This window comes from Crassostrea angulata, chromosome 1 (assembly GCF_025612915.1).
Source record: "Crassostrea angulata isolate pt1a10 chromosome 1, ASM2561291v2, whole genome shotgun sequence".
Lineage (NCBI taxonomy): Eukaryota > Metazoa > Mollusca > Bivalvia > Ostreida > Ostreidae > Magallana > Magallana angulata.
In genome coordinates, this window is record NC_069111.1 from 43,473,948 (window position 1) to 43,544,544 (window position 70,597).

At 34.3% G+C, this 70,597-nt stretch overlaps 5 protein-coding genes across 6 annotated transcripts; 3 read left to right on the forward strand and 2 right to left on the reverse strand.

Annotated features, from left to right (window-relative positions):
* The first annotated feature begins 2,063 nt into the window (after nt 1–2,063).
* Nucleotides 2,064–6,717, forward strand: LOC128161496 (perlucin-like). The gene is made up of 5 exons (XM_052824786.1): nt 2,064–2,154; nt 2,808–2,911; nt 3,321–3,417; nt 5,583–5,790; nt 6,550–6,717. The coding sequence occupies exons 1-5, from the start codon at nt 2,124–2,126 to the stop codon at nt 6,581–6,583; spliced, it is 474 nt and encodes a 157-aa protein (XP_052680746.1). The 5' UTR covers nt 2,064–2,123; the 3' UTR covers nt 6,584–6,717.
* Nucleotides 6,718–9,682: 2,965 nt separating this feature from the next.
* LOC128159574 (fatty acyl-CoA reductase 1-like) lies at nt 9,683–19,678 on the forward strand. Its single transcript, XM_052822705.1, has 13 exons — nt 9,683–9,842; nt 11,143–11,392; nt 13,334–13,509; nt 13,983–14,055; nt 14,312–14,418; nt 14,793–14,970; nt 15,127–15,171; nt 15,270–15,456; nt 17,085–17,166; nt 17,267–17,356; nt 17,542–17,671; nt 18,011–18,138; nt 18,272–19,678. Exons 2-13 carry the CDS (start codon nt 11,177–11,179, stop codon nt 18,435–18,437), a joined length of 1,578 nt encoding a protein of 525 aa, XP_052678665.1. The 5' UTR covers nt 9,683–9,842; nt 11,143–11,176; the 3' UTR covers nt 18,438–19,678.
* Nucleotides 19,679–24,106: 4,428 nt separating this feature from the next.
* Nucleotides 24,107–35,885, reverse strand: LOC128165929 (uncharacterized). Its single transcript, XM_052830868.1, has 10 exons — nt 35,773–35,885; nt 33,408–33,608; nt 32,985–33,112; nt 31,760–31,931; nt 28,461–28,565; nt 28,158–28,340; nt 27,931–28,040; nt 27,107–27,173; nt 26,580–26,670; nt 24,107–25,969 (listed from the first exon to the last, which is right to left on the reverse strand). Exons 1-10 carry the CDS (start codon nt 35,825–35,827, stop codon nt 25,585–25,587), a joined length of 1,497 nt encoding a protein of 498 aa, XP_052686828.1. The 5' UTR covers nt 35,828–35,885; the 3' UTR covers nt 24,107–25,584.
* A 101-nt stretch (nt 35,886–35,986) lies between these two features.
* On the reverse strand, nt 35,987–45,261 carry LOC128171021 (dehydrogenase/reductase SDR family member on chromosome X-like). 2 transcript variants are annotated; one of them, XM_052836814.1, is made up of 8 exons: nt 45,133–45,261; nt 44,642–44,749; nt 42,699–42,767; nt 42,331–42,432; nt 41,212–41,419; nt 40,534–40,753; nt 39,021–39,199; nt 35,987–36,103 (listed from the first exon to the last, which is right to left on the reverse strand). In XM_052836814.1, the coding sequence occupies exons 1-8, from the start codon at nt 45,242–45,244 to the stop codon at nt 36,010–36,012; spliced, it is 1,092 nt and encodes a 363-aa protein (XP_052692774.1). In that variant the 5' UTR covers nt 45,245–45,261; the 3' UTR covers nt 35,987–36,009. The 2 variants fall into 2 exon arrangements, with proteins under 2 accessions (XP_052692774.1, XP_052692828.1); XM_052836868.1 differs by lacking the exon at nt 35,987–36,103 and having other exon boundaries at nt 38,678–39,199; nt 45,133–45,248.
* A 2,624-nt stretch (nt 45,262–47,885) lies between these two features.
* On the forward strand, nt 47,886–53,584 carry LOC128185061 (heat shock 70 kDa protein 12A-like). Its single transcript, XM_052854734.1, has 5 exons — nt 47,886–48,023; nt 48,717–49,051; nt 49,349–49,567; nt 49,663–49,813; nt 51,522–53,584. The coding sequence occupies exons 2-5, from the start codon at nt 48,731–48,733 to the stop codon at nt 52,592–52,594; spliced, it is 1,764 nt and encodes a 587-aa protein (XP_052710694.1). The 5' UTR covers nt 47,886–48,023; nt 48,717–48,730; the 3' UTR covers nt 52,595–53,584.
* Nucleotides 53,585–70,597: the final 17,013 nt, after the last annotated feature.

Below are 70,597 nucleotides of genomic sequence, written 5' to 3' on the forward strand. Positions count from 1 at the left end.
ATGAATTTAATCCAAAGAATGATTATATGTACATGTAGCACGATATATGTAAAAATGTAATCAAGCCACTCAAAGGCATGGATATTATAACTCGCAACATTTATACTTTTCCCAGATCATAGTAGAAAAGAGATACAAAGATATACATGCACTATCTATGCTTTTTTATTTTAGAAAATTAATTAAATACTGTAAATTCTTAATTAAACGCGAGGAATTAATATCCGCGTAAAATTGCGAGAAGCACATCTCACGGATTTTAAAATCTCGCTTTAATTTTTTAGACAGATTTAAACTATTTGAAATTATGATGAAAAATTTGGCGTGTGTGATTTTATATTCTTGTGATTTGATGCAAAACCGTTAAATCGCGGAATTAAGTACTCGCATAAAATTAGGAATATGCAGTATCCTGAGATTTAATTGAAATACATGTGTAAAACCCCTGGTAATACCATGCATATATTTGTTTTCTATTATTATAGATGGAGTCGGAGATATCGAACCGCTACAAGGATAGAGTGGTCAATATAATGGGAGAAATCAACACAATGTGATTATACTGGGAATTTACAGAAACAAAATATTGTGATAGACATTAATACATTATCATTTCCTTCGAAATTAGATCCTGCGAAATTGGAAACATTCTATAACTTCTTTGGACTATGGATATTTAAAATGTTTGACTCTTGAAAATGTTTGTAACAGTTCAAATATGTACGTGTCACAGAATACAGGATCTGTACAGCTATTATTGATATACAATAAGTGATCGTACCATATTTCATTATATTGTTATGTTACTGTGATTTACAAGTGCATGAATTTATACAGTGTTGCAATAAACAAAGGCCTAATCGAGGCTTCTGGGGTTTTTTTTCTTCAAACAGTTTTCGCAGGTGAGTGATGTGGCCCATGGGCCCCTTGTTTCTGATAATTAACAACCTGTAGAGACCACTAAGCTACTGTGTATAGTATTAATCTGGATAAATTGTTTCAGTTTCTGAGAGGAAGAAAAGTTTGCTTTTTTCAAATGTCTAATGTCTTTTCTCTTCTGCCACACATGGGGGAAAAAAAACTAAACGCATGGTTATGATGTCCATGAAGCCACTCTACCAAAATTGTGAAATTTTTGACCCAGGGATTTCAGGCCCTATAGCGGGGCCAATATGACCACAGTGAAAATGTATTAAATCTTCGAAAATCTTTTTTTCTATTCCCGTATATATTTGAGGAAAACTAAATGCATGGTTATGGTGTCCATGTAGCTCTCTACATTTGCTATAAAATTCAAGGCTTCTGGGTCAGGGGTTCAGGCCCAAGGGTCAGCATAATAAAAATGCAATAAATCTTAGAAAATCGTCTTCACTACTCCCATATATATTTTAGAACTAAATTCATGGTTATGAAGTTTATACACCCCTCTAACTAAATTGTAAAATTCATGGCCTCTGGGTCAGGGGTTAAGGCCCTAGGGAGGGACTAATATGGTCACATAGTAAAAATGTCTCTTAGAAAATATTCTCTATTCCCATGCATATTCGAGGAAAATTAAATGATGAATATGTTGTCCATGTATCTCTTTATCTAAGTTGTGAAATCACGATTCCTGGCCCAGGGGTTCAGACCTTAAGTTACAGCGATTATGGCCACATAGAAAAATGTATTAAATCTTAGAAACCGTCTTTTCTACTCCAATATATATTTGAGAAAAACCAAATGTATGGTTATGATGTCCATGTACCTCTCTAACTAAATTATTATATTTATGCCCCCCCCCCCCCTGGACCAGGGGTTCAGGTCCAAGGGCGGGGCCAATATGGCCATATTGTGAAAATGTATTAAATATTAGAAAATCTTTTCCGTTAACAGTTTTACATTTTTAACCATCTTAAAAACTACAAGGTAAATTGTCACTTGGTTATATTAAATATGTGTTCTATTTTAGGAAATCTGCATTTAGTTATCTGAGCATTGTATGCTTGTAGCAATTAACTGTATGCAATCTGAAATCAGAAGTGTGTTGTTTGGATTAAGTATATCAATGTATGTCAGACGACCCATAACAAAGTCAGGGAAGACCTCGCGGGCCGTTATCTCTGTGAACCATACGGTCCAGTATGAAACTCCTGTTTGTCCTCTTTCTGAAAGGTAATAAAAGATTATCACTCATTATATACCATATTTCTAATACAATGTCTATATCTATTACAATTATTCATCATCGACATAAAAAGAATGAAATTATTGTTTTGTGTCATTTTATTCAACTTCAAACATTGCGCAGCCTCAGCCAAAACCTGGTTCATAAACCACAAGTTATAGACCACCACGAAGTCTAATTATATGCATTGTTTTAATATCACTCACAATGACTTGAGGCATCGAGAGAAATAATACTGTGGAATCATAATTGTTCGTGGGGGATCAGTGCTCGTGGGTAACCTTGCCTACGAATTTACATCTACACAAACTTAAACACAATCATTTGTTTGATAGTTATGAAAATTACCCGATTACACTACCAAGGAAATTACGTCCAATATGTGACAAGCTTACTGTAGGCATGTTACATAACCAGGTTTGAAATGAAATATAGCCTCAGCTTTTTAGCTTTTTATATTTGAAAACAAAATTTCTGGACCTCGGAGGTTTTTCTGCAATATTTACTTTTTTCGATGTCTTTGTGATAACATAATGAATCGATTTTGTAATATACAATAAATTTGAATGCAACATTTACAAAGAACTCGTTCTGTATTTCTTGGCTATCAAAGCATAACTCGTGTGCTCTTTTATTAAAGCTTTTGTTGCTAGCGCAATACAGTGCCCGGGGGGCTGGGCACCTCACGCCTCGTCGTGTTATGCGTTTGAGACGTCAGCACGTGAACACTGGGCGATGGCTTCGGTAAGATCTTCAGGGTGTTCTACCGAAATGTAACATCATTCTACTCAATAAATCTTGCGTAATTTATCTATATATTAATCCGAGGTAAAATTCATTTCTATTATAGAATATATGCATATTCTATATAAGAATTTAGTCATATTTTCTAACCAATTTAGCATAATGAAGACTTATGATAAGTCTTCGTTACGCTCAATTGGTTAGAAAATATGACTAAATTCTGGAAAGTTTATTAATGAGTTTTTTGATAACCAGTTAGTAAACAGAGAACATTTTATTTTCATATTTATGATAATTACGCCCCATCGAACGTTCGTTAGATTAATATAGGTAAAATTTATCAACATAATTATATACATTGTACACACACGAGAAACTGTTCAAACTAAAGATTTCAATTTCTTCACAGTATTTTTGTAGCCTTCACGAGGCTTATTTGGTGGAAATAAACTCAGCAACAGAAAATGATTTTCTTATCAAGCACTTGACTGCCATGGGAGTTAATGGTAAGCATGAGCAGTATAAAAATGCATTAAGAGAGTATAATGGCCATTTTTTAGTGTGTGTATCTCTCCTTTTCAAGATGAATTGCCTTGTATGAATACTTGTATATAGAAAAATGTTCCATATTGAAAAGTGGACATTTCAAATTTTTCATTCAAAATTTTTCTTTACTAAATTAAATTAAAAAGTTGATACTTATGGTACATATGTAGATCTGATGGGCAACGTGTTGACCACTCTTGCCTCCTTAAATACAGCTGCAGTTGGCCGTAATACTTAGAAGTTTGGATACCATTGAGAATTTGTTTTCATGGTACCGTTGACATTATATTGGGCATTCAGGTTTCTTTGATTATGCAAAGACAAGGAACGCTCTATTCTAATTTGCCAATGTCTGATAAAGGATTGAAATGACAAATTTTTTTTATATGACTACTATTATTTGACTACAAAGAGAGCTTGCCCAATCATTGTTTGGTGATTTTGTTATACACTGGGTTTTTTTTTTATCACTATTCATTTTTTGCCTAAACTTGTCAATTTACACTGCATAACTTGTAATTTCTTGTCTAGATGAACCATGAATGGAAGATTAATCAACACTCAATATTTCATACATTATCCACTTAATTAAAGCTATAAGCGCTTTAATTTGCGTTAATTTTGAATGACAGTGAAAACGTATGTGTTTGTTTACCTATAAAAGTTATTTATAATCTGTAAATTACAGTGGTTAACTCCATCTAGTTACAAAGATATAGAATTTCAATTGTTTTTTTTCCCGAGATAAAAGTAATGCCTTTTCATGAATTTTGATGAAGAAAGAGCGAAACGACCTCATTGCGCATGTCCGCGAGAAATCAGGTCGCCGTTATTGTTTGCCTAATTACATATCTGTCTTGATTTTGTACTAGTATATGCTTAGTTAACAGTTGTTACTTTGAAATATATACATATATTATGAGTGCAATACGTTTGTCATTCATGGTACAATTATTTTTGAATGTTTATAAGGATAACACTCACACGAACTAAAAATAGCCATTAGGAGAAAAACACATAAGCTTTGGTCATTGGTCAACGGAAATACATGTATATACATATACATGCTCACACGCTTGTTCTTTTGCTTTCTTTTGTTCGTTCTTGTATATAGGACAAATCCTAAAGCATAGATTTGTCCTGTGTGAAAAAAAATTATACCCATTTTCTTCGTGAAACTACAACAATTATAAGGGTGATAACCCCGCAACAAGTTTTGTATGATAATCTATAATTAGCTGTCAATATCACGTTTTAGATTGATGTTCATAAGGAGGCATTACTTTCCTGGCAGGAAAATAAATACTTTTAAATTACTGTTTAAAATTTGATATCTTCACTACGTGATCGAATTGGGCATTATAATTTACAGCATAAATTAACTTTTTTAAGTAAGCAAACACATTCATTTTCCCCGTCATTCTAAATTGACGCAAATTATAGTGTGTATAGCGTTAAATAAATTTTTGATCTTGAATACAATAACATGTAACTTGAAAACTATTCAAACTAATTAACAATAATTTAACTGTATTTAAACATTCAGTTTTCCTTCATATACACAATATGGCACCTCTTTTTGGCAGCCCCAAACACAGTGCATTGATATTGGGCGGGCTTATTAAGCGCTGATATACTCAAAGTCCTTTGTTTGTTCGTATATGAAATTTTGTATTTACTTATACATTTGAACATCAGAGAATCATTTGTTTGTATGATACAATTTGTAGAGGAAATGTTTTTTTTTTTAAATTGACATAAAGTATGATAAAGCGTTCTTTTTTTTAAACATGGAGACAAATACCAAGCCCAGATCCAGAATTTTCCCGGGGTGGAGGGTCCGAGGGTAAGGTGTTGTAATGTGGATTCAGGGTCTATTTTCAGTGACTTTACAATGCTTTTTATAGTAAGGAGTGATTTTTCTAGGGTGAGAAAGGCATATGGTATATACATTTAGTATAGTGTTACTTGAAAAAGTATAAACTATTTTATGTAGTAATCACAAAATTATAGCGACTGAATCCATTCAATAATCGAATTAATTTTCCTTAAGTTGATTTAAAAGTCCAGCACCCAGAAGTACTTTCAGTTCTTTGATTCTGGTATGTCATAACTTTTTTTGCAGCCGATTTCTGGATTGGTCTAACGGACGATTCTATGGAGGGTACATGGGAATGGCTTCCAGCAGGGGCCAACCCCGGATACACTGCCTGGGCCCCTGGGCAGCCAGATAATGGTCATAACGAGGACTGTGCCCTGCTGTCTCACTCTAGGAACTATCTGTGGAACGACGACCAGTGCGACAATTCTCACTACTTCATTTGTGAGAAAGAGTGAGGACTAAAATTTCTCCAAACTGTTATATTTTTCCTTGGTTATAAAAGTGAAGCGTTACATTATTACTTATTATACTCATAGATGGCGAGGCGAAGCGTCTATGAGATTGATCAACCCAATATATTTCCGTAGTGAGTCAGTAACTAACCTAATAAGTGTTTTGTTTTTCCCAAACTATCAAGCGAAATGGGATGATCTACACAAAGCCATGTACAATATGCCTAACATCTCGTCAAATTTAACTCATTTAAACTCTTCAAAATTTTCAATCTCACCTTTCAAATACTCTTTTAAACTCTTTGCTTCGCCCATGTTTACTTACAATGTTTTGTTGCTATTCAATTATTTTTCATCAGATTTTCTCATCCGATTCGCTTTCGACTAAAATCGTGCCGTGTGACCACCTAAGTCGAAAGCAAATTCTAACTTTACGGTGCGGTCAGACGATACGATTTTCGATCAGATTTCCCATAAGAGTTTCTTATCCGATTTGCTTTCGACTAATCGTACCGTGTGACCACCCAAGTCGAAAGCAAAGTCGATTGAAAATCTGAATGCGTCCGATTTTTAGTCGACTCTCTGGTGAGAATCGTGACGTCACAATGTTCTTTTCAACAATCGACTCCAATCGACTCACCTGAGCAAGTCGATTAAAAATCAGATGGAAAATCGCATCGTGTGACCGCACCTTTACCCCACAGTGTTGATCATGGCCTTAAAAAATGTTGAATTTTTTTTTAAATTTTTTTTTACAGAGCGAATAATGGAAATTCGATAATTATTGGATAACTGGGATTGTGGATAATGAGGCAAGACCCATATGGCCGAAAACGAAATGTTATAAATTAAATTTATTTAAAACTGATGTCATTTTCGCAAAGCCAATAAATATGAAGCATACTTGAATAGAACTTTTGCATGATGTATGTGACGTGTGAAACACATACTAGGCCTACATGTATATCTGACAAAAACAAGGATATTTAATTAGTTCTTTGCAATCGGTTAAATTTTTATTAAAAACTTATTTTCAAAAATTCAGTAACAGTTTTCAGAGAACGTTTTGCGTTTGTTTGGATTAATTACGATTTAAAAATATTTGACAGAGCCCGGGTTAAAAATTGATAAAAAAAAAAAAAATACAAGATGACATCATCATATGTTTCATTTGACATTTTGATGTGACCAACTAAATTGTGCATTGTGATGATTGTGGCCGGATTTCAAGGTCTTTATTACAAAGAAAACAAAAGTAACTCATTATCAAATGATATGAGGATAAAATGCACATTGACAAAGATCAAATGAATGCCATTCAAATTTAGTTTTCGAAATTATCAAAATGGAGGCCGACTTTATATAGAGTTATCGCTCGTTGCACATCAAGTCGCCTTTATATAAGTTGTGCACAATGGACTCAGTGGCGGATTCAATGGGGTCGCACCCGCGGCGCGCGCCGCCCTAAAATTGTCAAAATAAAGTTAAATCATTATTACTCCTTCTGGCAAAAAATGAACAACTTGTGAGTCTTAATTATCAACTTTTTGGAAACTCACAGGATTGAAGAAAACCCGGGGGTTCAGTGGTGTAAAGTACGCAAAACCCATTCAGTTAGTCACGCTCCCCGTGGATTTTTACCAATCAACCACATTTGAGTAATTGTTTATAATAACTAGTGTTTTTAAAGACTCACGTGACCCCGTCTATTGGTTTACTGTCAGCTGAAGTCTCAAACCGGAAGGCACGCGTAGAACACATGAATTGAGTCTACGCGTAAGAAAATAGTGCAGAATGTTTTCATGCATTTCAGTAAATATGTATTATAAAAACACGCATTAAATTTTTTAAGTCCTCTGTGTATAAACAAAATTCTATTTAGAAAATAAACAAATAGTTTTATTGATCAAAAATATTCTTGCTCGGGTTCAAATGTGGAATGAGTTACGTTACTTAATGCACAGCGCCGTTGACGATTCAGTTTGTGTACGAGCTCATTAATCAATAGAAGAGGTTGATGGTGGAATCGAAATTAAAGTTCCCAAACGCAAAGTGCCATTTTTGAAAAGTTGTGAATTTTATTTTGACAACCTTTCGCCTTAATACTACCAAACTTTATGCGCAAGCCGAAGTTAAAATTTGGACGGGTTATACACAGATGTTTTACAAATTAAATAGGTGTTTCATTGGCTTCCAGTCTACTTGTGGTATGAATGCTAAGTGCTTTTCGTCTCTAAAGGAATTTTGTACAAAGAAAATAAAAACAAGTCTGAATTTGCCTTCTCGTTCGTTGGCTCTTTAGATGATTAAACTGAATTTAAATTTTAAACAATGCATTGTAAGCAAAATCTATAATAGATTATACATTTTGGAAGACTTATACATCATATAATTATATATACAATCTTATCGATTGAAGAACCAAGTTAAATGTTAATGTTCATGTTTTCCGGCTTAGTTGGAATCAGGCTTCGGGTGAATTACATTGTAAAATAATGCATTGCATTACCATTACTTTATGAATTAGGGCATTAAATTACCATTACCATTACTTAATTTTCTTGAAGTAATGCATTACATTACCATTACATGAGTAAAGTAATGCATTACCATTACTTTGTGAAAAGTCAAAAAGTTTTTAAAAAATGATTTAAAAACTAAATAAAGAGTTTTTGTAAATATTGCATAAATAAAACATGCTAAAAATATTTACAGGTTCATGTTCATGTTCACTATCAGGTTCAAATTTAATGACTTATACATGTACAAGATTGCTGTTGCACTTGTAGTTCTCAAAGTAAGGTTGGTCCCGTAACATTTACACGCTAATGGCGGAGTTGACAATCTCTGTTATTTATATCTCTGATTTTCGGAGTATGATTTTTAATGAAAGGAACGGTTGTATCGTAATTCGTGTAGGTGATGCACGAGTTTACACTAAAAAGTAGTAAGTGGCGAACGGATTTATTTTTACCTATTAATTTTGCATGAATCGCAAATGAAAAATATCGTGTCAAATAAGTCGGTCTTAAAAATCAAAATGGCAACCGTGACAAATCTTTTTATTGTCAAAGTTCTTGGAATCTTATTGTAATAAAAATATTTCTAACGTCAGGTGCCTGTGTTAGTTATCGGTATAAAATGTTCACTTTGTTTGTTAATTCAGCAGTTTCAGAGTTTTCGGGGTTTTCATAAACCTTGTATAACGGATACCGTCCGACTTGTGGGTTTTCTCTTGGATCACAAAATTGAATAACTCTAATGATTAAAATCATCTACTTTAATATAGTTGTTTGATTTTCCCGGTTAGTAGTAATTTTTAAAATTATTCCTTGGGGTCTTATTTTACATAATAAACCGTTGTGTCAATTTTCTACAATTATGAAGGCCGGGATTGAGTAAAATTTAGACAGAGTATCAGACAATTGCAAAAAAGCCGAATTAACATAGATTGTAACAACTAATTCAAACTCATAAATTTTGGAAGCATTTTCGAGGAAATCTAGGACAATTACAAATTCAAACTTTCAAGACTCCGTCTTTCAGTACTCTCAGTACTTTGATTTTAAACTGGTTGAAGCATCCTAAGAGAAATGTTTTTTATATCCTAAGAAAAATGTTTTTTATATTAAATCTACAAACCTTTAAAACTTTGTAATTTTATTATATTTTTAAGTATAATACGAGAATAAAAAACACAAAAGGCAGTCTAACTTTGAACATATAAGTATGCATCTGATACATTTTTAAGAAAAAAAACCCGCATATATTGTTAATGCTATGATCACTAAAAAGCTGCTTCTTACATCTGACATTCATTATATTTTCATTATCGTTTGACTAGAGGTGTTCATCATCCGGAAATAAATATCCGTATCATACAATTTTTGATAACTACAAATGGGGGAAACTTCCGCCAAATATAAGGCAAAAGAAATTGTCCAATCGGAAGAATAAACCAAGGGTCAAAGTGGATCAATCGACGAGGACGTGATACCGATTCTAGAACGAGTGAAACGCTTTGAACCGGTGATGGGAGTTTTATTTTAAGGTATAGTTAGACATGCTGTTGATATAATTTAGATCATAAACCAAATGACATGGTTGACGCGCCAATGATCGTACATTAAGATATAGGCGTGTGCAAAGTGGGCTGGGCAGCCGGTGTCTCCCGACCAAATTTGATCCTCTATCTTATCAACTAGCCACACCCGCTGGGTTTTTTTTTTTACTCATTCCAATACAATTTTTCTTACAGAATATGTTAACATTTTCTTGATAGGGCCTTATTTGCAGGATAAAAGGTAAATCGATGTTGACCAGAGTTATGCCCCTTCTGTTTGTAGTTGCTATAGTCAATCTCAAAAACGTGACATTTTCACCAGTGTTTATCAACAATAAAATTAAATCATAGGCTATTGTGACCAAAAAAATAACATACTACGACATGATATCTGACGTAATAGAAATTTGTAAGACTACAGGCCTAATAATTTTTATGATTATAAATTTTAAGGGGGGGGGGGGGGTGTGGAGTTCGACGTAAACAGTGTGATTCAAATTGCACAATATACTACTCTCTTTTGAGAAGAATAGACAGAATTGACAGCGGGTAAGTGTTGATTTTTTTTATGATATACGTGTGCATTAATGTTTAAAAGTAGAAATAATAGGTCTGTTACAAAAATTCAGGGAAACTAGAGTCAAACCATGGGTCAAAGCATAGACCATCTTCGGTTCCGACATTTACCGGTACACGTTTTTCAGAATCTAAACACGAGGGCTTGCAAAGAGAAGTGGATGAAGGCTATGCCTGTCCACTTCTCAAAAGAGAATACACAATATACATGGATGCATATACAAATGTAATAAAATGTTTATGTCTGTCACGTCTCAACCGCACAACTCTATGTGTTTATTATGCATGAAATTATTGTTTATTTACACCCATCTCTTTCTGGTAAGCTTGCCCCTTGTGTATTCCAATTACACATTTACATGTAGATACATTAATTTTGGTAATTTTCAGAAGTTATTTAAGAGTCTGCTTCTGAAATTGGGGTCTGCTTTCCATGTCCGCTCTGGCTCAGCTCTGGGTCTGTCATAGCAGACCCCGAGTGGACAAGTGGACACAGACAGCAGATTCGGAGATTGGTTGGTGTCTGCTTTCTGTTAGGTTGGGTCTGGTTGGTACTATAATTTTGTTTAACACTACTTTGTTGTCCTACCGATTCTATAAATACCCATGAAAATTGTTTACAGGATATGATAAAAATTATGTGCAGGAAGTCAGCATTTAACGGCTTGTTTAAGATCCAATGTTATTTCCCTTTCCTCTTTTTTTTTAACAGATAGGTGTCAGTACAGAAGAAGAAACTGATAATTATGTCAACCATGGATTCCTCGTCCAGACTTCCATCAATAGGGGAATATTATGCAGGAAAAAATATATTCTTAACAGGAGCTTCGGGATTCATTGGAAAAGTGCTGATAGAAAAACTTCTAAGAAGTTGTCCTAATGTGAACAAAATATTTATGTTAATGAGACCAAAGAAATCACAAGACATTGACCAAAGAGTTGAGGAGATATGTAAATGTCCAGTAAGTCATCATCTAAATAAGTAAATCCCAAAATATTTCATGGAAACACTTTGTGAAAAATACGAAAAAAGTACAAAGTACATAGACAAACTATGCCATAAATATTTTGATATAAGATCAAATTCTATTTAAATTGCCAATACATGTATAAGGCATAGAATAAGTCGAGCAAAAATGTTTACAAGGAATTGAAATCTTTGAATTGATTTTGAGTGGATTATCCAAATATTACAAGAGAACATGCAATGTACATGAGTGGATCCCAAAACAAATAGGTATAGCGCTTTTCCCCCTGATTTCGCCTACACCCGTGTTTGAACGGAAACTACCTGTTAATAAAAATAAATACAGGTAGCTGTCGCAATATGATTTTCAAAACCTAGGTACTGATTTTATAATCGTGTCAGTAACCACTTATTTGTCTTAAATTCAGGAACTCTGTGTATTTCAATTTAGTTGAAATTATGAACTGTGATAACTTTCAGCAAAATGCAATAAATGTAAGTGTATATAGAGAATAGTGTTACTGAAGAGATCAGGGCTGGATTTTACAAAAGAACTTACGACAAAGTCGTAAATATTTACAACCTCGTAAAATGATCTTTAATAAACAAAATGGACATAAAACCATTTGTTTACAAATATTTAAATTCCAATTATTATAATTTTTAGCCATAAGAATAAATCATTGATTAGTTGGTGATTAATAAACATTCATTAATTTGGTCCTTAGTCGTAAGTTTTTTTGTAAAACGCAGCCCTGGTGTGCAGTCAAGCTAATTAAAATTAGATCTTAGATCCGCTCACTACGATCGTTACACTTAGTGTAGCGATCGTAGTGAGCGGATCTAAGATCTGATTTTATAGTTAGATTGGGTGTGCAGTCACTGTGCTCATATTCAGAACTATAAACAAGAGAATTTGAAAAAAAAGTTCCTCTCTATTCTTATTATGCTTTTAGTGAAAAAAAAAAATCATTACTTGTTGGAATCGATCCAGCGACGGCATGACCAAAAAGACCTCAGTGTTACCACTAGGCCACACATACAACACAAATATGGAATGTCCTTTCAATATATGTGCCATTGTGGCTATATACATGAACTTATTAGAAAGGTCACTAAGTGAAATATTTGTTTAATTTTCAGTAAGAAGACCACGTTTAACCAAAATTAATCCAATGATTACATATTGTATTAGAATAACTGTAGAACATAATTTTAATTGACTTTCTTGGGATTAGGCCTAAAAAAAAAATAGTGTGTTTAGGGTAACACTGATGAAAAAATTAGGTTAGGTAGGTGGAGATTTTTTTTTATTTTATCTATTTTTTTTGCCTGAATCCTAAGAATGTTTGTTTGTTTCATATTTAAAAACGTATTTTTTATTGGAAATAAGATAAAATTCACAGTCGGATAAAATCAGGCATCTAAAAATGGTAGGATCGGGCCATTTTTGTAGGTTAGGTCGGGTTACCCGAAACACACAACTTTTTTTTTTTTTGGCCTTAAAGTGGTTAAAGTATAGTCAAATGCCTAACTGTTTTATTGCATACTTACTATTTTTCAATATAAACCTAGCAAAATCTAAAGATTTAAATGATGTCGTGTGTAAGATAATTAAGACTCTTTTAACATGGTTACTGTGTAATTAGTGTTACTCTGAATATATTTTAACTAAATATTGTATAAAATTGAAAGTCTGTTGTTTGCAACAGCGCTATATTGTGTAGGCGAAATCGTATATTTAGTGCGCTATTCCTCTTTGCACGGTTCATTAAAAAATATAATTCAGTGAAATTGATATAAATTTTTTGATTACACCTGATGATTCTTGTTCATATTACTTGTATTGTTTACAAAAAAATATATTTAAAAATTTAACTTTTATATTTTAGATGATTATTTTGATTTTTTTTAATATTCAATCTTGATTTTGTAGGTCTATGACAAACTGCGCAAGGAACAACCAAACTTTCATGAAAAATTAGTCCCAATCTTTGGAGATATAACATTACCAGAACTTGGAATAAAGCCTGAAGATCTGAAGTTACTTTGTGACAATGTGAATGTTGTGTTCCACAGTGCTGCTACAATTAGATTTGATGAACATTTAAGGTATATGATATATATAATATATACCTCTTTACTGGCTATGAGAACAATAGCAAGTTTATTGTCTCCCGAGACAGCAACCACTTCACGAGGCAAAGATAAATGTTTAAATAAATTGTGTTATTAATTAAATTTGAGATGAACTCCAGTTTTAAACCTTGTATTATTGGTTTGTGTAGGATTGTATCCAATTTGTCTACCAACCAAACTTTTTCTGGAAAGATACAGTACATGTACTACCACTACAGTGCAACAATCTTGGATATAACTACTGTACCAACACATATATTTTCGGCAAGAAAATATGTGTGGTGTAGATTCAAATTGGTTTTAAATGCTCATATCTATCTCCACTTCACCACCCCTGAGTTCGACATATCTTTACTAGAAAATTGTGAAAAATTGGTAATTCACTTGTGAACATGCATTTTTTAATGAGAGCAATATGACAAACTGGGTTTTTGTCTATCTTATAGGGTGGCAGTAGATATGAATGTCATTGCAGTAAGGAAGATGACTGTTTTGTGCAAACAGTTCAAACACCTTGAGGTAATTGTGATACCATTTTTCATTTATCATTCTAAGTGCTGTATTTTCCTAGACCTTCATATTGAAACAATAGAGTTGTTAATTCTTTTGTTGGAACTTGTCAAAGTAACATGTAGATACACTAAACTATTTCTCTCTCTCTCTCTCATTTAAATAACAAAAATTGCTCTATTGTGTTAAATACAACTGCTTATTTTAACAATGTTAACAATATTAGTTGAGTTCTTGTATCAGTTTTTCTAATTTGTGTTTGCAGGTATTTATACACATATCTACAGCTTATGCCAACTGTGATCGTCCATTTATTGAGGAAATGGTATATAATCCACCTGTGGATCCCCAGAAATTAATAGATGTATTAGAGTAAGTATTCTTTTAAAAGATATCCATTTGTATCATTGATATTTTAGGGCAATTAGGCTGTGTAGGAAAAAACTGAAAAAGAAATAAAAGAACAATTTTATCGGTATTAAAAGGAAAAACCATCAATATTTTTTTCTTTTTACACTTTAAACTTCTTGATAAAATTCCAGATATAAATTATAACTGAAAAATTTCTGTGCAAAATATTACATATTTTACAATTGCAAATAGATTGGTTTACATTTCAAATTAAAAAGAATGTCTCTATTCATTCCAAGTTTTTTTTTTTTTTATATATGACTACAAGCCTTGTTAACAATATTGAAAGAAAACTTAAAGATGCTATTCTAAATTGCCACTCGATCAATTTTCAGATGGATGGATGATGACATGATCACCTCAATCACACCCAAGCTGATAGGTAACAAACCAAACACATACACCTATACCAAGCACCTGGCAGAACACCTGCTGGTCAAGGAGGGCTCGGACCTCCCCCTGGCCATCGTCCGACCCTCCATCGTAGGGGCTGCCTGGAAAGAACCTGTGCCTGTATGTACACCAGTTTCTTGACTTCATTCCGAGTTATAGATCAATGAGGTCATTTTAAAAAAAAATGTATGAGCCATGTAAGGAATACAATAAGATAGCAGTCATTAAAAACAATGTACGGTATTGAATAAAACTGATTTTTTTTTATATTTTTAGGGCTGGATAGACAACTACAATGGGCCCAGTGGGTTATATGTAGCAGTAAGTATGAATTGTAACAATTGAATAAAATGTTTATGTTTTCTAACAAAATTATAAAAAGTGTAAGGTATTGTACTGTTTTTATTTTTTAATTCAAGGCTGGGAAAGGGATCCTGAGGTCCATGAAGGGAGACTACCGCGGCGTGGCAGACATAATCCCGGTGGACATTCCAGTTAATATGATCATTGCTGCCGCGTGGTACACTGCGGTCACCAAACCAAGCTCCTGTCTTATCTACCACAGCACCACTGGCTCCGTCAATCCATTCACCTGGGGAGAATTAGGTCAGTTACTTTTACCATTCAACCTGAAGCCAAACACTCTTACCTTTCTATTGTTTACATATATATATTGAATTTATCATCTGAAGATTTTCATTGAAATAAATGCAAAGCTAAAAATATTTGTGTATTATTTTTCATTCTTGCACACACCCTCTGATACCGTATTTTTCGGGGCATATGCCGATGTGGGGCATAGGCCGAATTGCTCATTTTCAGACAAAATTCAGGAAAAATCCATAGACTAGCCGAATTGGGGGAGAGGCCGATTTTCAATCAATGATTACTGTGGTGAAAGTATGACCGCTGCATGATGAAGGAATTTAAGTTGTCGTATTAAGTATATACTTTCAGAATATCGATGTAGAAAGTCAAAAGAGTAATGAAAGTTATTAAATTTGCTTAACATATATATTTTAAACATTTAAAAAAAATATAATTGTGTTTTGTGGTTGTTTGGTCTCTTCCGTATTCGTCGGTATATATCGTTAGGTATCGTAATTTTACATAATGTAAATTTAATTGCAACACCAACCTCCGTGGTACTGTCTGATAGAACTAAGTATGATATTTTACCAAACCTTTTATATTTTATTAAAACCTTACTGCTCAATTTCATTTAATCAAGTAATACTTTGAAAGCTACTTGTAGATCGGGGTATGGCGTCCATTAGCTCAACACGTGGTTTCATATTCAAATAGAGTTATCCCCCGTAATCGCATGAATGAGAAAACGAAATACCACACATAAAATATTTAATTTGTGTTTTTTTTCATTAATAAATTAAAAAGTGACTTGCCGTTATGCAAAGAAGTTGTAATGTTAAAAACACAATTAATGCGGTGAGGTGTAAGGGTGTACACTACGTGCCCCCAGGCTGTGTAAATAGTCACGGGTTTCACACACGACACCAGAATACCGTTATTTCATCCAACAGAAAATTAACTGTAAAAACACAAAGCATTGATTTATTCTGCACCCAAGACCAGTGATTCCCACGAACGCAGACTAGAAGAAATTCACAAAAGTTCCGTCATATTTCATTCTACCCGGTTCCGTTTTTTTTTTACTACGCATTAATAGTTTCCAGGGTTCATACGTGAACGTGGGGGAAAAAATTCTTTTGATTGGGGTTGTAAAGAAATACCTCGTACATTACTGTACATTTTATTACTCGCAATGTCATTACAAAAATTATCAACGGGACAACTATCAGAGACGTATATACTAACGGGCTCTGTTATATCTATGTATCTGCAACTATCGAACAATAGTTCAAACGGACGAAAAAAAACAACAACCCTGATGATAAACTGCTAAAAACAGTGGATTTTAAATTTGACTGTTTAATTTTTTCAACTTTGAGCCTATGATTAGCCGATCTCGGGGGATAAGCCGATGCTCGCGCATTGGAGAAAAAAAATACCGGCCTATGCCCCGAAAAATACGGTAAATTAAATTGATATTATGCACGTTACATGAACCATCAGTTAATTGTGAGAACTTAATTTTAAAAGATCGGTTGTATTTGCTTCCTTTTAGATATATTTCACATTACTTTTTACTTTTTTTTCATTTTTACACAAGCTAGTTTCGAAAACTGATGGATTTTGTTCAAATTATTTTTCAGAGGGAGTTGTAATGAATTTCTGGAAGAAAGTGCCTCTTGATTCCTGCTTTAGAAGACCAAAAGCTGCCCTAACTAGCTCAGGGTAAGGAGTATTTGAATGTGTATACTGGTATATTTGAAACTCTGGAGCTTGCATTTTTTAAAAGTTTTATTGGAAAATGTATGTCTTCTTTATTTTGTAGGTTTCTTCATGACTTTTACACATTTATTGAGCACATGCTCCCAGCCTATGTAGCAGATCTTGGCTATTGCCTGCTTGGAAAACGCCCAAGGTACTTTTATTTTTTTTATCTGAAAGATTTTCAGAGCTATTTTTGCAAAATTGATAAGTTTTATAGCTGCCAGTGAGCAATTCTAAACAAAATTTGTCCAGCATTTGAGGAACTGTGGTTGCTGCCCACTTTTTCTTTGATTCCTAGCTGTTTACTTTTCTAAAACACTTATAATATTTATGCAGGATGGTGAAGATCTACAATCGTTTGCACAAAGCCATAGGGACTTTGACCTACTTCACCATGCACTCCTGGGAGTGGTCCTACAGCAATCTGGACATGCTGACCAGTCACATGTCACCTGAGGACAAAAAGGTAACACACAAATATAACAAAATGACATTTTTAAAATAAACTAGAAAATATATATAACCCATACATCTTGATATGTACATGTTGATCTTTAAAACCTGAAGAATATTAGTGACAAAGTGACTCAAAAATAATATTTTACTTTTTGTTTATGAAAACAGAAATATGAACATTATTTGATTTGGGTATTAAACTTAATTTTTACAGCAGTTTTGACAGTTTATTCATTCTTTTGATAATCAGCTGATTGTTAAAATAAATGGTTGTTTTTTTTTCAAACTAAGTTGTATGTCATCCACTTTCTCAATCTGATAGTAAATGTGAAACTTTCTTATCTTGCAGTGTTTTTACTTTGATCCCCGAGGTCTGCATTGGCCAACATACATTGAGAATTACTGCCTAGGAACCAAAAAATTTCTTCTGAATGAAGATTTATCAGGGTTACCAGCTGCCAAAGCCCATTTAAGAAAGTATGTTGTCACTCAAATGGCTTTGTTTTTGTGCCAGTTTTCATAATTTTTCAACAAGTCAACACTCATTCAACAGCTTTGTTTATGAGACCAGATTCCGTTATAAGATATTGATGTTTTCTATTTTTCTAAGGTTGAGGAACATTCGATACTGTTTCAACACCATTGTACTGATAGCAGTGTGGAGAGTGCTCATTGCACGGTCAGAACTGGCCAGAAACCTGTGGTACCTGATTATTGGACTGATGAACAGATTTGTTAAATTCTTTCGCTTGACAAGTACCATCCACAAGCAGTGAAAGAAATGCTACCAAACTGACAAACTTTGATGGCAAATCCACATAGACAATTTTTCCAGCATATTTCAAATTTTACATCAACCCTGTCACAATTAAGACTCAAATTTTTGTTGGTATATATGCTTTACATGTTGAGTCTGCTGCTGATGTTTCAAACATGGAACAAAGGATGCAAAGAGACTAGGAAAAGAATGTAATTACCTGGTATACCCCCGCAAACGAAGTTTATGGGGGTATATTGGATTCACCCTGTCTGTCTGTCTGTCTGTCCGCCTGTCTGTAGACCCAATTTTGTCCCCCCACCCTGCAATTTTTATTAAGATCAAACAAGATATAATGATTTTATGAAAATTTTCATCTTCCTTATCCTATATATTCTACACTGATGTTGAAAAGTAAGGGAGGTAATTTATTAACAAGATTTTATTAAATAATCAATTAATAGTAAACACTCTAAAATATTTTTATATAAATACATCCAGATTGAGTTTTTTTGTCTTTTTTTTTTAACTAAATTTTTTTGTTTTATAAGTATTCTATCAACTGACAATGCAAACTTTTTGTTTGTCAATCATTAATTCTTAGAAGTTAATAAGAACATCTAAGACAAGTGTGGCTGAATTCAGTTGTCCCAAGGGGGCCATTATCTGAGCCATGGTTTAGATGGAGCATGTGTTAAGGGGAAATTGATAATTTGTAAAATGGGCAGTGATTTGTTGGTTATTTTAATACTGTTTCATATACACCAACAATTTCTATCATTATAAGGAAATAAATTATACCGTTATTAATATTTTAATACTGTCATATACACCAAAATATTCTATCATTATAAGGAAATAAATTATACCATTATTAATAAAGAATTTAACTATTCTTAAAAGCTGTTTAAATTTATTAGTCAAGTAAATTCATGAAGTGATCTTAAAGGGCATTAATGTAAATGAAATTCAAAATAATTAATATGTTTTTTGTCCCATTTGAAATTAGCCTTGCATGGATATTAGTCCCATTAGGACAGTTCTAATGTTTGTATGATATAATGTATATGTTATTGCTGATGTTCCATACATGAAACAAAGGATGCAAAGACTAGGAAAAGAATGTAATGTTTGCATGATATAATGTATATGTTATTGCTTTAATATTTATTGTAATTTTTTTTTTATACATGACAGTTAATGGATTTAAGTTGATTTATTTTACCAAATAAAATCCAGAATTTTTGATAAAATAGAAAATGTGTTTTACAATCATTTTACCATGTGTGAGAACAGTTGCTATTCTTCAATTCTTCAACCGATAAGCTCACCAATACGAAGGGAGGGGGGGGGGGATTATGCCATACCTGTGGCGCCGCTTCAGGCATCCAGACTGGGTTAAAGTTTATGAAGCAGGTCCTTTATCTAAGTTATTACTTGTCCTATCTTCACTAAACTGCATGGATGGTGCATCTGGACCTAATTAAGGACTTAAAGACCTAATCCCAGGAACATGAAGCAATTTCATACTTACTTGTAGGTCAAAATGCTGAATCTAGGCCATTTATTTCAGTTGCAGGATGAAATGTAGTCTGGTATCCGTCCCCGCCACTGCGTTTTCACTTTGTTTTGGGGTCCACAAAACGAAGTGAAAACACAGTTGGGGGGGGGGGGGGGGGGGGTACCAGACTAGATGTTGAGCAGGCTTAAGTTTTGGGAACAGGTGTCTTTTGATGTTCATATCTAAGTTACTACTGGCTGGTGCGTCTTAAGATGCACTTGACCGGCTTGAACATCTGTGTCATATAGGTTTTAGAGACTGGAGGGATTAATTTAAAAGTTTTTGGAACTGGTTTAAGTTTTTGGAGCAGGTGCCCTTTGACAAATCTTAGTTGTTATTGGTTTAGTCTTTATCAAATTTTGATAGCTGATGCATCATCTTGTAATACTGATACAGTCCACAGGTTTGGATGCTGAATCTGAGCCATAGGGTTGGGTTGTTGGCGGAGGTTAACGTTTATGGAGCTGGTTACATGTTTATGTACATGTAAATAACTGAATAAGACCGATACTATTTTTTTTAAACTTGCGTTGTTGATATAACTATGAAAGTGAATCATAGAAGTAGCTTTAGACACAGAGTGATCTTGATTATCTAGATGCTTCAGCTGGTATAACATTTTTGAACAACTCAAATTTAGAGGCTTAGGGTCTTTGAGCTGGTCACCAACTGAAGTTATTTTTGCCCATGTTTAATCAGACTTAAGGTGGTGTGGGACACCTATGGATATTCAATTGGATAAAAGTTCATTATAATCAAAATACTTTCACCAGTTAAGAATTTTCAAATTTTTCAATATTTGACTTATAATATGTATTAAAAAAATTTTGGAAATGTAAAAATATAAATGCCCCATCGGGATTCAAACTCATGACATACAGATTAGTCGTATATGCTTTAATCCACTGCAGCAGGCTGCTAAATAAGGATTTATAGGGAGAAAACAATTATAAAATTATTTTACTTGATTGTATTTTTTATTTCGATAGGAAGTACGTCACAATATGGAGGTGTCCCATACCACCTTAATTGTTATAGCTATGGATGTGTAAACTGAAGTAGCTCAATACAGATACAGAGATTTATCTTGATTATCTTTATGCAGAAGCAGGAGGAAGTTTTTTTGAGCGGTTAAATGCAGGTTAAAACATTGGGAAAAAATACTGTATTGATCAACTTTCATGGTTCGTATAACTTTGAATTTGAAGAATGAGGCTAACTTCAGATCAAAGCGGCCTGATCTCCATTATCAAGGATGCTATTAGTAAGAAAATGTTGCCCTACCTCAGTCAAACCCTTCGGGCTTTATTGGATTTGACCCGACCGACCGAAATTATTATACAATATTACATGGCTTCGAGGGCGACATACCAGAATATTTGCCCCGAGGTGACAGGAAAGCCCTGGAGTGTTATGTTGCCCGATGCCGCGGGTTATGTATTTTTTCTGCAATGTATCTATAGTCTGTCCCAAGATATTTATGTAGCATATTTGGACGATTTTCAATAAAAAATACACATACCCGTGAAAAAAGTGCAATTGAAATAGTTGAAAGGGATAATTTCCAAGATAATTTCCTTGACACAATATCATCTTTCACTCGGAAAAATTCACAGGAACGAAAAAGTTTCCTTACTGAGATTTATAATGGGGAATACTTACATCTTTTCTCCATTCGGAATACACTCGGAATGCATCGCACAATTTTACGTTATCATCCGGGCTTCCTGCAATACAAAATCCCCTCAGACATCACATTTTTTAGCATTGTATTGAAACCTGATAACATAACAGGGGCGTTTTGACTGAGAAATATTGGAAATGTTTCATACTTTTCAATGAATATCGTTTGAACTATGGGGTATTTATAAATATCACGCAATTAATGTAAATCCAGGATATTTTGGGACAGAGTATACCTTCATATCCCGCATGAATCACCAAAGAAAGCATCTTATTGTTCTACATGCCCCGTTTATCGATTGGTCGAAATCTACAGCGGCTGAAACTGAGAAGAAATTGACAGGTCTGAAATTGACACGCCCTGTTTATCAATTGGTCTAAACCTGCAGCGACCTACAAAATATCACGGACTGCACGAAATAATCATGATGATGTCTGACTCAAAGTCTCACAGGAGACGATTTGGCTGTTTCTTTTAGCTAACGCACTTATGTACATTAACAGTAATTTAGTGAATTTTACATACTTTTCATAATCAGTTTATTAATTGGTTAAGGTGGAATATCCCTCTGATAAAAGAGATAACTTCTGTAGAAAATAATCTCACTTTGTTTCTGGTAACTCACAATTATTAAGGCATGTAGCAATAAGGGAAGCGGTGTTGGGCCCCAATTTATGTTGGAAGGCGACATTTATTTAATATTCAATTATAAAAAAAAAAAAAAAAAAAAAAGGAAATTTTAACCAAACCAACCAAACCCAAACTTTTGGCAAGTGTAAAAAGTAAAGAAAACTTTCACAAAAAAAATGTAAGAAGCGAATTATATTTATCAAAATTTTAATGGGGCAGTGTATACCCGTGTATACCCCTTCCCCTCCCCCATTGGATTAATTTTTTTTTAAAGAAATATTACTAAATTTTCAGTACATGAACAGTACGTGTTTGATGTTTTAGGCCATAGAATTTTGGATGAAATTTGCTCTCTCCCTCCCCATTTATAGCTCGTTCACAAAGGTAATGAATTATAATTGAGAAAAACTTGACCAAGACAATTGCAAACTCTAGACTTAATTATCATCGTTTGAATCATAACATTTCAAATATTTAAAATTGAATATGGGTTTTCTTATCTGAGAGAGCAGATATGGGACAACAAAATTAAACAAATAATGATATTACATTATATTCAAGACAATATATCCCTTTATTGAGATCATACCAATTACTGGAAGATCATTCATTTGATCCCCTTTTAGTGTTATAACAAAATGCTCTCACGACTGGTTAACATTTTAACATTTCTAAAACATATGGATCCATTCACACGAACTATTATCTTATCCAAATTTAAAAACAGAAAACATTTCTGATTAATTAGAAACTGTGGCAATTTATTAAGTACTGTATGTGAAATCTGTATGTAAAACCCTCAATAGTCTATGATAAAGAAAGATAACTCTTGCTAATTGAGGCAATTTTTGTTACAAAACTATGCAACAAAGTGCTCTTCTGAACTAAAAAGCACCGCTTCATTATGTTTTCTAACATGAATTGGCAATATATATAATATATATATAATATATACATATATATATATATATATATATATATATATATATATATATATATATATATATATATATATATATATATCATTTACATTTAATATTTTTAATTTTACGCTGCGATGGTAAAATTTTGCTTTTTCTTTTCACTATGTCTAGTTTTCTTCATAACATGATTAGACACATTATCAATTTTTGAAAAATCTAGCAGCGCTTCATCACTTCAACTTTGTTTTATCTTAATCTATTGATATTGACTTTCATGAAAATCAATATGAAATTTTTTTTGAAAAAATATGGTAAAATTAATAGCAGAGGGATATTACACCTTAAAAGAGAAAAATGTTAATATAAACAATAAAATGCTTTCTTTGATGATTCATACGGGTTATAAAGGTAGCGATCATTGCAGAAAAAATTTACACAAGTTATGTATTTTTTCTGCAAAGTCGCTACCTTCATATCCCGAATGAATCACCAAAGAAAGCATTTTATTGTTTAAATATTCACCTCGCCTCCGGCTCGGTGAATATTGTACTTCTTTGGTAGCTTAATCATCGTATTGACCTAAAAAAAACAGCAATAATTGTATAAATATACAATTACTGCTGTTTTTGAGGTCAATACGATGATTTCGCTGAACACCAGCAATGATTGCAATTTTTTTTTATTTTTTGGAAATATAACCCCCAAAGAGAAATGATAATTTTCCTGAAACTTTTGCTAAGATTTGACATGGAAATTGATAATTTGAAGAAATCAAACAAATATTTATAGTTTGAACTATTATTTAGTTATGATTTTAATACAGTATTAATTTGAACACATGACTATAGTATGTCTATATAGTGACTATAAAAGTAAAATCCAAGTCAAAGTTTGAAAATTCTTGCTTTACTGGTGGCTTCAAAGGCCAGTACATAATGAACACAACAACCGATGTTACAAAATTTTTGAGCAATCAAATCATAACGCAAATAAAATAAAAATATAGTAATGTCATCTTTCCAAAACTTTGCATACAAATAGACATACACTTAATGTCTCATTTAAATGTAAATTTAAAAAAAAACCTATTTTATTCAATAAGTTTATTTGGCATTGTAAAATATAAATATACTTTTAGAATTAATACGTGATGCAGAATTTTAAGACTAGAGGTGACCGAAAATGGCTACCCAAAACTAAGGAGCGAACCTCTTTAAACATCACAAAATTTAATGGAAAAACACAGTAGAATGTAAACATAATACATTGTAATACTTTCATGTTAAATACTGAAATCTGATTGGTTAAGACGCAGTTCATAATCCGTTCTATTACCCTCAGCGTTAGCAACACACTTAGCAACGGGTAACATTAAAAATTGTTACATGCGCGAAAATTATGCCCATGCGGTTCGCTGTAGAATTCACGTTATTCCTATATAAAAGCAGTAAAATTTTCTTAAAAATTAAGACATTCAGTATAACAAAATAAATAGTGCCTGTTTGGGAGGATAACAGTTGAAATTGACACCCCTCGAAAACCATTGTCAACCTCCGCTTCGCGTCGGTTAACAATGGTTTTCTCGGGGTGTCAATTTCAACTGTTACCCTCCCACACAGGCACTATTTATATAATATCATGTCGTATCAATAATATTGCTATCGTGAAAATTTATACCTATAGGGTTGTTTAATTATTCAGATAACATTTGTGAAATAAGTTTACTTAAAAATAATTTTTTAACATTGCAATATATAAGAAAATCAAGAAAAAAAATTCACATTAATATAATAACAGAGATGGAGATGTACAGTATATGTCATGTAGCGTGCTATTAATGATCGTATAAATTCAAAATAGTCGCCATAGTAACATGACGTTTAAAAGAAACATTTGTCCAAATAATCTGAAACTTGTGTCAAATAATGAAGAAATCCCAGGGGATTGGGTAGAATCTCAATAATAGGTCGAATTTTTACATATAAAAAAAAACAAAACAACCGGACAAAATTCATATAAAACAGCTAGTCTCTTGACATTTTGCCTATTAGTCTGAGATTTGTATGCAAACATCAGCAGAGATCATGGTCCCTGGAAATTAGATGGGGTTTAAAATACGAGATTTAAATTTCACTTAAAACTATATAGAGAAATTATAAATCGAAACACTAATCTCAAATACCATTTGATCTGTATAGTCTTAAACTTGTGTGCAATCATCATCAGATAGTGTAGTTCAAACTTATTTAAATCATGACCCCCGGAGATTCTATGGAATACGAGGTTAAAATTATACTTAGTACATTAAAAAAAATACGGTGTCTGTGGATTAAAATGTCTTGTCACCTTATGGACTCGCGTATGGGTCTCAGCTCTTGCTTTGGTTGTATACATTTTCACTCTCTATAACCAGCGAGACCCCATACATGTCGCTGTCATTGGTGTGGTCGTATACGTCCTCAGTATCAGACACCCTTTTAGAAACCTGATCCGCTCGCGCGTATTCATTCTGATTTACTGGGTTTTCGGACATGTTGTAAAAGTTATCTTCTTGCACTTTCGTTTTTGACCGCTTTTTCCCAAGAATATCATACTCGTTTTGGCTCTCATAATACATGTCTTCCTCTGTTCCCTTGCCATTTACGACTGAATATTTATCAACTGAAGACTGAACGTTTTCGTCAAGTACTTTAGACAGTGAGTTGGTGACTTCAGATGTTGCCCGGTCCTCTTTATGTCGATTTCGTTTCCATCTGTCAAAAATAAGATTTCACTCGTCACAGATTTTCAAAGTCAGGATGATGTGAAATGCGACCTTAAGTAAAATGACAAAATTTCGGATTTTTAAAAAAATTGTGCCTGTACCTAATTTTTTATGTATTAATGTAAAAAATGTAATTTTTCATCCAAAATTGCACATTTTTTTAACTATTAGACTGAAATACTTCTTATCCATTATGATATCTATCTTAATCAAATGATTTTCTGCTAATTTGAGAAAATATTTCAAGGTGTAGTGAGCCACCTTAATTTCTGCTTATAGCTAGGACCCGCTTATTTTCTTCAATTGTATTCATTGCAAGGACAGGGTCACAAAAAAGAACAAAAATAACTGCTTGACGGTCTACAAAATTATCGGTAGTGTGTCAATTATTCAAAAATAAAGCAATCAAAGTTATTCACACTAATCAACGTGTGTCACTTTTTATCACTATTCTTTCTTTTGTAAAATTATCAAAATCATTGTTAATTTTTCTGTAATTTAACGTATAAAAAAAACGCCGTTTAAAACATTCGTTTAGAGATATCACCCTTTTAAAGAAATGTAATAAACTGCTACCTATGTATTAGATTTACATGTACCTTGTGTAAAGAAGCAGCACGATGAAGACGGTTGCGCTGGCCAGCACCCCTCCCACAACGCCCCCGACTATCACAGCGGTATGATTCTGATCTGTAACCCAAAAGAAAAGACATTTATACCAAAAACAATAAACAGCACAACTAGATTTCAACGAATCAAAAAATAAAACAAAACCAGAAATGAAATAATAGAACAGCCCTGAAATAGTCTTTTTTTAAGGACATTTCCAGAGTTAGTTACAGCAATAATTACTAGGAAATAGTTGATTTTGAGAATAATAAACACATTAAAATCTCAACAAGTCTCCTAACACAGAGGTAGATTTTCCATCACAAGTTTTAATGAACTCTTTATACAATTTTAAAAAAAATCACTTTCTATCACAGTTATTGAAGGATCAGACCCTACCATTGAATACCGCCCGTTACGTGCATAAAAGAATACGTGAAAAATTCTGATTACATGTAGCAAATACTATGTTAAAAGGGTATTAAACCCCCAAAAACCTATATTCTTACTGTCTTACCGTTTGGGTCCTCGTTTGTGCTGTCTGACGGGATGGTTTTACCATTCCTTCCCATTCCATTGGGCAACTGAAATAGTTACTTTCATTTAACCTTAGATATTGGAATCAAAATAAACGCAATACACATTAAAACTGAATTATGGATAGATTACCATGTAATTTAAACTACATATACACAATATCAATGTACAGTCAAACATAACACATATTCAGAGCTGAAAAAACAGTGAGGTTTTTCTTCTAATATTTGGTTAATGGAAAATGGAAATTGTGTAAAATTATTTTTTTTCGACAACTATCGGATGCTAATATGCATGTCTAATTGAAAACATATTCTTAAATTTTTTCGACTCCCAGACTTAAAAAATGTTTCAATATGATTGAAATGGCGTTGCTTGAGTTGGTGCCGGTAGTTGAGAACGATGCCACCACATACTTCCAGAAGATTCTCGATTTTTTTTGTAGAATGAACCCTTTGAAACCATCTTCGCTAGCCAAGTATAAGGGTTTCCAGTCCACTCCGCTCCACATTTATGGGGAACGGAGTGGACCGAAAACCCTTGACTAGCGAAGATGTTTGAAACCAGTATAAACATTATAGCTGACTGATTTTCATGGTAAATTTTCATTCAGCCGTCCTGTAAGATACCTTAAGTAAAATTTTTAAGACATATTGCATATTCATGCAATCTAATACATGTATTTCTCAAATATATCTTTAAGCTTTTTTTAAAATAAATTTTGCTGTTCTAAAATTGCCAAGGTTGCGTAGTTTGTTTTGTGTAGCTTTTCTGGGAAGGCTGTAGAAGTTATGTACGACTCACCACACAAACGGTATATCTAGCAGTCGAGCAGTTCAAATCTGTTTGTATAATACCCGAACTGGTGTTAAAATACTCGCATTTCTCTAGTGCATCAGGCCTAATGGAATACCCTATGAAAGAAACAAATCAATTTTTTTTTCCAGGACGATTTTGAGTAAACGTCCCAAGAAACAAATGTAGTCATGCTCTATAGAATTACATTTTTCGGGGGTGGGGTGTATTTTTACCTTGGTCCAGTGTTTGAAATGACTGCCTCCTGATCCCAAGCCAAAAAACAAAAACATTTGGAAATCGTTTACGAATTTCCCCACATTTACTCATAACATCATTTAAATTTGCTCTTCCATCCAAATAGCCATTTCCTTTGTCGCACTGATCATAAGAAACGATCCAGTTAGAGGCACCCATGCCTGTAGTAATAACACACAATATGAAATCATAAATTACACAAACTAATAATTCATAAATTACACAAACTAATAAACCTGGTATAGTACACGATTGTAATTAATTTATCAATTTTTACTTACTAACGTTTTGAGAACAGAAAGGCTCTAATGTCTTTGAACAACTTTCGTTCATATACCCTTCGTTGAAACTACATTCTATTTTGATGCAACGATATTTGGACCCTTCTGTATTAAAAAAAAGAAAGGAAAGAGAGTAATGATCATTCAAAAGAAGATGTGATTCAGTTGTCATAAACAATTAAGTACAAAGAGATCATACGATATAAGATATCTGTCAAAATATATAAAGATTGGTCTTCTCCCAATACCCCTATACTCCAACCAATAATATAGGCTATATCAGTCAGCAGTTATGCTTTAGTGGTGCTTTTAAAAAACAAAAGAAATACAAGTTATTTTCAAAATCAAAGGAAATAACACATGATACTCTATTTTGAAATGATGACTGTGCTTTTTAAGTTATAAATATCGTCTAATTGACGAAGTTGGAAATATATGTTCCTTGTAACTACTAGTACTACACAAGTTGTTTACTATTAAATGGTATATATATATATATCATTTGTATAAATTACCATGTTTTTGGGGATGATATTTTTAGTGATAAGTTTCCAAAAACTAAATGGTGTCTGCGGTGTTGCCTTACTGTCAATGAAGAATCAGCTTCCATTCTACCAACTATTACTTCCATCAAGAATTTTATTAACAAATATTACTTAGTTTTAGTACCGTCTTATCTCCACCATCATTAAAAGAGTACCAAATATCATCTCGAAGCTCTGCTCTCGGAATTGTTTGTGACAAACACTTATGTAGCATAATGTATAACATACGATTGTTAAATCTTTAAATCTTATTATCTAACTTGTTATACCACGGGAAGTTCGTAAAAGTTGTGATCTCCGAAATATGCGTAAGATGATTTCCCCAATATAACGTAAGATCGTCAATAAATATTCTCATTGAATCCGGGAAACTGATGAGGGTACGTGTATAGAAGCCATTTAACGATGGAAAACAATGTTTCTGTCGCGGACATTGAACATCTGGAAAGATTATGGCATCAGGAATTTACCAGACATCTTTTCCCGAGTCTGGTGCATTTATTTTTGTGCCTGGTTGCTGGAGTGAGCGGAAACATTTTTGTGTTTGTTGTTTATCAGGTTAAACTTAAAACGACCGAAAACAGGTTATTCATACCCTATCTAGCAGCCGTAGACTTTTCAGCGTGTGTGGTAACAACAGTTTTCTTCATTTTGGACGTTACGCATTACGTTAACTTTCCATCGCAAGTACTGTGCAAAGTGTTTTACTTTTTCACTTATTTTGTCGTTGCGGCGTCATTGCTGTTACAGTTGGCCATTGCTCTAAGCAGATACATTAAGATATGCCATTCGAAGAGGAACTTTAATTTTCAACGATTTGAAAAGATGGCGATTATTGGCATTTTTCTCGGGTCCGCAATATTTGCAACACCCTCAGTGTTTTTTGCTGATGTTAAAGAATTTGACGTCACGTTTAATCAATATAACGTCACAGGGCGTACATGCAAATCACTGGCCGGAAACCATCCAATTCAAGAAATTGTGCGCATGATCGTGATTTCAACTATCGTAACAGGCATAATTATTTCTTGTTGTGTCATGTATGCCAAAGTTGGAATTGTCATTTATAAAACGTTTCCAGGAAAACAGCAGCGGGTTGAAAATAACAAAAGACAGTGCATTGATCTTGATTTTGGTTCCATTGAGTCTCATAATTTCCATTTGAATGGAAAATCACGAAAAATTTCAGCAAGCAATCTCAGTATTCATACTAGTGATACGGTGGTGACAAATGCTGAGCGGAAGTTACGTCACCATCATAAGAGACGGATGAACTTTAGTGTTATGTTCATCTTGATATTTATTGTTTACATCGTGGCGTGGATTCCTTACATCACTATTATGATTTTCTCGGTCTTCCATGACGATCTTTGGACTGGGAAATCATTTCATGGAGTTGACATAAATATTTACATGATAGCAAGAAATGCCTTCATTACGGCATATTGTGCAAATCCAATTATCTACACTTTCTTTGATTCAAAATTCAGGTTAGTCGTGCAAAAATCAATGTGCAAGTCCCGCTGTTTTTAAAAAATACGAGGCAAGGAAAAACCCTGTTTATGAAGTTGTAATTTTAACATACTGGTGCATCGCCGCGTATGGGTCCATTGACTTTTGTATAGGCTAGCGATCTTCATGACCGGACTATACAGGATCTGATTTTACATGTAATCATAATCATTAAGATTGGTGATGAAAGTGAACTCGTGGGAAGCTAGGTTATGTACATTATATCAAGTTACATGTATCTATAAGTAATTCAATATACAATGTATAATAAACTCTGTTATTAATTCATTTATATAGAGATCTTCAGCTAAGATGTGTGTCTGTCTGTATTCTTAGTACTTTTCATCGTGTATGAGAAAGGGAAGGGGGTGTCGATTCAAGCCTCTTTACAGAATAGTTTGAAAGTAGGTGAGTCCAAATCATGTAAGATATACGTATATGGTGTGTAATAAAGAAAAGAAAAAAAAACAATTTTCCAAAATATAACTAAAAAGATCTAAATTTTGAATAAAAAATATAGAAAACATCAATCTCATCAAATGAAGTAATTTTAACAATGAAATGCTTTCTTTGGTGATTCATCGCTGCCTTCATACCACGCATGAATAATCAAATAAAGCATTTTTTTTGTTTATATTTACATCTCTCTTTTAACAAATTAATAAATTGATGGTTAAAAGTAAGTTAAATTAACTAAATTACTGTTAATGTACTTCAGTGAGTTAGTTATAAAAAAAAAACCCAGCCAAATCGTCTATTATGGGAGTTTGAGTCTGACATCATCATGATTATTTCGTGCACTCCGTGATTTTTCTCATGTCGCTGTAGATTTCGACCAATCGATAATATAAACGGGGCGTGTAGATTTCAGCCTGGCTGTTTCTATAGAGCTATGAATTAAGGATTACCGCGTACGTTTACTGAGGGGCGAAAAAATTCCACTCATGGGAACAAAAAACTACTTATTGTGCATTATAACCCTACTATTGTGGCGCTAATTTTCACTTTCAAATATCAAAGACCTACATTTTTTGCTTATGACCTCTGAATGATTATCGCAAAATTTGTCCAAATTGTCCACCCTTTCCTTTATTTTGTAATTGTTAGAAATAATAAAACAATTTGTTGGATAAAAAATGCTAATATACGAATAGCTTCACTAATTTCATACTTTAAGTTTAATTTAGTCCGAATTTCCCCTATCTTCAAAAAATTCTCGGTAGATTAAATACATTGAAATACCTGGGACCATAGAAGATTTATAGACGCTCAGTGCGTCGACGTCCCCGCCATCTTTGCTACCACATGCACGCGGAGGTTCCTTTGTGTTGCACTTGTAGTCACATTTGGCGACAGAAGTCAAGTTCAGAGATGTAATGTCTTTTAGAACTTGTAGACAATAGCACTCCTCCTGCTAAAAAAAAGATATCAACCAATTCTACTATCAGGTTATTATCATTTTTTTCCTTAATATGCCATGTCTATTGCGCTTTTTTAAAAAAATAATACATTGAATACTGAGTATACAATACAAATATACAATCTATATTTGGTGTGTTGTTTACCAAAGTATAGACCTTTAACGTAGAAAATAATGGTTGTAATGGTTGCCTTATCTATTTTATTCTAGAAAATGTAAGATGGCTAGCTTATATTTAATCATTTGTCAAAATTGCCTAAATGGATTAAAATGAAAAAAAGTAGCTGAATATAGGGGTTGAACGAAACATGTTAAAGATATTCACGAATTTCAATACGCATAAAAAATGATTTATTTGGATATTAACTGTAATTGCATGCATATCACTGGTTATATACCAGACTTCTAACTTAGGTACACATTCTTTTTTTTACAGTTTGGAATGTCAACATTTTCAAATAAACCACACTTTAACCACGCAACAATACTAGCATTTAAGTTTGAAGCATGTTTCCAGGTACAATATTGACATTTACCAAGTATTATTCCCTCTATTTCTTACGAAAACTTATGTACACGTCCTGTTCATCGATTGGCTGAAACTGAGAAGAAATTGACAGGGCTGAAATTGACACGCCCTGTTTATCGATTGGTCTAAACCTACATGTACAGCGACCTACGAAATATCACGGACTGCACGAAATAATCATGATGATGCCAGACTCAACGTCTCACAGGAGACGATTTGACTGTTTCTTTTAGCTAACGTACTTATGTACGTTAACAGTAATTTAGTGAATTTTACTTACTTTTCATAATCAATTTATTAATTTCTTAAAAGAAAAATGTTAATATAAGCAATAAAATACTTTCTTTGATGATTCATGCGGGTTATGAAGGTAGCGATCATTGCAGAAAAAATTACATCTACCGCTAACGCGGGTTAGGTATTTTTTCTGCAATGTCGCTACCTTCATATCCCTAATGAATCACCAAAGAAAGTATTTTATTGTTTAAATAATCAAAACAGTCATGATACAAAGTTACCTTAATGGCAAAATAGCTGGAGTTGTATTCATTCCAACAAACTTCCTGGCATCGTGCTGGTGTCAAGGCCGATGTGAATAGAATGGAGCTGGAGAGCATTGCTTGGATGGAGCTTCTGTCATAGCAACCTGGATTACGTTCAATACAATCGCATTAATTAACTACGAAAAGAATAGAACTGGGGTTTCGTCAATATTCGTTGAATACCAATTTTCGAGGATTTCGTTTTTAAGTTGATCCATGAAATTAAATGTTCATTGAAATTCAATTTCTATTAACATTTTGTATTAATGGGGTCATTGGCCACGAATTTACATATCCTTGAAACTGTGATTTTCACTTCATCCACGAAAATTGATACCCTTGAATATTAATGAAACCACAGTAACCACTGAAATTATACTAAATATCAGTCTTTCCAACCTTCGATGTGAATCAATTCGGAAACCCTCTGGACGTCTCCGATCCAGAAGTTGCGCCCTGGCTCGAAGTTTTTGAGTGTCTCTTCCAAATAGAACGAGAAATCATTCGTGTTAAGGAGTCTTCCGCCTTTCTCTGCACACAGTCTCTGTCCCTCTATCCACGACCCAACTTCTAAGGGTACAAATAGTCGGTTGGCGTTTGCTTAAGTGGAAAAATTATAATTAAAAAAGGCTGAGATTTATATTGCGGAACAATTAATATTTAAAAGGGTCTAAATTTTAACAGATTTTGTGGATACTTGTTCCCATAACTCAAAACATTCCATCTTAAACGAATTGTTGGAATGTCTCTCTTTTTCATAAACGTAAATCCCCCCAAAAATTAAGTCCCATATAAAAATGTAATATCTAAATTCCTAAGAACTGCCACCTAAATTCCATAGAATTTTTCTCCCAAGTTAGTTTTGATTTTGTAAACTTTGAATTTACAATAAATAATAATTTACAGATGTGTTTCTACTAAATATGTTTTAGGACGCCCGATCCTTTTGTCTCCATATGGCCTCTCGATCACGACTTGTTAAACGTATACTGCATGTACAGTGAGCGGACGTAGAAAGCCTTCTGAATGGAAGGTTTACCCTAGGTCATTACCAAATCAACGGCAAGAACCTATCAATTAGGATAATCATCACGACTGTTTTGATCGTGACATGCATCGACTGTAGTTTCCAGTGAATATATCAAGATTTAGAACTACATCATGAGATGCATTTTGTTCTGTAAATTATGCAAATATCTGCAGCTGAAATTTATTTGTTAAAGTTATCCATGCAATTGTGATTGTATCATCTAATTGCATGTGCAATGTCATCTAGCGAGGAACTTACAAGGGAGCTGCTTTGATCAGACTTAGGTCAAACTGACGTACATTGAAGCTACCACTTGACCAGACTTACGGTCGTGTATCGGCACGTTTTGACCATTACGATAGGTAGAAGTGCAGTGACCTTCAACCGTTTTTAAGTATCTTGTGTGGTCGTACATGTACAGTATCTTTTGTAAAAAAAAAAAAAAAAAAAAAAGGGTACTGTGTGAGTACGAATTGCAGTTGGCTTGGAACAAAAGAATGAATGAATAAAATGATTTCTAAAATCCAAGTTATTTTCAAAAGCCTACAGAAATAAAGAGAAATTTATTGAAATGTCTTCATATTTTCAAATATATATTCTAGTAATTCTAACAATAAGAAGAAATACAAAAACTTTAAACGTTAACCTACTTTAATTAAACTATACTTACATTACTAGTAATAAAACAATTGATTTGAGTATAGATAAAGTGACTCATAAGGAACCTAAACTTCCTTATATATATATTTACAAATGTTCGTCATGTCACGGTGAAGTTCAAGTTAAAAAAGCTGCATGGTCAACAAATAAAACATCAGATCTGCCAAAAATTTTAAGATACGATTTTTTTTAAGTTATAAACTATTGTTTAGTAGAAAATAATCCATACTGTATATTTTACCATTTAAATTCGTGGTGTTTTTCTATATTTTTATCAAGAGCTCTTCTCCTAAAGGAGATCAATAGAGTCTAAAAATGGCCACGACCATTGAGCATTCTTAACAACAACAGTAGTAACATGCATTTTTAGTGTAATTTTCAAAACCGAGATAAATGTATCGTTTGTTTATAATGTTTTAACATTTTACGTCCGATAAAAAACACAGAACGCAAAGTATAATAAAGAACGTTTATATAGTATATTTTAAAAATACCACGTTCTTTTGTCGGCAGGAATTAGCATTCGTTTGGTGCTTTCTGATATAACAAATCATCGATTGGATGATAAATGTCTATATCAGCTCATAATGCGACGCCATTCACTTCTCGTCATTTTTTTTTTTTTTTGGTTAGTATAAGCTGTAAAGTTTTTTTTTTTTTTAAATAGTACATTTTGTCCAGAATTTTTTGCGGTATGACCTAATTTTTTTTACCAATTGCCAAACAAACACGAGAAAGTGTGATTTGAAAGAAGAAAATAGAGTCCCTACTGGCGTTACAAAAACCATAAACCATGAAAACACAAAATATCAATTTTTTGAAATTGTTTCATTTTCAATTTTTTTTTATCTTAAAAAAAAATGCAAGAACTTACAATCCTTAACGCGTCACCCCCCCCCCCCCCCCCCCAAAAAAAATACAAAAATTGAACGGTTCACATTCACATTTATACCGTCGTTATCGCAACAGTATAATACAAGTAAAAACATTGCCTCCGGCTAACCTGTAGACGGTACACTAAATGGACATTGACTGACGAACCAAAGGAAGAAGTAAATAAAAATAAATTCTCACCTCCAAGTATAAAACAGAAAGAAAACGCAATCACAAAGTTCAGTTTAGCTGCCATCAATGTTTCAAGTGGTTTTCTTCTTCATCATGTTCTGTAGCCCAATACTCTGTCATCGTCTGCGTCAGAGTGGGACATTTCCTGATGGGAAACAAAACAATCCCTTTAACCCCCTCAAACTCTACACTTACATAGACAGATACAAATTTAGAAAAGCACTTACCGGTACAGTTTTTCATTTTTCAGGATGTCACAAGACAATGAGTAAACAGTGAGACATGGTTTCGACCGTTTGGTTGTACAGGTAGGAATAAGTAAGGACACCTGTGGGTGCGTCTGCCGTCCGTTGATTGTTTATGAAAATACATTTATTAATAATATACAACTGACTTTATAGAATTGACCGTTCTTCGGTGTAACAAGTGGATCGGCAATATATTAACGATAAAATGGCGTACTTTTACTCAGTTTATATGGATATGAATGATAGATCCAGAGAGATTTGAAGATACAAACAGTAAAATGTTTCCTTTTGTGGATCATGGGATATGAAGATTTATTGATTAATGCAGAAGAAAAACACACATCTGATGTAGCGTAATTGTTGTTCATATCCACATGAACCAACGATGCAAAGATAACATTTTTATTTTTTATTAAGTTAAGAAATAGTGGACTTTTTTCATTGGAAATAAATGTATTACCGGTACTCGATAAATTTTGTAAAGATTGATCCCAATGAAAAAAAAAAACAATACGACTGCACAATTCATTATATTGTAAAATAGGAATTATGTACTGAAATGACAGAAACATTTGTGTTGGATTGACTTTTGCTCTTGACAATGAATAAAACATTATATAAAAAGATTATTGAATATTTTTGGGGGGGGGGGGGGGGGGTGGGGGGGGGGAGCGTCATATACAAGCTCTAATACGTAGTAGCCTGCCAATTTTATTATCATCATATGTCTCAACGTATCAAAGATTTTTAAAAGATGAAAAATGAATGATTAAAAGCGAAAAATAATTCAACGTGTCCTACTTTTGATTAAAAATTATGATACCGTAGTAAGACACACCAACTATAACAAAGTTATAAAGATCATTAGCCCAATACTATCAATGTTTCAGATTTGACTATAAATAATTATAAAATACCAATGATAGGTCACTGTGAACTTAATTTGAGGATATGAAGATGAGGATGCTTGCACAGAACTATGATCGCAATTTGCAGCATTGAAGCTACATGTATAGTCTATGAACAGTTTAGAATCGTAACCGTGTCAATCTTCATTACACATAGAAGCTGTGATTATCTCAGCTTTGGAAATACATCGGCCCCTTTTATTTAATGAATTAAAAATCCTCTTCTCCTGGTAACACGCTTTTTTTTATCAAGTCTGGTTAAACTTGGCCCAATGGTTCTAGAGAAGAAGTAAAAAGTGTGAAAAATTCTCAGGCGGACAGACAGACGAAGGACAAAACGTGGCCAGAAAATCTCATTTGAACTGAAGTTAACAAGAGCAAAGCACGTTGGAAAGCAATATGAGGGCCGTTTGTCGCATCCCATATATGAAGACTTGGCTATTTCTTAAGTCTTACGAATAGACTTGTCGTAAATAATAAAAAATGACGTGATTTTTGGGTAAACTATGTATGAACTATCGGAAAGAGTTGACGGCACGATACTGTGAACTACATGTAGTTTCATTTCATGTCGTTGAATAATAAAAATTTTAACAGAATGTTCAATTCAGAGTTTTTTACTTTTTAAAAGTGATTGTAACGTCAGTTCACCTTTGCATATTATGTTTTATAGTGTTGACTGGTACTGTCTGGTGGCCTGAATTATGCGTAATATGAAGTACTGATCTGCATTACACTTTCAAAAATATGCATTACACACTAAATGTAAGATATTTGTAAAATAAACTCAGTTTAATTTTATATGCACAATACTAGTATACATAAAGGACATAATTTGCACCTTATATTGTGAATTGGCTAGGGTATCTCAATTCTCTAGTTTGAATGCACAAATCAATCATTGAATGTTTAATAAGTGTTTGGATGACAAATTTTATTGAATTTAGGGACGAAAAATAGTCTGAATTTCCACATCCATACAAGTGAAATATTCTTGAGATAAATTGATTTTCTTATTTAAAACAAGAGGCCCATGGGCCACATCGCTCACCTGAGGAACAATAGGTATGATAAAATCAGCTTAATGGAGTCACAATACAAACAATCTGGACAATGTTGTATAATACTTGTAGATACTGTATTAATAAAAATCCATTTTTTCTTTGGATATTTTCATTATCATTAGCCCCTTTTCCAACAGGGTGATTTTAATAGTCATATCACATGTTGAGCATTGCAGTTCTCTGTTTTTCGTTCCTGTGAAAATCTCCGAATAAAAAAAGAAAGATAAAATGACGTGTTAATGAATGATTTCAATTGTATTTCTTTTAGCTGTGTATATTTCTATAATGATCGTCAAAATGAGATGGAAACAGTATTTTGAGACAGACTATATTCTAGTATATCAGGGCTTGAACAAATTTAACAAGGACTGTGGCCAATGCTCTTGGGCGTGCAATAAGATTAGAGTCCAAACATATCAAACAATATATGAGATGACAGGCCAGAGATGCTGAAGGGGCATCTACTAATCTAGCCCCATTTATTTAAGGAATAATGGCTTTATGATAGATTTGATCACGCCCCGACCAAAATTATCACCTCATAATATTCAAAGAATGATTCCTTATTACTTATACATGTATTTATAAAATTTCAAGTTTCAATTCTTGTAAATATATACTGCATGTACATCTCTACTTGTGTACACTTTGTTCACCTTTGTGCACTGAAACAATAAATACAGTTTTCAATATGTCTGGTCCAAGGGTCTCAAAAAAAATATTGTGAATGTGTTTTTGTAATGTATTTTTAAGTTCTAATATAACATGATTCTACTATTTAAAATCATGCTAACTATATTGTAAATAAGCACATTAATGTGTGTCCTTATTGTGTGTGACATGCTCAGTCTGCTAATTTTACATTACATGTAACATACGCCTGAGACTCCAAACACATTAAAGATTAAGCTAGTTAATAAAAACATGTAATTTATTTAAAATAATCAACAATTTAAAATGCACAGATATTTTTCTGATGCACAGATAAACAAAGACAAACACTATTTAAACATTTACAATGAACTCTGTTATACTACCTAATTTTGCTGTTAATAATGTCTGTTGAAATGGTGAACATTTCTTTAATGTCTTTTTCACTATAGGACAGCTGACATGTTTTATGCTTCTGACAATTGTCATAATACCATCCAGACTCCCTCTCCACATCAGGTGACAATGCTAGATACAGAATAGTGTCTGCTCCCTCAGAGGGGGTCTGTCAAAAGATCAAAAGAAAGCCTGATTTAATACAACAAACACAAAAGAGGCCCGTGGACCACACTACTCGTAAAATCAACAGCGCCCCAAGTAAAACTGAAATGCCAATTTTAGCAGTCGATAGGCAGTTCTTTAGCAGTTTTCAAATTATTTGGCAGTTTTTTTTACAAGCAGTTCCAAGCAGTAGGGGTTTTATCGGCAGTTTCGTTACTGCTTAAATAAAGTATAAGCAGTTATTATAAGCAGGTTTAGTTTACACATGTTACAGGGCACTTAAATGATTACAGAATTTATTTCCTACTGAGTTACTTATCTGGGTCACTGGTCACTGCCAGATAAACTGACCACTCAGAATCAAGATAACAGGAAGTTCAGTTGCAAAATTTTAATGTGTCAGTAGCATGAGGGGCAGTTATGCGAGCATGCGATATTCATGAAAGAAAAATGTTGACAGCTTGATTTGACGAGCAAACTAGATAGTAACATCCCACCAAAAGTTAAAACAGCTCTATTAAGTTTTTGAAATTCCATTAGAGAAGGCAGAAAAACTGATTGCATAGACCTCATAAAACCTGTTTGTACTATATTTGTGCAGAATTCTATGAGTTTTGTGTATCAATTAAAATTGAGATTTTTTCAATTATAGTTAACCTTTTGTACACTGCACACATGTACCATTCCGGTTTTAATATTATTCTGGGATTTCATAATGAAAGCAAATTTTTTCTTCTTCAAATATCAGTATTTTATTTTTACATGCTATACTAAATTTTTCTTTAAATGCTCTTTCCCTCCCCCAGATGGAACAATCTATACTCTACCAACATGTCTATTTGATGATAAACAAAGTTGTATTTAGAGTTTAATTAAAGTATATTGCGGACAGATTTGGGTTTAATTTTAACAGGTTTCAGTTAAGTCATATGCTTGACCTACCACACTCTTACCAGACAAATTGAACTGGGCAACCAAGTTTCGATTTAGTATTGTTTGATTACACTTGACTTTGACACTTGATGCCCCCCCCCCCCCCCCTTCCATATCTAAAGGGAGAGAAAAGTTCGAAAATAAAATTTTTTAAAAATGGATAGGGGGTGAATCTAGTATCCTGCATTAGCATTGTAATAGTGTGTATTTTTAAAAAGGCTCAGAACTGCCACACTCCTACTAGCACTAGCTAGTGGGTTAACCCTTTAGCTCAGTCGGTAGAGCGTTAGGTTTTAAACTGAAGGGTGGCGAGTTCGAGCCTGGTGTTGCTTATTCCACCTCTTCTATTACAGCATCAATGGCCACAAAGATAACATATTTTGCTACAGTAAACAATTAACTTACCAGATAAGTAAAATGTGCTAATAAGTTCAGAAACCATTTGATGGAGGGATGGACATGCTTGTAGAGGTCGGTGTTAACTATCCCAGGGTGGACAGCATTCACTGTAACTCTCTGGTTCTCCTGCCTGAACAATTCACTTAGATACCAGGTGGAGAGAGTTATGTACAGCTTTGAGTTAGCGTATGCAGCATGAGGGGAATATTCCCAGCAATGTGAGCACCTATTTTCAAAATATTTCATTGTTCCTCTTTACACAAAATAATACATGTACACATAATGACATATTATATACATGTATATATATCTATCACTTAAGAGAGCTTGGCCATTTTTAGACTGAACGGATCTCCTTTGGAAGACAAGTTCTATGTAAAGACAATGTATAGGAAAATACCCTAATTTAAAAAGTAAAATTTATGGATTTTTTCCTCACTAAATAATATTAATAGTCAAACAAATCATATCTTAAAATTTTAGGTAAAATCTGATGGTTAATTTGTGTGCAATCTCAGCCTCCTTAAATCAACAATGGAGAGTGATTTTGCAAAATTCTGCTTAGTTTGATCTTTAATACCAATTCACTCAAAATCAACAATCTTTTTAAACATGTACATATTACTTAACTGACTGATGAGAAGCACTACCTTCCCCAATCTACCTGCATTAAATGCATCATACCTTTTCCCAATACTCTGAAGACTGAGTGATCCTACATTGTGGACTATAGATGACACATTGATGACACGGGCGTAGCAATCCTCTGTGGCTGAATCCTCCAGAATGCCTATCAGAGCCTGTGTCAGATAAAGGTGGCTTAAGTAGTTCACTTGAAAATGACTCTCCAGCTCATCAACTGTTTCTTTGTAAGGAGCAAACATTATGCCAGCTAGAACAGATCAATACATAATTATGATATCAAGAATATAATGTATAAAATAACTACCGAATATTGTCTATAGGGTTATTCTTGCCTTGTTTTATTTTCATCCTTCTTCAGTTGCAAGTGGCTTTGCCATGTCTTAAATTCGCCCAGAAAAAGTTGTGTTTTAAGAGATAAAATTATAAGAAATTGGAATTCGCTCAGTCTTAAATTTGCCTGCTGACAATGAGGGCAAAAGAGACGGGAATAACACGTGGGCAAATATTTCCCTGCATACAGTATCCTAAATGGCAATCCTGGACAGTTATATCCTTACAGTATACTGAAGAGCAATCCAGTAATATCCATGTGAACTTCAAAATATTGCCCTGTTATTTTGCCTTTACATGTACATGTATTATAGTACACTTATTTTAAACTTTGAAATTGATTGTGATCCCTTCCTGAGCCCATCCCCCCCCTTCCCCACCTATGTGTCACAGCATGAGTCTGAACTATTTCTTTTGTTGGAAACCCAAATTCAGTATCGCATATGCTTTTGGAGACATGAATTGAGGAAAAAATAATTATTATGAAATGAGAAAGTTGAATGAGTAAGCCCACATGAAGAATACACATATTCAATCTGTGAATATACTGTGAACTAACATTTATTCGCGACATTATTTCGCGATTTACTGGACACAAACTGCATCGCGACGACTAATGTTCGCGACCAAGTCTTATCCAGACCCGTATTTTGTTATAACAACCATATGATAAAGACTGGTTCGCGGCAAGAAATATTCGCGATGACAAGGCTCTCGTAAACCTCGCAAAAATTTCTCGCACGCGAATAAAAGTTGGTTTTACAGTATGCTGAACAAGTTTATTAAACTGACACTAGAATAAATATTAATAAAGATCATTTCACTAACCATTATTGACCAGAACATGAACTTTGAGACCTCGTGCTTTTATTTTGGCAACAAAAGTCTGTACAGATTTGAGTGAGGAGAGATCCAGATGTAAAAAGTCAACTGAAAAAGGAAATTTAAATAATTAATCTTAATTAAAAATTAAGCAATTCTTCGATTTTTCTATCTAATACAGTCAAATAACATTAATCATCTGCCAGTAACAACTATATAATATAAAATACTTGCAACATTTCATTGAATAATAATAGATCCAAACTGAATTTACTTAAAATGCAGTCTTCAGACTCACTGGAATGCAAGTAACTTGGTTTTTGCAAGCATCTGAAGGTCAATATTCACTCAGTAAACATAAATTTACCCCTAACCTTTTGCATTTGGGTATTCTTCTCTTATTCTTGTAATAGCATCTTCTCCTTTCTGAATGCTGTGACCAGCTGGAAATTGAAAAAAAAATGTTCAATTATAACACATTTATTTAATAATTTTTAACAAAAACAGGCAAAATGTAAACATAAAAGGTATTGGTAAGATTTTTTATGAATGCTAAATACAAAATGCACTGTCTGAATTCAATACTTTACTTAAATAATGATTAATGAACATTATACTTCATAAATATTTATCATTCTTATATGTAGCTATTTAAACAATAAAATGCTTTCTTTGGGGATTCATTCGGGATATGAAGGTAGAGACATAACAGATAAAATACATAACCCGCATAAGCGTCCGCGTTAGCGGGTTATGTAATTTTTTTCTGCAATGATTGCTACCTTCATAACCCACATGAATCATCAAAGAAAGCATTTTATTATTTATATTAACATGTACATATAAGTACGTTAGCTAAAAGAAACAGCCAAATCGTCTCCTGTGAGACTTTGAGTCTGACATCATCATGATTATTTTGTGCAGTCCGTGATTTTTCTTAGGTTGCTGGTGGCTTTGACCAATCAATAAACAGGGCATGTCCATTTTATTCCTGTCAGTATCTTGTCAGTTTCAGCCGTTGTAGATTTCGACCAATCGATAAACGAGGCGTGTAGATTTCAGTCTGGCTATTTCTATAGAGCTATGAATCAACTATGTTTCCGTAAGAAATAGAGGAAATAATACTTAGTAGATGTAAATACATAATTATAACCATGCATGGATCCAACACCCAGACCCCCCCCCCCCTTTCTAGATCTGTGCATAACCCTTTCTTTAGGTTAAGATCTAGTAAATGAAAGGTGTCTATAGGTTTATGAAGTTCAATATATGAATTCTTTCAATGATGCTTCATAACAACTGTTACAGCTTTGTTTGATAGGGTATAGCAGGGCTTAAATTTTTGGTAAACACAATGAAAAATCATAATTTAAACTATCATTTTCTATGAAACATGGAGGAAATAAGTAACATATATCAGAGATTCATCCATTTTGGTCTTATAAAGTATATCTATAATGCCTATATCATTAATAATCTCCAAAAATGACATTAAACAAGCTCTTGAAGTCTTCTTTAAAATGATGTTAAATTGAATATTTACATGTAGGTATCACGGGACCACTTTTATAGATGTTACGATTTTGTGTCATTTTCTACATACTTCCTTTAAAGCCATTGAATATGGGAAAAAGGATTGATCAAATCATTTGTCACGTCACAATGAATCTAGCACCAAAAAGACACTCTGAAATTATTTATAGTCTGTCCCTGGTTACTGCTTCTTCACTCTTTAACAAATTTTAATGTAAACACACATACCTGTCAAGATATATGGGGGGAAAATCCAAGATTACTTTATAAACAATCTAATCAAAATTTGACGTTCTGATTCAGCAACCGCTTCTCAAATGAGAAGCGAAAGCGGATATTTTAAAATGTAATAAGATTGACTTTATAAACAGAAACTTAATCTATTTTTACCCGGAAAAATTAACATAGTCGAAAACAAATTCCTAACAGAGATTTATAATGGGAAATGTTTATATCTTTTTTTTCATTCGGAATTACTCGGAACACCTGGCACAATTTTTCAACGTTATCATCCGGGTGTTTTTATGTCTGCTGCAATGCAAAATCCCTGTTGACTTTCTATTTTAGGTTGTGTATTGAAACCTGAAGCAGTAGAGGGGGCGTTTCAAAACAGATAATCTGGACTTTTTTCATTCTTACTAGTGGATAAACGTAGTTTGGGCACAAAGGTATTTAAGATCATCAAAATATTATAATAAGCAGAAAGTGGTGGAAGCAGAAACTTTGGACAGAGTATAAATCTTGACCTTAAAAGAGAACATATTTCAAGGCATCATCCACCAACCCATAACTACGTGAACATTTTTGGACACAAGACCCATGGAAACATGAAATCCAATGCCACATGTTCCACCAGTTACCAAGGCAACCTTCCCTGTATGCAACTTCACTTCTGAAATACAATAAAAATGACATTTTTTGCAAGTAACATTTTCAGTCTTAAAATAATACAAAGATTATTCGACTTGTAGCAATATAGATATGCTAATTATGAAGATTTTTATTGTAAAGCTAATAGTTAATTTCCTCTGCATAATTCGAACACATAAAAAAAAGTCCCAATTGGGAAAAAAGAGCTATTAATTGTTAATTTATAACATTACAACTAATTAACCCTAAAGACTTTTCGATATAAACAACTTGGCTTCGGTCAGTACGTCCAACGTTCCACACATGGAAAACGAAAGTAGATTAAAGTGATCAAGGGAGGAATTTCGACACCTGGGTTACTTTAAAAAGTCTAATTCAAGAATAACACTGTACTTGATCATTTACCTGCTGCTTTGTGTTTCTGAATTATCTGACGCAACAACGCGAAAAATCCTAGTGTGTAAATCTTAATAGCAGACCAAATAATGTATATTAATCCAACAATGGGCAGCGCCATGTTGAAGTCGTCTAAAATGAAAACATGACGGTGAGAAAGTAAGAATTCGGTTTATGTGTCGCACTTTTAAAAATTTCTATTATGCAGGCACGTAGCATCAGGGGGGGGGGGGGGGCAGGGGGGGGGGCCTGGCCCCCCCTCTTTTTCTCGCAGCAAGAAATTTTTTAAAATTTACATATAAAAAAAATGAATTATAATGGAGTTGCCCCCCCCCCCCCACTTTTTCGGAAGTAAGGAAAAAATTGATATGAAAATAAGGAAATGAGGAGTAAATTGAAGTTACCTCTTACCTCCCCCCCCCCCCCCCCCCCCCCACGGATTAGGAATTTCATGATTTGGAGGGAAGAAAATTATGGTAGGGAAATTTATTTTTTTTGGACAGTATAGTTTAGTCTTTTTTAAATACTTATAGTTTTTTTCCCATACGCGACGTATTGCAGCGTAGCGCAGTTGGTTAGAGGGTTCACTACCTACCTGAAGATCATGAGTACGAATCCCGCTGAGGACGATAAAATTTTTAATTTTCAAAAATTTTCTGAAACGTATTTTTGGGTTGAATTCTGTTTAAGAAAATTCTAAACCGGTGAAAGTATTTCAATTATAATAAACTTTAATCCGCATTAATGTCGACAAATATTCCTTACCATCATAAGGGGATGGGAGGTTGGCCATGAATTTCTCTCGGGTTGGAATACATAAATCCTATAAGTTAATTTTTCCCTTTATTTATTTGATTTAGTTTTGCATTAAAGCGAATTTATTCACTTATATAGGCCAATAATGAAATATCTATGTATTTATCATTCCAACATGATATTTAGGAAATTTTCTTCCACTCAGAAATGAAAAGTCCCCAAGGTGTTTGGGCCTTGGGACTTAGGAACAATAACTCTTAACTGAGGAACTTTCATTCCAAATAAAATTTAAAATATTTTTTGTGTTTATTTTCAATGATTTTCATTCATTTTTTTATGTCACATTTATTAAAATACATTTCCTTATAACATCAAGCAGCTTTTTCAGATGATTTGTGAACAGAGTAAGAAAATATGAACAATTATGTTTTGGGGAAATACTAAAAAAAAATTGCAATAGTAACATTTTTGAATGTTAAGAAGTGTTATATTTTTTTTTATATGTCCGAGGGAAATATTTATCATATGACAAAAAAATTCTCTCAATTTGTTAGTAGTTAACTTTTTAAAAATTATTTTACAAAAACACGAAAAAAGATTAAAAAATTCTTTAAAAATACTTATCGTATCTCTATCATCATTTTAATATTTGATAAGTATATGTTTTGTGGTCTTCTAATGAATATTGGAATAAACTGTGGATGTATAGAGCCACCTTAACAAATCAAGTCATGTTTAAGTATCGTGATATTTTCATAAAGATTTTTATATATTTTTGCAACGCGACCGGGGTGGGGGGGGGGGGTGTTAATGTTGTTTACGATTATTTATACAATAGAAACACTTAGAAACAAAAAATGATTAAGACCAATTACGACAAGTTGGAGTCATAGCACATTCTATATGCCCCCCCCCCTCACGAATCTTTTAAATAAAGTATTTTAAATTGTGGTTCATATTGTGGTATCATTGCGGTCCATTGTGCATGGTTAAAAGACGCACCGCAGCCGTTCAATGAATCGACAACTATTATAAAGAAAGCACTTTATGAAACAAAGTCAACGTGACATTGCCAAAATGTAAAATTGATATTGAAATACAAGTATAGTACAATGGCTCACTACACCTTGAAATATTTACTCAAATCAGCAGAAAATTATTTCATTGTGATAGATATCATAATGGACAAGAATTACTTAAGTCAAATAGGCAAAAAAAGTGCAATTTTGGATGAAAAATTACATTATCGAAAATTTAATTCAGTAAGCATGAACAAAAGCTCAAGGCAGATTCGAACTCATGATCTGCGGTTCAGAAGCCCACTACTTTAACCACTGACCTACAACGATATGTAACCCAATCGAACGATATAACAGGTCGGGTACACTACCTTATATGGATAGCATTATTTAACATGTAACAGTATTTTCGGCAAACAGATTTTCCAATCCAGTGAATGAGTTGCAATGCATCACGGTCTAAAACGTGTTTACGATTCAACAAACGCACGTGGTATTTGTCTGTTTTATATACAATATTTAATTGCTTGCCGGAATGTTTGTACATCTTGATTTTTACTTTAGAAGGTAAAAAAGGAAAGATCACGTACCATTAACTTTGTTCCATGCTCACATAAAAAAATACTGTAGTTTTAGTTGATTAATTGTTGCTTCAAAAATGATCAGTATTAAACGACTGACAAACATACGCAGGGGGGCCCCCACTTTTTCTCGCAGCAACAAATTTTTTAAAATATACATATAAAAAATTGAATTATTATGGAGTTGGCCCCCCACTTTTTGGGAGAATGTAAAAAATTGTTATGAAAATAAGTGAAATTGAAGGTATATATACTACGCCAGCCCCCCCCCCCCCCTACGGATTAGTTTAAATTTCCTTTTTTTTCCTTTTTTTTCTTTGCTTGTCAAGATTTTTTGGAAGAGTCTGCCCCCCCCCCCCCCACTTTCAAAAACGATGCTACGTGCCTGCATGTGAATACGTGTAAGGCTGTATTAAATGTCTGTAAAAAGGGAGGTAACTTTCTCTTGTTTTTGTATTAAGCAGAGTTACATGTATCTGTTATATTCCCAAGGTATTATCATTGATTCCCAATTGATCTTTATTTAGGAATCAGCAAATTCAAGGTAATTATGATTCATATATGATCAATATTTAGATTATTCGAAAGATCGTGCTTTTAAACAACTTCAGCTTATAATAACAAATATTTATAAGGCTACTTTCGTTTTTAAAAGAGAAGGGTGTAATATTTTTCCAAATATTTTTAAGAATTTTAATATATTATTCAATGTATTTACAATTTACATTATTAAACATAGTTTGTGTATCAAGTTTCCAATTCAATGATTTTTAATTTGATATTTTTCGTACTTTCATAATATGTACATATGTAGTGCCTGTGTTGAAATAACACAGCAAGCAACACATATGTTCTTATCAGTAAATATCAACATTTGTAAGTAACCCCCCCTCTTCATATGAACCTTGTAAAGAATAAAATCATTTTTTTCTGCATAGTTTTAAAAGTTTTCCCACAAACACCATTGCATAAGGTAAATAGATAGATTTGATAAATTGATTGATGCATTAATAATAAAAACATGCATGTTTATGCCCATAGCGCAGATGATAGGTACATTCTCAATATAAATAAATATAAAGAAATGATTTAATTTTTTGCAGGTGATGGAACTAACGAAATGCGCCGGTGTTTATAAGAGTCGCAGTTTATGCAAAAATAATTTTTTTTAAAACTCTTTAAAAATAAACTAGGACACATGTTATTTTAAGTGTTTGATTCTTTTATTTCTTTATAGCAAGATACTTTAAAATGGCTGTTTCCTTACCGGATGCTCTTATGTTTGCTGCTATAGACTTTGGCACTACCTTTTCTGGGTATGCGTTTGCCATGAGAGACGAGTTAGAAAAGGACTCATCGAAAATATTTGCTCCTCACTGGCATGCTTCGGATGGAAGCTTGATTTCACACAAGACACCAACCACTGTACTATTGGACAAGGATGAGAAATTGGTTGATTTCGGTTTCGATGCTGAAACCACTTACGCAGAACTGTCAGAAAACGGCGAACATGAGGACCATTTCTACTTCCGCCGATTTAAGATGATGCTCTACGACCAAGTTAGAACAAAAGTATGATTAGGAATTAATATAAAGAAATAAGTGCATCAATTATAATTAATTTCAATGAAACTGATTCTTTAAAAGTGGTTATATATGGATGGGGGAATTTACACTAGTTACGCAGTAAGCTGAAAACCGCGTAAAATACCCCCGCGCGTATGGTAAAATATTAAACATTTAGAGTGGTAAATCGCGTATTCGCGTATTTAATACCCACGCGTATTGTTTGACCATAACCACCAGCGTAAATAACAACTTTTACAACACGTAAGCGCAAAATATTCTGATGTTTTATCCTTCTTGCAGAAATTAACGGTAAATACAACGGTTGCCGATATACGGGGACGAAAATTGCAAGCTGTGAAAGTTTTTGCCCATGCTATACGATATCTGAAGGATCATCTGCTGGATTCTCTAAAAACTAAGGGGAAAATTGTGAAGAATGATGACATCCTATGGGTTTTAACTGTTCCAGCAATTTGGGATGACACGGCAAAAGTGTTCATGCGAAAAGCAGCACAAGAGGTATCTAAAGCAAAGAATCAAAGACGTATTATATAATATTAACGTGACAAATTGGTACTTAACGTGTACATTTGATTTTCTGTTTTTTTAATTAGGCAGGTATACCTGGCCATCAGCTGATGATTGCATTAGAACCAGAGGCGGCCTCTATCTACTGCAAACATCTTCCCGTAGAGAAACTGGAGGGAACCAACACAATCAGCGCCTTCCAGCCAGGGAGCAAGTACCTGGTACTGGACGCTGGGGGTCAGTGTCAAATCGATAAAATTTAAAAAAAAAAAGAAGAAGCTGAAACGTTTAGGTCTTAAATGCAATTCAACGCGTTGTGCAGTTACTGACGAAGTGTCAAGTTTGGTACTGACATCTGGTTTTTGGCTTTTATAACTATTTTTGTTTTTAGCTCACCTGAGCTGAAAGCTCAAGTGAGCTTTTCTTATCACTTTTTGTCTGGCGTCTTTCTGTAAACTTTTTTACATTTTCGGACTTCTCTAGAAACCAGTGGGCAATTTCAACTAAAATTGTCATAAAGCATCCTTAGGTAAAGGGAATTAAAGTTTGTTAAAATGAAGGGCCATGCCCTCTTTCAAAGGGAGATAATTAAAAATCATTGAACATTTGTTGGCATTTTTAAAAAATGATCTTCTCAAAAACCATTTCAAAAGCTAAAACTTGTGCGGAAGCATCCTAAGGTAGTGTAGATTCAAGTTTGTTTAAATCATGAACCCCAGTGGTAGGTTGGGGTCACAATGGGGGGGGGGGGGGTTCAAGTTTTTACATAGGAATATATACAGTAAATCTTTAAAAATCTTCTTCTCAAAAACCATTTGTCCAGAAAAGCTAAAACTTGTGTGGAAGCATCCTTAGGTAGTGTAGATTCAAGTTGGTTAAAATCATCATCCCCAGGGGTAGGTTGGGGCCCAATTGGGGGGGGGGGGGGTCAAGTTTTTACAGAGTAATATATACAGTAAATCTTTAGAAATGATCTTCTCAAAAACCATTAGGCCAGAAAAGCTCAAACTTGTGTGGAAGCATTATCAGATAGTGTAGATTCAGGTTTGTTCAAATCATGACCCCTAGTGGTAGGGTGGGCCACAATAGGGGGGGGGGTGTCAAATGTTTTACGTAGGAATATATGGAGAAAAAAATCTTCTTCTCAGAAACCGATCAGCCAGAAAAGCTTAAATTGGTGTGAAAGCATCTTCGGTTAGGGTAGATTCAAGTTTGATAAAATCATGATCCATCCCCAGGGGTAGGATGGGGCCACAGTGAGAGGTGAAATATTCACATCGGAATACATATAGAGAAAAATATTTAAAATTCATCTTCTTTGAAACTGATTCGCCAGAAAAGCTGTAGCTTGTGTAGAGGCATATGCATCCTCAGGAAGAAAAGATTCAAGTTTGTTCAAATCATGAACCCCAGGGGTAGGGTGGGGCCACAGGGGAGGGTCAAACTATTACTCAAATGTTTTTCTTATATGCAAGCATTTTGACATATTGTTCATTCTTTAAAATTGTTTAGACTCCGGCCCCTGAAAATTCTTGGGCCTCACAACTCACAAGCAGTTCATAAATTTAATGAAGGTTTATAATCCATGTATAAACAATTGTTTAAGATCTTCTCTAGAACTGCAATGCTCAATATGTGATAAAACTGTAAAAATTTGTTATAAAGGGGCTCAATGATAAACATAAGCAGAAGATTTTTTTTGGATACAGGATCTATTATAATTATGACATTATTCAGATATTTTGTATATATATGACTCTATAAAGCTGATTTTATAAAATTATGTATATTGTTGCTCAGGTGAACGATGTGGCCCATAGGCCTCTTGTTTGATAGAAATTGTTTTAAGTTTCCAATACTTCCATTCATAAAATTGAAAATTCGTAAAATATATACTTAAATTTTGCGAATAAATAAAAACTAACGCTGCAATTTTCCCGTTCAGGTGGAACAGTGGATATAACCGTACACGAAGTCAAACCAAATGGACACCTGAAGGAACTAGACCGAGCGAGTGGCGGCGACTGGGGTGGAACCAGTGTGGATATGGCCTTCAAGAGCGCTCTGGCGGAGATAGTGACGGAGGGAATGATTGAAGGCTACTGTCACAAGTACACTGGGGACTACATCGAACTGTTCAGGGATTTTGAAATCAAGAAACGCAAATGTGGTAAAGGTGACAACTCGAATTCAGTTATCACACTGAAAATTCCCGTCTCCTTTACTGAGGGATGCTCGGAAACCTTAGACGCGGACTTAACCACTCTGACTAACAAATCGAGATTCAGAGATCATATCATGTGGAAAGCAGACAAAGTTAGAATAGATTTGCCGACGTTTGAAACATTTTTTAAGCCAGCTTGCGATGGAATTGTCAGACATGTCAAGGATTTGTTACAGTCACCCAAAGTCAAAGGTGTCAATAAGATCCTAATGGTGGGCGGGTTTTCCGAGTCCGACATTTTACAGGAAGTGGTTCGGAAGGCTTTCCCGGATTGCCAGATCATAGTTCCACAAGAAGCTGGTCTGGCCGTTCTTCGTGGAGCCGTTTTGTTTGGTTACAATCCGAAGGCCATAGATTCCCGCATTGCTAAATACACCTACGGCGTTAAGATGAATGTTGAATTCGACCAAAAAATACACAAAGCATCCAAAAAGGAAGTTATAGATGGAGTAGAATACTGTACCGACATATTCGATCGACATGTGAAGAAAGGTGAAGAACTTATAGTCGACGAGGCCCAGGCCGAGAAATCTTACGTTCCATTAACCCGTCAACAAAAGGTTATATCATTCAGTATTTATACGTCGACTGAAGATGACCCGTTTTATGTGGAGGGTTGCAAAAATATTGGAAAATTTGTAGTTAGCATTCCTGTCGGTGTGGAAGATCGCTCCGTCAATGTCAGGATGATATTTGGTAGAACTGAGCTCACGGCCGAGGCAAGGGTAGTGAAAACAGGGGATATAACCCCCGCGCCGTTCGAACTCCCGGTAGAAGAAAAGATTTTAATTTAACCCAAGCAGTCTATAATACTTTTTGGAAAAATTTTCAGCCAGTTATCACCAACAAAAAAAAAACACTTAGGATTTTTTTCATACATAAACGTCATTAGATCAATACTTTTTTACACCAACACGTATATTTAATCGATACCTCTTTTGTCTGATCATTATTTCTGTACATGTAACAAAAAAGTATATTTATATATATCAGTATTTTTGTTAAACCTATGATGTCATAAAGATTTCTAATACACTGGCATTGCCACAACGGAAACTAAAACTAAATTACAAAAAAAAACCACCCCAAAACCTCCAAAACCCCCCCAAAAAACAAACAAACAATAACGATGCTGTTATGATTTCGTACTGTCTACTTGAAAATTGTACCAAAGGATGAACCAAAGGACGATTTAAGGTTATCAGTAAACAAGTAGTTTAATTAAATTGTCTAAATATGATTTCAATTCAAATATTAGTACATCGTAATTATATCCGTTCAAGCTTGTACCAGAATTTTAGGACAATGAATTTTCACATTCTTTCAGAAACGTGAGCTTTAACTACAATACAACTTACAAGTTTAGTATATCTGTTACAGATTGGAATAAGATTTTTAACATTTTGAAATAACAATAAGTGGTAAATCTGTTTAAAACAATGAATGTTCGTACTTACTTTTGTCTTCCGGTAATAATCTAGGGTGTAATATGCCTATATTATCGTCGCCATATACATGTATAATCAAAATATAGTAAAACATCTTAGATTAAAAGGTAATTTTATTCGTTTAAAAAAAAATATTGAAGCTTTTTTTTTTTTAACAAGGCTTATCCAGATTATTCTTAAGTATTTAGGCATTTTAAACTTTATTTTATTGAGTACAGAGACAGCACAGCATTGATTTTTACATGTAAACAAAAATAAGTGTTATATATGTATGTAGTTTTTAATTTAGTGTGTTTTGGTATATTATTTATGTTCATAGCTTTTATGCCAGTAACTTTTATATGTACAGCGCTGTAGAGTAATTCAATATATGAATTTCTTAACGTTTTTTGATTTACGACATTACGGAAATCTTTATTCTATTATTAGTAGTTTCGTCACGCACGAGTGACTTGGCGCGTAGTATAAATAGTTTTTCATGCATGATTTTGGTCATTGCGACGTTCGTTACAAGGTTGTAAGGAGTTGATAGTATTTGTGTTCTATAAGATATGAGTGATTCGGAGAAAAATGATTCACATCATTCAAGTGGCAGAAATTTAAACCCAGAACAGACAAGAGCTATTGATGAGGAGCAATTTGACGCCACGGACGCAGTTCGTCTTTTTAACCGACGCATTGAGTCAGCACTCGAGAAACAGAGAGTGGCCATTGTTTCGGAAATTCACGAGAAATTCCAGTCCAAGAGCTCCGAGTCATGTGTTTTGCGTGCCGAAGGTAACAGAATTCAATTCTCTTTTAACGAAGAAAGGCTGAGAAGTCTCGAGCTGATTGAAAGAAAACTTATGATAGACGACATTAGCGAAGTACTTACGAAAGCCGAGAAGGATCATTCGAGATTCGAGATACGAGATTCGAAATACGAGATTCGAGATTCGAAATTCGAGATTCAATATCTAAATTAACCAATCAAATCAAGGATCTGAAAATATGTATCCTAGCGACATCAAACTGTTCTAAATAAAAATCATACGTACATGCTCTTATATACAAATGAATGCTATGTTCACTTCTCCCTACCTAACTAAATAATTATTTGTATTTACTTTTACACAGAATATCTAAGTAGACTAGTAATAATGCAGTGTGCTTCGCGGATCTAAGTGATTCTGGTGCATTTCCACCTGATGCATTTGAACCCTAAGGTATTTCACCACCAGTAATAGTTTAAAACCCGGGTTTATTCACTCCTTTTGTGTAAAAATGCGGTTATGGTAGAAAACTTCATAAGAGTAGCTAATTTTTTCTGTAGGGGGTCCTAGGCCAAATTTAAAAAATTTTAGTATGTAAATTTAATAAGCTCCAATTTTCCCGAGGAGGGGGTCCAGATCCCCTGACCCCCTCCTTTCTAGATCCCCGCATGAAGATTAGTACATGTATCTAAATAATCTAAATCTAAATAATCTGTCCTGTTTCACTAATAAATATAAGCATTACTTATCGTATTTATGTATGCAGTGATACACTAGTACATGCGCGGATCCAGAAAATTTTTCCAGGGGGGGGGGGGTCCGAAGGATAATTGTGTTTGCCAGGGGGGGTCCGAGGCATATTTTCGCGATAATTTTACTATGTAAATTTAATAAATTTTCATTTTCCAGGGGGGGGGGGGGGTCGGGACCCCCCCGACCCCCCCCCCCCCCCTCTAGATCCGCGCATGTAGTACTATGATGATAAACAAATCATTGAGATATTATCACATCATACGGAATTATTAATAAATACAATTTTTTTTCCTTTTCCTCAGTAAACAACTTATTATGAGTCTTACTTTTGGAATTGTTTTCAATATAAAAGGATACCTACTCTCTACAATTAAAGGTAGGGATGATAGGGTGCCAATTTGTTCACATTGCCGATTTCTTGTGCAGAGAACAGTAAAACCCTTTATCTGATTGTGCATGAATATTTCAAAATTAATTGTTGTACATATATTTTGTTATAATTCATTCATTGATATATCAACAAGAAAGAATAAAAGCATATGTTTCACAGCCAAGTTAAGTTTCTCTGTAGTTTCCTATCCCCCTACCCCCCACCGCACCAAAATTGACAATAATTACATATAAGTCATACAAATGTTTACTTTTTTTGTAAGTAAATCTCTAAAGATGTAAATAAGCACTGCAAACAAAGATGTGTGTATTTAATATACTACTACATTACACTTAGCCAGATAAAATGTAATCAGGATGAAGCTACAAGGGGTGAGTGGTGCAAATTTACCAATTTGTCGCCATACACACAGAACACCAAATAAAGAAGCTGTGAGTGGTGTGTGGAATGCATATAAGATGGCGGCAAATTATCTCAAATAGTCAGTGCAAAAATCCACAAATAGGCTGTTATTTGTTACATATCCTGCAAAAACATTGATATAAAATGTTATCGTCCCATAACATAGCCGATTAAGTTAATGTGTACATATGGTCAACGTACATGTAATTCTAATATACAAGAAGGCGGACGTATCAGGCGGGGATCCAGAAAATTAAATTTCAAAAATGATCGGTTGAATTACATTAAATGCTTTGAAAATTGTTTTAAACTATCGCACGGGTCAAAATGCGTGATAGAAGCTATGTACAGTGTAATTGGAAACTTTCATTTTATATCAATATGTAGTATTACATGTACCTATTATAACAAATGAGAGTATAGCACAACTGCCACAAGCAATACATGTCCTTTACCGGCACCACCTCCCTCCCCATAAAAAATGAAACAATTGTCGTTTTATTTGCTAAAATGTGTGTGGTTCAAGATTTTTCTAAAGGACATACCCGATTAGAATTGAAAAAAAGAGTCGTACATGTACGTTTAAAACTAATTTTGTCAAAACTTTTAGATTCATTTGGTTATATTTTGGTCCATTTGAGTAAATATATGCACCAGCGCAGCTCTAATTTATTAATCAGGCCATAAATTTGTAATGGTGGATGATGTATTGTTATATCTAATATGATCATTATGTCTTGTGTTGTTTTATTGTTGTAAATATATTCATTATTATATAGCATGTATTTTTATATTATTACATGTTGTAAAGTTCGGGTTCGTTGCCGACGTCGCGCGTGCGTCAGGCCGTTCTTAACAACGTCTGTTGACGGCCTGACCACCGTTACTTCTGCAACGACAGTACTGAACGGACAGTTGAAAAGCACGGTTGCTTTTATTTTGACCTCTTCATGTAGGTATTCAATATCCACCAACTCCCTCTGTTTAATTTATATTATAACAAACAACTTATTAATTAACTTAATAAATCGTCTTTTAAAACTATACGAATGTGTTTTCTCTCACTGTGAATTATAATGAATCCGAAGTGGAAACGTACAGGTTTCCCGTTACATTTTTGGGGGCTCGTCCGGTGATTTACAGTTGAGAGAAACATATTTTTTCGGTCTCTTTAAAATAAAATTCAGCAAATTCAAACTTTGTAAAAGATATTTGGTTTTAATGGCGTCAACACTTTTTAGTAATCTGTCCAACAAAGTTAAACAGTGGTTCAGCTTTAATGAACCGGAAACAAAAATTGGCGAAGAAAGGAGCGGATCTAACGGAAACATAAATATTTCCAACGAAACTCGTGATCCGTTTCATTTCGCGGAAAATGTATATGAGGTGGGTCTCGAATCAAAAAGTCCCAATTTCAGTCAAACTTCGTTTGTTGACAATGACATACCTGCGTATTATGTGGAAAACAATGAGGCTGATGCTCCTTGTCTTAGACATCGCCGACGAGAAAACCACAGGATTTTTCACACGGGATTAGAGAATGGTCAAACTGTAGGGTTTGAACGACATGTTCGAGACAAGTTTGGGTCATATTTGATTGATAAAACTCCTAATCAAAAACTACCACAGAGTATTCCAGCTTCTCGTGTGAAGCAGCCTGTTTACACGCAGAACAATCACGTGACTCAAACCGGGTACTGGGGTACAGAAAGGGGAAGTAAGAAAAACCGGTATTGTGCGAGTCAAAACAGAGAAAATTATTTTGCGCACAGTACGCCTATGGCGAATTATCAAAATGAAAATTTAATGACAAATTTTGAAACAAATAAAAATTCACAAATATCTGACAAAATGCAGTTTGTCAAACAGGGTCAGGGGAATGAAGGAGAAAATTACTTTTTCTCCCAAGGTGGTAATGAAAATGTTACTTCTCTCTATCCAAGATGGTCAGATGGGGATCAAGGTTCAATTAATTGTCCCGCTCAAAACAATTCAGGGTTGAGAATAGCAAATGATTATTCTGCTGAAAATAAACATCACACAAACCCGGATTATCCGTCAGATGTTCAAACCCCAATTCATAATTACTTTGATCGAAATGATCAACGAACCCCTGTTCAATATTCCGCAGATCAAAATAAACAAATGACCCACAATTTAAAAGAATTTCAGACTTCAGACTGTCTGATGAATGACAATTCTAGCAAACAGATGTTTGCATCAGGTGCGCGAAATCTCGCAAGTTCAGGTCATATGAACGCGAATAACTTCGTCCTAGATAAGAGACAAAGAAGAGAAAAAGAGCCTGATCTTTTTAATGGAGAAAATGTGGAATGGGCAGATTATGTTTGTCACTTTGAACAAGTGTCAATCTGGAACAAATGGTCAGAAAGCGAAAAAGCGGCACAACTCGCAATGAGTTTACGCGGTTCTGCTCAGCGAATGCTAGGTGATCTGACCCGTGATCAGCTGACAAATTATGAATCTCTAAAATCGGTGTTAACTCAAAGATTCAATCCGACGGAACGCGAGACCGCATACCGCTGCGAGTTCCGGAACCGGAAACGACTCCCAGGAGAGACAGTAGCTGATTATGGCTACACATTGAAACGACTCGCTAGTCGCGCATTTCCGACCATACCAGTTTCACTTCGTGAGGGTATTATTGTTGAGCAGTACATTAACGGGCTAGGAAGTCAAGAAATAAAACGACATGTGCAGTTTGCACACCCAACATCGTTAGACAGGGCTATATCCCTTGCCCTAGAATTTGAGGCTTTTGAAGGAGTTCAAAACAATACTCCTCGCAAACCAAAAGATACTGAATTTCACTCTGTCCGAGCTTTGATAACTTCGACCGAATCGGACAATAATACAGAAAATAAACGAATTTCAGAATTAGAAAAATCGCTCGCTCTCTTGCAAAAATCGATTCAAAAATTATCTGAAAAAGAAACTCAAAATGCCCGAGTCTCTCCTCGCCACGTACCAGGTGAAGCTCGGAAGAAAGCGGTTAAGTGCTACAACTGCAACCAAACAGGGCACATTAGTAAATTTTGCCCTCAGTCACAGACACCCGTACCCGCATCGAGTCCTCACAAAGTTAAATTCTCTGAATCCGTTCCCAAATCTGATGATTTAAACTAAATAGGGCTGAGCTCGGGGCCAAAAGCCCAGCCCGTAGAAATATAACTGACAAACTTTTGACAAGGCCATCTTTTGTTAGGTTGTCGGCAGTTTCTAAGAGTTGTTGGTTTGCTAGTGTTGAGATTGGTGGTGTGAGCACGAATATGCTCGTTGATACCGGCTCATCGGTGTCTCTTTTATCGAAGGAGATATATGAGACTTTGAGTTTCAGGCCGATCTTAACCGAGGTCGCAGACACGTTGACAACAGCTGACGGTGAACCCCTGTGTGTATATGGGAAATCTATTTTCCCACTTCGGATAAATGAAAAATACTTTGACCACCCAATTGTAATTGCAGACTTGGGGGGGCTTTCTGGTATATTGGGGTTAGATTTTCTGTCCGACAACGAGATTGTAGTGGATACTTGTAAAGGAATATTGATGTCCTCAAAGTTTAAAATTCAGTTATATAGAGAAAATAGTTTAGATCAAAAGTGCGCAAGAGTTCAGATTTCTGAAAATATCAATACCTCCTAGGTCCGAAATGTTTATCACTGGAAATGTCAAAGGTAGTATTTCAGATGATATGACGTGCATTTTGGAAGCGAATAACGACCAAAACGGAGGACGTGATGTCCTCATTCCTAAATCCCTTGTCAATGTCACAAAGTCGTCCGTGGTTTTCTCTGTACTCAATCCTACCGACAATGAAGTAAATTTGATTAAAAATAAAAGTGTAGCTAATCTACAAGCTGTAGATTACATTCTAGAAAATGATGAATACGAAACTTCCGGAAAACAAAATCAAGATGAAATGTCTATAAATTCAAATTTACCAAATCATTTAAAATCTTTACTAACAAACGTGTCAAACAAACTCTCTATTGTCGAGAAAAATGAGCTAGAAAATTTTCTTTTGCAATATTCTGACATTTTTGTCGGACCCGACGGTGAATTAGGTCGTACATACCTGACAGCTCATAAGATTGACACGGGTGACGCAAAACCAATTAAGTTACCCCCAAGACGATTACCAATATTTCAGCGAGATATTGCTGAGCGCGAGATAGAAAGTATGTTACAAAAAGAAGTTATAAAACCTAGTAACTCTCCTTGGGCCTCGCCTATCGTTCTTGTAAAGAAAAAGGATGGCTCGACACGTTTTTGTGTCGATTATCGGCGCTTAAATTCCGTCACCGTCAAAGACGCTTATCCGCTACCGCGAGTAGATGAATCATTTGATTCATTGGCCGGCGCAAAATACTTTTGTACGCTCGATTTAGCTAGTGGCTACTGGCAAGTGGTAATGCAACCTGAGGATAGACCAAAGACAGCTTTTGCTAGTCATAAAGGGTTATTTGAATTTACGGTAATGCCATTCGGACTATCCAATAGTCCTGCTACGTTCGAACGCCTAATGGAGATTGTACTTTGTGGACTCCAATGGGAGAAATGCCTCGTCTATTTAGACGATGTTATCGTTTTCGGAAAAACATTTCAAGAAACTCTAACGAATTTAAGATCAGTTTTTGAGCGATTTAAAAAGGCAAAATTAAAACTTAAACCTAAAAAATGTATTCTTTTCAAAGACGAAGTGTCATTTCTCGGGCATGTTGTCTCCGCAAACGGCATTCAATGCGATCCACAGAAAATCGCCGCGATCAAGGAATGGCCAGTTCCCGAAAATATTTCGGATGTTAGAAGCTTTCTGGGACTCGCTTCGTATTATCGTAAATTCATATACAATTTCTCGCAAATAGCTTACCCTTTGACAAGATTAACACAAAAGAACAGACATTTTGAATGGTCAGAGGAAAGCGAAAATGCTTTCAATACTCTTAAAAGACTATTGACAGAGTCTCCAGTATTATCCTACCCAGACATAAAAGAAACCTTCATTCTGGATACTGATGCTAGCGCATATGGTGTAGGCGCAGTGTTGTCACAGGTACAAAACGGTCGAGAGACAGTGATAGCTTATGGAAGCAAAACGTTGTCAAAATCTCAACGCAAATATTGCACTACATATCGCGAACTTCTAGCTGTTGTCCTGTTCATTAAGAACTTCAAACATTACTTATATGGGAGACATTTCCTCCTTCGCACCGATCATTCGTCTCTGCTTTGGTTAAAAAACTTTAAAGAACCGGAGGGTATGTTAGCCCGATGGCTTTCTTTCCTGGAGACATACGATTTTGAAATAAAACATAGGAAAGGTTCTCTGCACGTGAATGCAGATGGGTTATCTAGACGCCCTTTGCGCCGTTGTAAAAGGCTTGATTGTAGCCAGTGCTACGATAATATTCTGCAGAATGACAATGACAATAGCACAGAGGAGTCAGATAGGCAAACCAGTGCCTACGGTGAAACAGTATCTGCAGTTACTAATAAACAAAGTCAAGAAAACGAAAGCGATCTAAATCTGTTCAGTTCAAATTGGTTGGGTAGCGATGTAGATATTAAGATTTCACAATCAGAGGACAAAGCAATTAAGACAATACGCGACCTCATGCTTATTTCCGGTGAACGTCCTACTATAGTTACTTCAGACAAAGAATTAGATATTCTCATGAAGCAATGGTCTGTACTCGAAATTAAAAATAACGTCCTTTACCGAAAATGGGAAAACGATGATAAGTCTATTACTTTGCAATTAATCGTTCCAAAATCAATTAGAAAAGAGATCATGATTCAATTACATAATAGTAGGCTTGCTGGCCATCTAGGTCGAGAGAAAACCCTTAAGAAAATCCAGTCGCGATTTTACTGGCCTGGTATGTCTACGGATGTCCGTAGGTGGTGTCAAAACTGCATGTTTTGCCAGAAACGGAAGCCAGGTCCAGGAATCGGGAAATCTCCTATGAGACACGTCGACGTCTCAGCGCCGTTAGATGCTATTGCTATTGACATCATGGGTCCTTTACCAGTTACGGAAAACGGAAACCAGTATATTATGGTCGTTGGTGATTATTTTAGTAAATGGACTGAGGCATACGCATTGCCTGTGCATACTGCACAGATTGTCGCTGATAAACTTGTTACCGAATTTATATGTAGGTATGGTACGCCTTTGCGTATACATACAGACCAAGGTCGCGAATTTGAATCGAAGTTATTTACTCATTTATGTCGCTTATTAGAAATTGAAAAATCTAGAACGACACCCTATAGACCTCAATCGGATGGAATGATTGAGAGGTTCAATCGAACCTTACAGCAGATGCTAGCAATGTTTGTGAACGAAAATCATGATGACTGGGATGATCATCTCCCCTATTTAACGTCAGCCTACAGAACATCCGTCCAAGAAAGTACAAAGTGTACTCCTAACCGCATAATGTTGGGAAGGGAAACATCGTTACCAATTGATGTAATGGTCGAATCACCAATCAATATAGATAAACCCGCTTGTCCAGTACTATATGTTGAGTGGGTAGAAAAGGCTATGCAATCATCTTTTCAATACGTTCATGAAAAACTCCAGTGTAGTTTTGAAAAGCAAAAACGTTATTACGATAAAAATGCCAAGAGTTTGGCATATGATATTGGTTCCCTCGTTCTTCGTTGGTACCCTCCTTCCGGCAAACAAAAGTTAGGGTTAGGCTGGACTGGTCCATATGAAATTATAAGGAAAATTTCAGAAATTACTTATGAAATAAAGGATTGTAAAACCTTAAAGACAAAAATTGTTCATGTAGACCATTTAAAACAATTTAGTACAGAGGAGAGAGAGGAACAACATAATGTTCCTAATAATGACCTGTCAGCGCTAAGCGATTGTTCTTGTGAAAATGAACAAGAATCTGAACATACTGAAAACAAATATACTAGATCTGGACGTCTTGTCAAGCCCCCTATTAGATTTTCTTAAAATATACAAAAGATACTTAATTTTTTTTTTTTAATTTTTTTTTTGAAAGGGGGTATATTTAAACTTGACAATTTTAGATACTAGTTATGAATCATTTGTGCTATTATTTTAATTACAGAATGGATTTTAACGACTTTGCCCTAGATCTTTTAGTTGATGATCAGGAGATGGACTTCCTCGATGACACTCCTGTCTTCCGACCACCAGTCACATCTACGGATTTTCAAAAGAACATAGAGTTCTTCTTCTCCCCGGACATGTCCTGTCCGATAGACGGCTGTCCCCCATCTCTCGTCTTTCCCACCAAGGCGAAGTACCAACGACATTGGACGGAAAAACACCTCCCTGAAGTTGTTTCCTACTCCTGTCCTGTATTCCACTGTAAAGTGTCTTGCCGTAGGAGGTACGACATGAAGGTCCATCTTCTCCGTGTCCACAACACTGCCAAAGGACTAGTGGAAAGCATTCTTTCCAAAAGCCAGAGAAATTCTAGGCCCAATGGATCCTTCATTAACCCTGGCATGTTTACCTTCTACGGTAGGAGCAGCTCTACTGCGGACAAGGATGTTCCTCCAATGCCGTTGGTACCGGAATCTTTGACGGTTTCTTCATCTCCTCCTGATGCCCCTGTGGAGATCCCTTGCCCGGATCCGTTGGAATTGGAACCACCAGCGAAGAGAGGACGAGTCCTCACAGTTCAGGAATATCTTTCCAGGGATCGTTCAGTCTGTTCCGTTCTTCCACTTGATGTGTCCACGCAGACCAGATGTCAGGATCTTCCCCCGTTTGCCTTCCCCGAGGTCCCCGAGAGCCAGGAAGACATCTTGGCGTACATTCAGTGGTTAGAGGGATTGTCATTCTCGGTGCAACAGAAGAAGAAGGTGGCGGAGGAGAAGCTTCGCACTATGATGTCCAACACTCCGGATCTGCTGGCGGAGAGGGAAAAGCGGCGGAAATTGGAAGCAGAAAACCTGCGTTTGCGCAAGGAACTTGCAGATCTGAAAGCGGCTCATCTTCTTTTTCCTGAACTGTGAGGTATTCTCCATTCATGTTTCCTTCTTCAATAATCCCTGTGATTTGTGACTGTGTCCTATTAACTGTATGCGGACTTGTGCCTAATTATTTATATTTCTTGAATCTGTAATGATATTGTTTCTCTTGTAAAATTCCTTTTTTTATTGTAACGATACATAATTTGTATCTACTACATGTATTGTATTAAATGCAATTGTATATATGCATGTGATTATGTATGTTATATGAATAGCTCTATATAGCATAGATCTATATAACGGTATTTGTTTGTCAAAGATCTCAGGTGTTGTATTATATTTATGAACTGTTTCTTGAGATGTATATGTATATCCATGGCAATGTGAGCTTATCTGTTATTTATTTATTTTTATTACACTTTGTATATTGGACTAATGTATGTATCGCATACATTAAGTCTTAAGAAGGGGGGAGTGTAATGGTGGATGATGTATTGTTATATCTAATATGATCATTATGTCTTGTGTTGTTTTATTGTTGTAAATATATTCATTATTATATAGCATGTATTTTTATATTATTACATGTTGTAAAGTTCGGGTTCGTTGCCGACGTCGCGCGTGCGTCAGGCCGTTCTTAACAACGTCTGTTGACGGCCTGACCACCGTTACTTCTGCAACGACAGTACTGAACGGACAGTTGAAAAGCACGGTTGCTTTTATTTTGACCTCTTCATGTAGGTATTCAATATCCACCAACTCCCTCTGTTTAATTTATATTATAACAAACAACTTATTAATTAACTTAATAAATCGTCTTTTAAAACTATACGAATGTGTTTTCTCTCACTGTGAATTATAATGAATCCGAAGTGGAAACGTACAGGTTTCCCGTTACAAATTCAAAATATTTTCAAAAATTAATAGCTTTAAATCCAGTGGATGAAAGAAAAGGAAAGCAAATCGAACTCGATGAGTGCTAATACCTGTGTTGAATGAATGGTACAGTAGGATATGCGCAAAAAAGTCCCGTCTACTCTTTCCTGCCCTATAATTATTGGAATATTCAATCCGATTATAAGAGTCAAATTAAAAATCAAGTACGGATATGTACCTGTTTATCAAAAGTAAAACTTCTCATAATTTATCTACAGTGCATCGTTATGGAGCTACACAGAAAGTTTTATATTAATTTGCCGAGCCAAATAAAAAAAAACCTGGAAAACGAAGAGAAAACAAAGTGGGGACAGAATAACTGAAAGATTAATTAGGACTATATAGCCGCCCCCCCCCCCCCCACCCCTCTTGAAATGTATATACTGAAAACAGATTATTGACGTACAACATCCACACACAATTTAAAGAAAATTTCATGTTTTTTTTTTTATCATTTTCGCTAGCTAATGTAAGACATCACAAATACCCCAAGCCCCCTCACGGAAAAGGAAATGCTAGCTGATGGGAGAGAGAGAGAGAGAGAGAGAGAGAGAGAGAGAGAGAGAGAGAGAGAGAGAGAGAGAGAGAGAGAGAGTCGATGTAAATCACAGGTGCGCTAAATCCGTTAAAATTAAAGCTTGCTAGTTGATCTGCCCTACCCTAGCTACCTCCTCTCTTTTCTCGTTTTAGAGGCTTAATTATTGTCTATATATGCTTGTAACAAATCAAATCAATTTCAAATTCTAAATCAAACTGAATTTGACACTACAAAACTCTCTCTGTGTCTGTCTGTCTGTCTGTCTGTCTCTCTCTCTCTCATATCGACAATGGCATTGCCATACCCTACAATACACTATTCTTATCTGGATTTTTGTCTTTGAGGTTGTAAATCATTATATCTTCTATGGTTTAAAACTTTATCATAACCTATATTTTGACATGTCGATTATTTTTTTGAGTTTCGTTTCATAGCTTAAACATTTAGATTAAACAGATTTTTCTTCGCGAGCCGATTTTTACACAGTTGGGGCGAATACACTTCGGGTTAAAATTGTTCGGGGGGGAAATACATACAGGGCAAACAAAACCACTTAGATTCGCAAAGCCAACAGTGTTATTTCTAATTTAATTGTTTAATATACTGTGTTGGGTTAATTCATCAATGTTTATTTAACCATTTTATAACCACTATATAAGAGCTATTAAGACATTTATTTGTAGGAAAGAGCATGTACGAATGATCTTTATTTAGAACAGTTTGATGTTGCTAGGATACAGGTTTCAGATCCATGATTTGATTGGTTAATTTAGATATTGAATCTCGAATTTCGAATCTCGAATCTCGTATTTCGAATCTCGTATTTCGAATCTCGAATCTCGAATGATCCTTCTCGGCTTTCGTAAGTACTAGACATCATTCAAAAAGAAAAAGAGGCTCTACGTCAAAGAAATAAGATCCTTCGCATCGCCGACAAGCATGGTTGGGATACCGTTAAAGAATACACGGACTGGGATTTGGCCGATAATTCTGAGGACGCTACTAAACTCCGTTCTGCTATTTCCCGTGCAGCCGCTAAGAAGAGAAGGTATAACCCGTACAGTTACGACAACAAGGATTATCAGTCCGCTAAGCCCGGGATATTCGATGGTCTCACTCCCAGACAGCTTTTTCGTGGGAATTCGGGATTCCAGCAATATAACCAGAGATTCAACAGACCAAACACTGCGTACTTCAGAGGAACCTATCAAGTACCGGGAAACAACGTCATCTGTTTGTACTGCCAACTTCCAGGGCATTTCGCAAGATTCTGTCCATATACAAATCAACAACAGAGAGGACGCCCAGCCACAGCCCCAGAATCAACCGTTACATCTGACGCAGATACCAGAAAACAGTAAAGTTGAGTACTGTTCTGATTTTAGTTTGCTAGATGTTAAATCAGATTTTGAAAATGCAAATTCTGTTAAGAATCGTTTAAAACATTCTTGTAAATTTTGGGAAAATGTGTTAAAACCGTCTGATTACATTCTGAATGTAGTTAAGTTTGGTTACAGGTTAGAGTTTGAGGATTTACCCGATAGAGTTTTTCTGAAAAACAACAAATCCGCTCTGGATAATTCAGGTTTTGTAGAAAGATCAATTCTCGAACTTTTAGGTAAAGATCTCATTCGGGAATGTCCTCAAGCTCCTTTTTGTGTTAATCCATTGACAGTGTCTGTACCAGCAAACAAAAAGCCAAGGTTGATACTAGATTTAAGACATGTAAATTTTTTCAGTGTGAAAAGAAAGGTGAAATTTGAGGGTACAAAAGAAGGTCTTAACTTTGCAAAGAAAGGAAATTTCATGATAAAATTTGATTTAACGAGTGGTTATCATCATATAAATATACATGAAGATCATCATCAGTATCTCGGTTTTTCCTGGAAAATTGATGGTAAAATTCGTTATTTCGTTTTTACAGTACTGCCTTTTGGCTTAAGTTCTGCGGGGTATATTTTCACAAAGACACTGAGACCATTAGTAACACATTGGAGAACTAACTCATTTCCAGTTATCATGTATTTAGATGACGGCTGGGTTTGCGATACAAAAGAAAATTGTGAACGTATATCAAGCATAATTCAGACGGATCTTGCGCGCGCAGGTTTTCTTGTTAATCAAGAAAAAAGTATATGGGAATCTTCACCAAAGCTGGATTGGTTGGGATTCGAGTGGGATTTAATTCAGGGTGTTATTAGTATCCCTTTTAATAAATTAGAGAACCTGCGCACCAAGATAAAATGTAGTCTGGTACCCGCCCCCGCCACTGCGTTTTCACTTCGTTTTGGGGTCAGGTAAAAGCTGGCGCCATTTTGAAAATGGCGACCTCCATGACTGGGATGAGGTAGGAATTTACCACCGAAGAATAAATCGGGAATATCTTCTTATGACTATGAAAAATAATTCAACTAACCCATACCGAGTGTTAATGACAATCATTTGTATCGAAAAATGTAGTTTTTTTAATATGTCGGAGCCCTTTTATTTATTTATCCCAGTTTTTTTGCAATGTTTACATACCCCCCGAATTAAATATCGATCTATAATTATTTAACCAAGGATGGCTTAACTTTCTAAATCAGTTGACAAGTTTACCTAAGCTATACACTAACAGAAATCACCGAAAAATTGGTAGGGCCACGCCTGCATGACTGGAAATGCATGTGCTATAACTAGAACTTCCTCTGTATTAGTTTTTGTGCATGAATTTGAGGTAAAAAATCAGAATTAAGGCTGATTATTGACTTGAGGAAAGTTGCGTGACGGCGTGGCCAGGCTACAGAAAACTGAGTTGTTATAATGGTGAAGCATGTCTACAAAAAAGGTATGTTAACCAGGTTATTTTTTTTTACAAGATGATAAAATAATTCAATTTTATAAACTGGAGTGCTGAAGCATACAAGCTATATGTACTGGTATTTGCCAAGATACTGGCACATGGAATCAATGGATTCTTTCTGTATTTATTTATATTTTGCAGTGCCTTTTATTTGTTTAAAAAAAAACCCACTATATTAGATATCTTGTGACATTACATCTGCCGAGAGGCCTTCAGCTGATCCTCAACTACAATGCCAATTCCTGCAATTTCATTTCTTTACTTCTGTTTTACAGGTGTAACTCTTTATGTTTTCCTTTTCCTTTAACAGTTCCTGACATTATAGCAATATTTCCATGTCTCTTGAAATGTATGACAAATGAGGCTGCATTTCATTGGTATGGTGGTGTTGTCCATTTTTGCTGCATTTTTGTTGAGAATTTATACAGAGTGATCATTCTAATCTTCTATTATAGTATTGTAGAAGCACACCCCAAAATGTAAAATTTATGGATTTTTACTTTAGGCCAGCATTTTTTGAAATTTCGATTTACAAACCCGCTGACCCTATTTTTTAAAAATTAAAAAAAAAAATAAAAGGACCTGAACTAGCTATTAATTTTATTTTTTCCTCCGACCCGAAATTTTCTTTCTGGTAAAAATAAAAATAAATGTTGATGCAATCACGTATGTGTAGTCTGAATTATTGTTGTTCATGCATTGATTAAAAAGACCAGTTCTTTCCGATCAAGTCACAGGCACTAGAAGTCACAAAAAACCACCATAGAGCCTACTCCTGTTTGCTTTCGTCCAACCCTACAATTTACGACCCTATTAAGTTTTGTGATCGGCAACTTAGCCAGAATTTCCTCAAGAAAGAGAAGTTGAAGTCTTTTTCTATCACAATTCCGTAAATTAAAAAAAAAAACCTCATTGGCAAGAAAATGATAAGTTACTTTTTTAAAAAACATTTTTGCAAAATAAATTCTAAAATAATCATAATTTAACCGTTTGGAAATAGATCCTCTACATAACGGTTGTAAGTGGGTCATAGGGTTGGACTAATAACCCTAAACACACTGAACACAGGAGTCTTATGACTGAAGGAAAGAGAATGATTTTATTTGTCATTAAAGCTAACAAAATAACAAAACATTTCCTTTATTAAAGGTATAATTACATAAATAAATAAAATTTAAAAAGTTAGTTAGTCTTTTTTAAATAAAAAAACTTGTTTGATTTTTCACTGACATTTATGGACATGCTTCTAATCCAATTTATTTTCAGTAACAATATTTTAAATTTTGAATTTGTGAATAGCATTGTTAATTTAATCAAATAAATGATTTCTCAAACTTCTTCCTATTTTTCTGCAAGGAAGATGTGAAAACTCCCTTAATTTTTTTGGTCTTATTAAATGTATATGTACAGTATGTACTTCTATATATAAAAAAAAAAACTTTGTTTTTATACATGCATGTACAATATATCAACACAAATTTTCAGTGCCCATGGATAAAATATGTTAGGATAAGAACATCACCAACAACCAAAATTACTTATATATTTTTTAAAAAATGGCAGCTCCTGGACACATGTTCTTATTATGAAAATAAAAAAATATTGTTGAAAAATTGTTTTATTTTTATTTTTATTCCCTCCTCCTCACCAAATAATTTGAAAAATATTTCGTAAATCTAAAAATAAAAAAATGCTGGCCTTACGAAATAAAATTTTATAGATACACAAATCATATCTGAAAGTTTTTGGTAGATCTATCTGATGATTAATTTGTTGATTATCGAGCCTCCTCAAGGAAAAACTAAGATGGAACAAGTACAATGTATAGTTTCACCATGTTAAATTTAATTAGTAGATCTGTGAATCCCATTGTCAGTTCATGCAGTGTAAATATAATAACAGCTTTACATGGATAATACAAAATTTCAAATTGCAAAGATTGACACAGCACTTTTGTCATGTTGTTTAAAATACTAAGTAAATTTTTCTACTGGACTTGCATGCTCAAAGGTGTCACTAATTAAATTTATAATGTGTTCATCACTTGTCTTGTGTCATTAATTATTAATTGTTCTCTCCCCAGTGTTTAAAGTTATTTGGTAGTAAAACAACATTTCTTCTTTTCAAAATCGCACAAAATTGAATAGCAAAATCATGCTGTAAACAACTGGATTTCAATGTATAAAAAAAAAAAATCAATACAAATATCTTGAGTCGGGTAAATATGCCTTAGTTGGTAGGGATATACGGCAAACAAACAAAGTTTTAAATTTGACTTGACTTGCTACTGTACATATACTGCTTGATTTGATATTCCAATAAGCTGTATTATCAAATACTCATCAACTTCAAATTTTACCCAGATTAGGATTTAAACCTAAATCCCTTGTGTCAAACAAGTGCTTTTCCATTAAGCTATCCAGGTTATTTTAAAATGAAATTGATGAGTTTCATAATGCATGTGTATCGTATATAATTTTTTTCTACAGCTCATTTTGGTTCGAATATCAGCCCTTTCCCATTGTAAATATTTATGCAGTGAATTTTAAAGTTTAAAGAGTAAAAGGAAAGATTAATAATATATGTAATCCAATGCACAAAAGATGGAATTAGAACATAGCTTATCAACAAAGACAATGACATTAGTTATTCCCAACTGATTAAAAGTTTGACGATTTTTCCCAATTCAACAGCCAAGGGCTCCCTTTTGAAAACCAAGAATATTCACAGAACTATTGTTTTAG

Excerpts from the sequence above, each read along its gene's own strand:
- LOC128185061 (XM_052854734.1), top strand. The coding sequence starts at position 48,731 with ATGGCTGTTTCCTTACCGGATGCTCTTATGTTTGCTGCTATAGACTTT. Across the intron at positions 49,052-49,348 it reads ACGACCAAGTTAGAACAAAA|AAATTAACGGTAAATACAAC; the intron begins GTATGATTAGGA and ends TCCTTCTTGCAG. Across the intron at positions 49,568-49,662 it reads TGCGAAAAGCAGCACAAGAG|GCAGGTATACCTGGCCATCA; the intron begins GTATCTAAAGCA and ends TTTTTTAATTAG.
- LOC128159574 (XM_052822705.1), top strand. The coding sequence starts at position 11,177 with ATGTCAACCATGGATTCCTCGTCCAGACTTCCATCAATAGGGGAATAT. Across the intron at positions 14,419-14,792 it reads AAATTAATAGATGTATTAGA|ATGGATGGATGATGACATGA; the intron begins GTAAGTATTCTT and ends ATCAATTTTCAG. Across the intron at positions 17,357-17,541 it reads CTGCTTGGAAAACGCCCAAG|GATGGTGAAGATCTACAATC; the intron begins GTACTTTTATTT and ends ATATTTATGCAG.
- LOC128165929 (XM_052830868.1), bottom strand. The coding sequence starts at position 35,827 with ATGGCAGCTAAACTGAACTTTGTGATTGCGTTTTCTTTCTGTTTTATA. Across the intron at positions 33,609-35,772 it reads TTTCTGTTTTATACTTGGAG|CAAACGCCAACCGACTATTT; the intron begins GTGAGAATTTAT and ends TTTCCACTTAAG. Across the intron at positions 28,566-31,759 it reads TAAATCTTCTATGGTCCCAG|AAGGGTCCAAATATCGTTGC; the intron begins GTATTTCAATGT and ends TTTTTAATACAG.
- LOC128161496 (XM_052824786.1), top strand. The coding sequence starts at position 2,124 with ATGAAACTCCTGTTTGTCCTCTTTCTGAAAG. Across the intron at positions 3,418-5,582 it reads GACTGCCATGGGAGTTAATG|CCGATTTCTGGATTGGTCTA; the intron begins GTAAGCATGAGC and ends CTTTTTTTGCAG. Across the intron at positions 5,791-6,549 it reads TACTTCATTTGTGAGAAAGA|AGCGAATAATGGAAATTCGA; the intron begins GTGAGGACTAAA and ends TTTTTTTTACAG.
- LOC128171021 (XM_052836814.1), bottom strand. The coding sequence starts at position 45,244 with ATGGCGCTGCCCATTGTTGGATTAATATACATTATTTGGTCTGCTATT. Across the intron at positions 39,200-40,533 it reads TAGCACATTTTACTTATCTG|ACCCCCTCTGAGGGAGCAGA; the intron begins GTAAGTTAATTG and ends ATCTTTTGACAG. Across the intron at positions 36,104-39,020 it reads ATTATTAACAGCAAAATTAG|ACGCACCCACAGGTGTCCTT; the intron begins GTAGTATAACAG and ends AACGGACGGCAG.